This window comes from Eumetopias jubatus, unplaced genomic scaffold (genome assembly GCF_037043125.1).
Source record: "Eumetopias jubatus isolate StellerSeaLion01/CBP00866 unplaced genomic scaffold, mEumJub1_p1.0 scaffold_14, whole genome shotgun sequence".
NCBI lineage: Eukaryota > Metazoa > Chordata > Mammalia > Carnivora > Otariidae > Eumetopias > Eumetopias jubatus.
The window spans coordinates 16,216,468-16,288,556 of NW_028274820.1; positions in this window are offsets into that span (position 1 = coordinate 16,216,468).

Sequence of the window (72,089 nt, forward strand, 5' to 3'; positions counted from 1 at the left end):
GCCCTTTTCCATCAGTGGTTAGAGGTAGCAGTGATTCAGGGGTAGCCTGTTGGTTCTGCCACCTGACGACCAAGTATTGGGAACTGATTCTTGGTGCCATATTCCTTGAAAAATTTTGTGTCTGCACTGACCAGGTCCAGGAACACGATGCCCTTGTGGTGATGGTCTGTTCTTCAAAATGAAGACATCTCAATCATCCAGCGGATGTGGGGAAGCCGGCTAGGAATCACGGCACTTAGCTGGCCAAAATCCAAGTGCTCAGGAACAGGAGAGCCATACTTCCCTTAGGACGTCAGCTCTTGCTTAGCACGGGATCACGCTTGGAACTGGCCACCCGTCCCTGGGTGCTGACTGCGTGTGGGACAGCACGATGGCCTCTGATGGCGACTCAAGATCTTGTTCGAACAAAGGGCAAAGGGGACGCCTGCATGGCTCAGTCGATTAAGCGTCTGCCTCCGGCTCAGCTCATGACCACAAGGTCCTGGGATCGAACCCTGCATTGGAAATTCACGTTGGAACAGCCGTTTTGGGAAACAGAGTGGAGCTTCCTCAGAAAATTCAAAACAGAGCTAGCTTTTGACCCAGCAATTGCTCGCCTGGGTATTTGCCCCAAGACACAGGTGGGGTGAAAAGAAGGGCCACATGCACCCCAGTGTTCATAGCAGCAAGGTCCACACGAGCGAACCCGTGGAAAGAGCCGACATTCCCTTCAACAGATGAATGGAGAGAGATGATGTGGTCCATCTCTACAAGGGAATAATACTCACCCATCAGAAAGGATGAATACCCAACTTTGTCATCAACATCGATGGGGCTGGGGGAGAGCATGCTCAATGAAATTGGCCGAGCAGAGAAAGCCAATATCATAGGGCTTCACGGATTTGTGGAACATAAGGAATAGCATGGAGGGCGTGAGGAGAAGGAAGGGAAAAATGAAGGGGGGCAAATCGGAGCGGGAGACGAACCATGAGACGGTACGGACTCCAAGAAATGGAGGGTTTTAGAGGGGACGGGTGGATGGATGAGTTAACCCAGTGGTGGGTATAAGGACGGCAGGTATCGAATGGACCATTGGGTGTTCTAGGAAAACAATGAACCAGGGATCCCAGATCCAAAACGAATGATGTACTGTATGGTGAGTAAAAGTACAATTTATTAAAAGACCAAGAAAGCGCTTCTCTCTTCATGAAACAAGATGGTAGTTGAAATATGCATTCCCTCACAGTGTGATATCTGAGAGTTAAGTAGTTGGCACCTTCCTTTGGGTTCCACGCATACATTTGTAAGCATCCTCTCTTCCTGGAACGAGAATGCTTCATGAAAAAAAAAAAAAAAGGATTTCAAACCACGAAGTGTGTCTACTAAACTCACAACCCCAGTGTAACTAAAGGAAAGATACCTCTGTCCTATCCCGACCTCACGTGAGCCTTGGGATCATCTCACAAGATTGAGATTTCACTCCAAATCTCATGAGATCTCATGGAACTGGGGCCAGATTTCACTCCACATCACCTGAGGTCACAATGAGATCGGGCGAGATTTCACTACAATTCTCGTGAGATAGCAGGGACCTTGGGCGAGATTTCCCTGCAACGCTGGTCATATCTCTTGAGTTTGGGTGAGCTTTTACTCCCAGTCTGGTGAGGTCTCATCCAAAACGTGGACACGTCAGTGCCCATCTCATGAGATCTCATGCATATTGAGCGAGATTTCAATCTCAATCTCGTGAGATCTCATGGACATCGGGCGAGATTTCACTCCAGCTCTCGTGAGATCCTTTGGAATTCGGGGATCAATTCCTCCAGGTGTTGAGAGATCTCATCCGATCCTTGGAGACTTCAGTCCAAATCTCATGAGATCTCAGGATAGTGAGGGAGAATTCACTCTATCTCTCGTGAGAAATCATGGATATCAGGCGAGATAATTCCAACACTCGTGAGATCCTATGGACATCGGGTGAGAATTCTTTCCAAATCCCGTGATATGTCATGGACCTTGGACCTGATTTCACTCCAAATGTCGTGTGGTCTCAATGACCTCGGGCAGATTTCACTCCAAATCTCGGGAGATATCAGGGACGACCGTGGGCGAGCTTTCAACCTAAACCTCGCGAGATCTCATGGACATCGGGCGAGATTTGCCACCAAATCTCCTGAGATCTCATGGACCTCGGTTCAGATTTCACTCCAAATCTCATGAGATCTCATGGAATTTAGGCGAGATTTCACTGCAAACCTCCTGAGCTCACAAGGAGATTGGGCGAGATGTCACTACAAATCTCATGAGATCTAGGGACCTTGGGCGAGATTTCCCTCCCGCTCTCGTGAGATCTCTGGAATTTGGGCGCGATTTTACTCCCAGTCTTGTGAGATCTCCTCCAAACCTTGGCGACGTCACTGTCAATCTCGTGAGATCTCCTGGGTATTGAGCGAGATTTCAATCTCAATATCGTGAGACTGATGGGCATCAGGTGAGATTTTATTGCATATCTCGAGAGATCTCAGAGACATTCGGGTGAGATTTCACTCCGAATATCCTGAGGTCCCAATGACATCGGGCGAGATTTCACGACAAATGTCGTGAGATATCAGGGAACTTGGGCGAGATTTCACTCCAAATCCCGTGAGATCTCTTGGAATTCAGCTGAGATTTTACTCCATCTCTCGTGTGCTCTCTTCCTCATTTGGAGACCTCAGTCCAAATCTCTGGAGATCTCATGGAAAATAGGTGAGATTTCACTCTAACTTTTGAGATATCGCATGGTCATTGGGCGAGATGTTCCTCCAAATCTCGTGAGATGTCATGGACACCGGGCGAGAATTCCCTCCAAATCTCGTGAGATGTCACGGACTTTGGGTGAGATTTCTCTCCAAATCTCGTGAGATCTCTTGGACTTTGGGCGAGATTTTACTCCAGGTCTCATGAGCACTCGTCCAACACTTGGAGAGGTCAGTGCCATTCTCGTGAGATCTCATGGATATTGAGTGAGGATTCCATCTAAATCTCGTGAGATCTCATGGACATCAGGTGAGATTTCACTCCGAATAGCCTGAGGTCACAATCACGTTGGGCGAGATTTCACCACAAATCTCGTGAGATATCAGCGACCTCAGGCGAGATTTCAATCCAAATATCGGGACGTCTCAATGACATTGGGCGACAGTTCACTAAACTCTCGTGAGATAAAAGGGACCTAGGGCGAGATTTCACTCCACCTCTCGTGAGATCTCTGGGAATTCGCGGATAGTTTACTCCAAGTCTCGTGAGATCTCATCCAATCCTTGGAGACTTCAGTCCAAAACCCGTGAGATCTCAGGATAGGGAGCGAGAATTCAATCTATATCTTGTGAGCACTGAGGGACATCAGGCGAGATGACTGCAAATCTTGTGAGTACTCACGAATATCGGGTGAGATTCCACTCCAAATCTCCTGAGGTCTCAATGAGCTCGGGCAGATTTCACTCCAAATCTCGTGAGTTATCAGGGACTCGGGGCGAGGTTTCAATCTAAATGTCGTGAGATCTCATGGAAATCGGGCGAGATGTGACACCAAATCTCCTGAGATCGCAGGGACATCGATTGAGATTTCACTCCGAATCTCATGAGAGCTCATGGTAGTTGGGCTCGACTTCACTCCAAATCTCCTGAGGTCCCAATGAGTCCAGGCGAGATTTCACTACAGATCTCGTGAGATAGCAGCAACCTTGGGCGAGATTTCTATCCAAATCTCGTGAGATCTCAATGACATCGGGGGAGATTCCTTCCAAATCTCGTGAGATATCAAGGACCTTGGGCGAGATTTCACCCCAACTCTCGTGAGGTCTCCTGGTCTTTGGGCGAGATTTGACTCCCATCCCGTTAAATCTCCTCCAAACCTTGGAGACGTCAATGCCAACCTCGTGAATTCTCATGGATACGAGCGAGTTTTCCATCTGAATCTCGTGTGATCTCATGGATATCGGGCGAGATATCCCTCCAAATCTCGTGAGATCTCGTGGACATTGGGCGAGATTTCACTCCCAACTCCTGAGTTCCCGATGACTTCGGGCGAGATTTCACTACATATCTCGTAATATTCAGGGACCTCGGGCGAGATTTCAATCCAAATCTCGCGAGGTCTCAATGACATCGCGTGAGATTTCACTACAAATCTCGTGAGATATCAGGGAGTTTGGGCGAGATTTACCTCCAACTCTCACCAGGACTCTTGGCCGTTGAGCGAGACTTGACTCCACGTCCCGGAGATCTCATCCAAACCTTGGAGAATTCAGTCCAAATCTCATGAGATCTCATGGATATGGAGCGAAATTTCAATCTCAACCTCGTGAGATCTCATGACATCAGGAGAGATTTGACTCCAAATCTCGTGAGATCTCACGGATATCGGGTGAGATTTCTCTGCAAATCTCGTGAGATCATGGGCATTGGGTGAGATTTCACGCCAAATCTCTTGAGGTCACAATGACATGGGGCGAGATTTCACTATACTTCTCTTGAACTATCAGGGGTCTTGGGCAAGATTTCACTACAAATCTCGTGAGACATCAGGGACCTTGCGCGATATTTCACTCCAAATCTCGTGAGGTACCAATGACATCGGGCGAGATTTCGGCAGAAATCTCTAGAGATATCTGGAACCTTGGTTGAGATTTTACTCCAACTCTGGTGAGCTCTCTTGGAATTCGGGGTATTTTCCTCCAAGTCTCGCGAGAGCTCCTCCAGACCTTGGAGACATCAGTACAAATCTCGTGAGATCTCGTGGATATTGAGCGAGATTTCAATCTTTATCTCGTGAGACCTCATGGACATCAGGCGAGAATTTACTCCAAATCTCGTGAAATCGCATGGACATCGGCTGAGATTTCACTCCAAATATCTTGGGATCTCATGGACATCGGGCGAGATTTCACTCCAAATCTCCTTGAGGTCACAGGGACATCGGGCGAGATTTCACCTCAAATCTCCTGAGATATCATGGACTTTGGGTGAGATTTGTCTCCAACTGTCGCGAGATCTCTTGGACTGTGGGTGAGCTTTGACTCCAGGTCTCGTGAGATCTCATCCAAAACATGGAGACGTCAGTGCCAATCGAATGAGATCTCATGGATATTGAGTGAGTATTCAATCGAAATATCGTGAGATCTCATGGATATCCGGCGAGTTTTGACACCAAATCTCGTGAGATCCCATGGACATCGGGTGCGATTTCAGTCCCAATCTCACGAGATCTCATGGATATTGGGCGAGACTCACTCCAAATCTCCTGGGGTTCTAATGACATGGCGCGAGGTTTCAAGAAATCTCGTGAGATATCAAGGCCCTTGGTCGAGATTTCGGTCCAAATCTCGTGAGGTCTCAATGACATTGGGTGAGAGTTCATGACAAATCTCGGGAGATATCAGGGACCATGGGCGAGATTGCACTCCAACCCTCATGAGGTCTCTTGGTCTTTGGCGAGATTTCACTCCAAGTCTTGTGAGAGCTCCTTCAAACCTTGGAGACGTCAGTGCCAATCTCCTCAGATCTCATGGCTATGGATGGAGATTTAATCTAAATCTCGTGAGATCTCAAGGACATCAGGCGAGGTTTTACTCCAAATCTTGGGAGCTGTCATGGACATCGGGTGAGATATGTCTCCAAAACTCGTGAGATAATGGACCTTGGGCCAGATTGCACTCTATAGGTCCTGAGGTCACAATGACATCAGGCGAGATTTCACTACAAAACTCGAGAGATATCAGGGACCTTGGGCAAGGTTTCACTCCTAATCTCGTGAGAGAGCAGGGACCTTGGGCGAGATTTCACTCTCAATCTCGTGAGATCTCTTGGAGTTCGGGCGAGATTTGATTCCAAGTCTCGTGAGATCCAATCCAAGCCTTGGAGACTTCAGTCCCAATCTCGTGAGATCTCCTGGACATTGGGCGAGATTCAAATCCAAATCTCGTGTGGTCTCAATGATATCGGGTGAGATTTCACACCAATTCTCGTGAGATCTCATGGCCATCGGGCGAGATATTCCTGCACATCTCGTGAGATCTCATCACAACTTGGAGAGCTCAGACCAAATCTCGTGAGATGTCATGGATATTGCAAAAGTTTTCACTGTAAATCTCGTGAGATCTCATGGACCGCGGTCGAGATTTTACTTGCAATCTCTTGAGATTTCCTGGATGTCGGGTGAGATCTCATTCCAAATCTCGTGAGATCTCATGGACATCGGGTGCGAATTCACTCCAAAACTCGGGAGATGTTATGGACGTCGGGTGAGATTTCCCTCCAAATCTCGTGTGATCTCTTCGAAATCTCACTGGAACACGAACCAGCCTTTGTGGTCTAGGGCTCACACCTGTTGAAAGGGAAGCTAAACAGCCCGACACAGGTGTTGGGTAGTAAGAAGGGCAGGTGTTGGCATGATCACTGAGTATTATCGGCAACTTAGGAATCATTGTTGAGCACTACGACAGAATTCTCGGCTGTTCTATATGCTGTCTAAATGAAAAAATACAATAAAAAATAAAAAGTAAACCGATGAACCTAAGGGAAATGGAAGGAAAAATCAAATAAGACAAGACCAGAGAGGAAGACAAACCGTAAGAGTATCCTAAGTCTAGATAACAAAGTGAGGGTTGCTGGAAGCAAGGTGGGTGAGGAATGGGGAAAGTGGGGAATGGGCATTAAGGAGAGTACTTGTAATTAGCACTGGGTGCTATACACAACAGATGGATCGCTAAATTCTAACCCTGATCCTAGTAACGCGCTCTAGGTTAAATTGGTCGTATTTAAATTCTTTTTCTTGGAAGAAATCTGTTAACATTTGGAGTCCCGATGCACTTGAAGTTGCCCAACGGACGGTGTTTATATATGGGCTCTGCCATGGGTATTTAGAAGGAGCTCTCCTTATTTCTGGGCTCAAAGAAAATGAAGTGACACCTCTCATTTGGGGACTTGGTCGCATTTTCATTTAAATTGTTGATTTTTGGCCATCCATCCAGACAATTCCAAAACCTTGTTGAATTCCTAAGTTGAGCTTTACATTCAAGGAGCCAGGGGATTTTCCTCCCATAGGCCGTACCCAGGGATTGCTGGAAAGTTCACATCCTTGTCCTGTGCAAGGAGAGAGTCTCAGGGTCTGATATCCTAAAGGAAGATTGCCCTATTGCTCCTGAGCTGCTTCTGAGCTCTCGGGGCATAAGCCTGCTGAATGATAGCCAGCTTCTAGTTCTCCCCTAGATGATTGAGGTGCCATTATGCTGAAGATTAGACAGGAAGCAGCACAGTAAGAGCCCTTTCAAGGAATACTACACCAAAGGCCTGCTTTGGAACACTTGAACATCAGCCAAGAGGACAAAAGCGTCACCCTCATTTGCTTCTGTGTCTCCCCATGCACGGTAAGGTCCATTTTAAAAACAGAAAACAAAACCAAGAGCAGACTTTCCGCTTTCTGAAGGAGGAATGCCGGCCTCTTAATGACAGGGCTCCCAAGTGCAGGGCAGGAACGTTGACCTTGGCCCAAGCCCACAGGTGTACGCTTTCCCTGCGGCAGACTGCTTGCCAGCAGACTGTGCTTTCTTCACATTAGCCCATTCTCATCGCTAATGAAGAACGTTGGCCTTCCATGCATCATTTTCCACCCTCTAGCTCTTTTTTCAATCTAAGATTGCCCTGGGCGTCATTCCGATCCAGTGTCTCAGAGTAATAGCCTCTATTTAAGAAGGTCCAGCTAAGTCCTTGTGACTGTGGGAGAGATTGGGGCACGTTGCCCCTTGTAACGGGCTTTCAGAACTATGGGGACCTCAGAGCTTAAGCCATTTGGACGTGCCCTGCGAGGAATGTTTCTGTGCAGGCTTGGCCCCAGGTTTTTAGAGGGACTGGGCCTCCTTTCTTGGGTAAAAGGAAATGAAGTGACACACTTCCTAACCAGATGTATCCTAGTCCCAATTGTATTGTCAAATTTCGGCCTTCACTGGAATCATTTCCATGCCCTTGCCGATGCTTTTTAAAATTTAGAGCTGGTTTACGCACGGCGAGGAGGGGATTCTACCCAAGCAGCCAGGACCCAACGATTGGTCGTGAGTTCCTACTTCAGTCCTGTGCTCAGTCAGCCTCTCCTTATGTGATAGCCCAAAGGAAAGGAAAGGTGGCTCTTCTCTCCTTGACCTTGAGATGCCCTCCTTTTGAGGAAGAGAAGTTCACCCATATGCTGCATGCTGGAGCATCTGGTACGTTCAGGAGGTGCCCTTTCCAGGACTATAGCACCAATGCTTGCATCTGAAACCTTGAGCATCACCTGGGAGTCCCATTAGTATAGCTGAATGACTGCAGCCTCTATCCATTCATGGGAAGGGCAAAACAAACACAACCACAACCACCACCAGCACCACCACAACACTACTGCCAAATGTCCCTCTCATTTTAAGAGAAGAACGCAGAGTTCCTGGTGACAGGGCTCCCAGGCCTAGACCTCGGTTTCCCTTTCCCCAAGGCCGCAGTGGTTTCTCATTCCTGGGAATGAAAATTGGGTGGCGAGGAGATGGGCCTAGTCACCTCAATCTAAACATGGTGTCTCATCGCATCTCTAATCAACACATTTGGCCCAGGATTTACCCACTTCCACCCTCTTGCTGTTTTTCTGCCGAGGTTCCCCTTGTGGGCCTTGTGCTCCAGTGTCTCAGAGCAATATCCTGTTCATGCAGCTAGAGGATCTGGAAGATTTTTTGTCACTGTGGGGACGTGTTGGCCACAGAGCCCCATGGGAATGCTGTTCAGAACTATGTTGGCCTGAGGAGGCCTAAGGCATTGGAAGCCTGCAAGCAGTGAATGTCTGTGCGTAGGCATGGCCAGAAGACTCATTTCTTGCGGGAGGGGAAAAAATTAGATGTCTCATTACAGTTTTATCTCACTTAAAATGGCCCTGCTTATATACATTCCTGTAGTCTCGCAGATTGTTGATGTCGCTCCTGGTACACATTCCAACTGGAAGGTGCTTTTCCTCACAGCAGCGCCTAGGATTCCTGGGGAGTTCCCTGGCCCTCTTATCCCTGAGCTTGTGGTGTGGCTCCCTTGGGTAAGTGTGTAGACAGGTAGGAAAGGCACCTGCCTCCCTAGCTCGGTGAGATGCCTCCGTTCTGGACAACCTAGTTCGAAATAGCGTTCAAAGAATGGAAACGGACAGAGAGGCAATGCGGACTTTCCTAGAGTTGAGAATAAACCAATGTTGAGACGAAAATACCTAGCAAAACCTGTTAGTCTCTGGGATCAGAAAGGCCTGTTGGCTTTGGCAATGGGAAAACTCCAGGGCCTCCCCCTGGGAGCCACAGAAACAAGAGGCCTTCATTCTTCCTTGGTAAAGAGTGGGAAATCTCCTGGAATCGGATGTCACTCCTGCTGCCTTTCCGTCTGTGGCGGGGAGGGGGGACACAACAAAACCAGAAACGCTTTAGTGTTAGCAGACTGGTTCTCCCAGCTGATGATGCGTTTGGAAGTAGCCATTGGAGGAGCATTCCTGGCACGAGCTCTTTTTCCACTGAGGAGGTCCCGGAGCACACCGCGCATGTGTCAACTGTCTGCTCTTCCGAACGAAGGCATCTCTGGCAGCCAGGGGAGGGAGAACAGCTGGCTGCCAAACAGAGCATTTCAAAGATCGGGACAAGAACCAAGCACTCCGAGGCAGAAGGGGAAACGTTCCTTTCGGCTCTCAGACACATTGCTCTCCCCTAGCACAGGATCTCAATGGGAACCTGCACCAACCGTGTGTGTATGGTGGACACACGGGTTGTGAGATGCCACCCAGAGTATTCCTCCATGTGAAACAACGTAGCTACCAAATCAGCAAGAGGATGGGATGGCTTCAAGGAAAACCAAAGTTCAACTCTTCCAATGGGAATGAAAGTTATCTGAGAGTGAGGTGTCTAACTTCAGCTCCCCTTGCCCCAGAAATGGAGGCAAGCTCCCTCCCAAACCCTCTGGCCATGCCTACACCCAATCTCTTGAGCTTTCTCCAAGGAGAGGAAAGTTTCTGACTTTGGAGGTTTTCCGCCATTTCCATCAGTGTCTTGAGGCAGCCGTGATTCAGAGGTGGCAGGCTGCAACTCCCAGCTGCGGATCCAATGTTTGGAATGGGTGTTTGGAGCATTATTCCTTGAAGAAAGCTATTTCTGCCCTCAACAGGCCCTAGAGCATAGTAGGCCGTCCACATCCCATCTGTTCTTGAGAATGAAGGCATCTCCACCACCCAGGAGCCAGTATGGCAAGCTAGACCCCCATCTCTGTGCGTCTTCAGCCGGCCAAGTACCAAGTCCTCAGGGCCAGAAGGGCAAACATTTCTTTCAAAGAGGAGACTCTGGTTGTCTTAGCTTAGGAGAGGTCCAGAGTGGGAACTCACCACCAATCCCTGGGTGCTCTAAAGGTGAGTCACAACACCTTGGCCCATGAAGGTGCCCGTAGCCTTTGTTCAACAAACAGGCACGGCCATGGGAAACAGCACAAAGAGTGCCAGAGTCCCATGTCAACCGCAAATGGGACACAAAGTGACTAGCTCACTCTCCTAACAGGTTGGCACTTTTGGGAATAAGAATCAGCTGTGGACTTGGCTTCAGGGAAAGTGCCATGTGCCACCCCAGGTAAGCTTTAGCTCGAGGCCTGTCTTCCTCCTCCATAAAGGGAAGGGATGCTCCTGGTGCTGGCTGTTATTTGCCCTTTTCCATCAGTGGTTAGAGGTAGCAGTGATTCAGGGGTAGCCTGTTGGTTCTGCCACCTGACGACCAAGTATTGGGAACTGATTCTTGGTGCCATATTCCTTGAAAAATTTTGTGTCTGCACTGACCAGGTCCAGGAACACGATGCCCTTGTGGTGATGGTCTGTTCTTCAAAATGAAGACATCTCAATCATCCAGCGGATGTGGGGAAGCCGGCTAGGAATCACGGCACTTAGCTGGCCAAAGTCCAAGTGCTCAGGAACAGGAGAGCCATACTTCCCTTAGGACGTCAGCTCTTGCTTAGCATGGGATCACGCTTGGAACTGGCCACCCGTCCCTGGGTGCTGACTGCGTGTGGGACAGCACGATGGCCTCTGATGGCGACTCAAGATCTTGTTCGAACAAAGGGCAAAGGGGACGCCTGCATGGCTCAGTCGATTAAGCGTCTGCCTCCGGCTCAGCTCATGACCACAAGGTCCTGGGATCGAACCCTGCATTGGAAATTCACGTTGGAACAGCCGTTTTGGGAAACAGAGTGGAGCTTCCTCAGAAAATTCAAAACAGAGCTAGCTTTTGACCCAGCAATTGCTCGCCTGGGTATTTGCCCCAAGACACAGGTGGGGTGAAAAGAAGGGCCACATGCACCGCAATGTTCATAGCAGCAAGGTCCACACGAGCGAACCCGTGGAAAGAGCCGACATTCCCTTCAACAGATGAATGGAGAGAGATGATGTGGTCCATCTCTACAAGGGAATAATACTCACCCATCAGAAAGGATGAATACCCAACTTTGTCATCAACATCGATGGGGCTGTGGGAGAGCATGCTCAATGAAATTGGCCAAGCAGAGAAAGCCAATATCATAGGGCTTCACGGATTTGTGGAACATAAGGAATAGCATGGAGGGCGTGAGGAGAAGGAAGGGAAAAATGAAGGGGGGCAAATCGGAGCGGGAGACGAACCATGAGACGGTACGGACTCCAAGAAATGGAGGGTTTTAGAGGGGACGGGTGGATGGATGAGTTAACCCAGTGGTGGGTATAAGGACGGCAGGTATCGAATGGACCATTGGGTGTTCTAGGAAAACAATGAACCAGGGATCCCAGATCCAAAACGAATGATGTACTGTATGGTGAGTAAAAGTACAATTTATTAAAAGACCAAGAAAGCGCTTCTCTCTTCATGAAACAAGATGGTAGTTGAAATATGCATTCCCTCACAGTGTGATATCTGAGAGTTAAGTAGTTGGCACCTTCCTTTGGCTTCCACGCATACATTTGTAAGCATCCTCTCTTCCTGGAACGAGAATGCTTCATGAAAAAAAAAAAGGATTTCAAACCACGAATTGTGTCTACTAAACTCACAACCCCAGTGTAACTAAAGGAAAGATACCTCTGTCCTATCCCGACCTCACGTGAGCCTTGGGATCATCTCACAAGATTGAGATTTCACTCCAAATCTCATGAGATCTCATGGAACTGGGGCCAGATTTCACTCCACATCACCTGAGGTCACAATGAGATCGGGCGAAATTTCACTACAATTCTCGTGAGATAGCAGGGACCTTGGGCGAGATTTCCCTGCAACGCTGGTCATATCTCTTGAGTTTGGGTGAGCTTTTACTCCCAGTCTGGTGAGGTCTCATCCAAAACGTGGACACGTCAGTGCCCATCTCATGAGATCTCATGCATATTGAGCGAGATTTCAATCTCAATCTCGTGAGATCTCATGGACATCGGGCGAGATTTCACTCCAGCTCTCGTGAGATCCTTTGGAATTCGGGGATCAATTCCTCCAGGTGTTGAGAGATCTCATCCGATCCTTGGAGACTTCAGTCCAAATCTCATGAGATCTCAGGATAGTGAGGGAGAATTCACTCTATCTCTCGTGAGAAATCATGGATATCAGGCGAGATAATTCCAACACTCGTGAGATCCTATGGACATCGGGTGAGAATTCTTTCCAAATCCCGTGATATGTCATGGACCTTGGACCTGATTTCACTCCAAATGTCGTGTGGTCTCAATGACCTCGGGCAGATTTCACTCCAAATCTCGGGAGATATCAGGGACGACCGTGGGCGAGCTTTCAACCTAAACCTCGCGAGATCTCATGGACATCGGGCGAGATTTGCCACCAAATCTCCTGAGATCTCATGGACCTCGGTTCAGATTTCACTCCAAATCTCATGAGATCTCATGGAATTTAGGCGAGATTTCACTGCAAACCTCCTGAGCTCACAAGGAGATTGGGCGAGATGTCACTACAAATCTCATGAGATCTAGGGACCTTGGGCGAGATTTCCCTCCCGCTCTCGTGAGATCTCTGGAATTTGGGCGCGAGTTTACTCCCAGTCTTGTGAGATCTCCTCCAAACCTTGGCGACGTCACTGTCAATCTCGTGAGATCTCCTGGGTATTGAGCGAGATTTCAATCTCAATATCGTGAGACTGATGGGCATCAGGTGAGATTTTATTGCATATCTCGAGAGATCTCAGAGACATTCGGGTGAGATTTCACTCCGAATATCCTGAGGTCCCAATGACATCGGGCGAGATTTCACGACAAATGTCGTGAGATATCAGGGAACTTGGGCGAGATTTCACTCCAAATCCCGTGAGATCTCTTGGAATTCAGCTGAGATTTTACTCCATCTCTCGTGTGCTCTCTTCCTCATTTGGAGACCTCAGTCCAAATCTCTAGAGATCTCATGGAAAATAGGTGAGATTTCACTCTAACTTTTGAGATATCGCATGGTCATTGGGCGAGATGTTCCTCCAAATCTCGTGAGATGTCATGGACACCGGGCGAGAATTCCCTCCAAATCTCGTGAGATGTCACGGACTTTGGGTGAGATTTCTCTCCAAATCTCGTGAGATCTCTTGGACTTTGGGCGAGATTTTACTCCAGGTCTCATGAGCACTCGTCCAACACTTGGAGAGGTCAGTGCCATTCTCGTGAGATCTCATGGATATTGAGTGAGGATTCCATCTAAATCTCGTGAGATCTCATGGACATCAGGTGAGATTTCACTCCGAATAGCCTGAGGTCACAATCACGTTGGGCGAGATTTCACCACAAATCTCGTGAGATATCAGCGACCTCAGGCGAGATTTCAATCCAAATATCGGGACGTCTCAATGACATTGGGCGACAGTTCACTAAACTCTCGTGAGATAAAAGGGCCCTAGGGCGAGATTTCACTCCACCTCTCGTGAGATCTCTGGGAATTCGCGGATAGTTTACTCCAAGTCTCGTGAGATCTCATCCAATCCTTGGAGACTTCAGTCTAAAACCCGTGAGATCTCAAGATAGGGAGCGAGAATTCAATCTATATCTTGTGAGCACTGAGGGACATCAGGCGAGATGACTGCAAATCTTGTGAGTACTCACGAATATCGGGTGAGATTCCACTCCAAATCTCCTGAGGTCTCAATGAGCTCGGGCAGATTTCACTCCAAATCTCGTGAGTTATCAGGGACGCGGGGCGAGGTTTCAATCTAAATGTCGTGAGATCTCATGGAAATCGGGCGAGATGTGACACCAAATCTCCTGAGATCGCAGGGACATCGATTGAGATTTCACTCCGAATCTCATGAGAGCTCATGGATATTGGGCTCGACTTCACTCCAAATCTCCTGAGGTCCCAATGAGTCCAGGCGAGATTTCACTACAGATCTCGTGAGATAGCAGCAACCTTGGGCGAGATTTCTATCCAAATCTCGTGAGATCTCAATGACATCGGGGGAGATTCCTTCCAAATCTCGTGAGATATCAAGGACCTTGGGCGAGATTTCACCCCAACTCTCGTGAGGTCTCCTGGTCTGTGGGCGAGATTTGACTCCCATCCCGTTAAATGTCCTCCAAACCTTGGAGACGTCAATGCCAACCTCGTGAATTCTCATGGATACGAGCGAGTTTTCCATCTGAATCTCGTGTGATCTCATGGATATCGGGCGAGATATCCCTCCAAATCTCGTGAGATCTCGTGGACATTGGGCGAGATTTCACTCCCAACTCCTGAGTTCCCGATGACTTCGGGCGAGATTCCACTACATATCTCGTAATATTCAGGGACCTCGGGCGAGATTTCAATCCAAATCTCGCGAGGTCTCAATGACATCGCGTGAGATTTCACTACAAATCTCGTGAGATATCAGGGAGTTTGGGCGAGATTTACCTCCAACTCTCACCAGGACTCTTGGACGTTGAGCGAGACTTGACTCCACGTCTCGGAGATCTCATCCAAACCTTGGAGAATTCAGTCCAAATCTCATGAGATCTCATGGATATGGAGCGAAATTTCAATCTCAACCTCGTGAGATCTCATGACATCAGGAGAGATTTGACTCCAAATCTCGTGAGATCTCACGGATATCGAGTGAGATTTCTCTGCAAATCTCGTGAGATCATGGGCATTGGGTGAGATTTCACGCCAAATCTCTTGAGGTCACAATGACATGGGGCGAGATTTCACTATACTTCTCTTGAACTATCAGGGGTCTTGGGCAAGATTTCACTACAAATCTCGTGAGACATCAGGGACCTTGCGCGATATTTCACTCCAAATCTCGTGAGGTACCAATGACATCGGGCGAGATTTCCGCAGAAATCTCTTGAGATATCTGGAACCTTGGTTGAGATTTTACTCCAACTCTGGTGAGCTCTCTTGGAATTCGGGGTATTTTCCTCCAAGTCTCGCGAGAGCTCCTCCAGACCTTGGAGACATCAGTACAAATCTCGTGAGATCTCGTGGATATTGAGCGAGATTTCAATCTTTATCTCGTGAGACCTCATGGACATCAGGCGAGAATTTACCCCAAATCTCGTGAAATCGCATGGACATCGGCTGAGATTTCACTCCAAATATCTTGGGATCTCATGGACATCGGGCGAGATTTCACTCCAAATCTCCTTGAGGTCACAGGGACATCGGGCGAGATTTCACCTCAAATCTCCTGAGATATCATGGACTTTGGGTGAGATTTGTCTCCAACTGTCGCGAGATCTCTTGGACTGTGGGTGAGCTTTGACTCCAGGTCTCGTGAGATCTCATCCAAAACATGGAGACGTCAGTGCCAATCGAATGAGATCTCATGGATATTGAGTGAGTATTCAATCGAAATATCGTGAGATCTCATGGATATCCGGCGAGTTTTGACACCAAATCTCGTGAGATCCCATGGACATCGGGTGCGATTTCAGTCCCAATCTCACGAGATCTCATGGATATTGGGCGAGACTCACTCCAAATCTCCTGTGGTTCTAATGACATGGCGCGAGGTTTCAAGAAATCTCGTGAGATATCAAGGCCCTTGGTCGAGATTTCGGTCCAAATCTCGTGAGGTCTCAATGACATTGGGTGAGAGTTCATGACAAATCTCGGGAGATATCAGGGACCATGGGCGAGATTTCACTCCAACCCTCATGAGGTCTCTTGGTCTTTGGCGAGATTTCACTCCAAGTCTTGTGAGAGCTCCTTCAAACCTTGGAGACGTCAGTGCCAATCTCCTGAGATCTCATGGCTATGGATGGAGATTTAATCTAAATCTCGTGAGATCTCAAGGACATCAGGCGAGGTTTTACTCCAAATCTTGGGAGCTGTCATGGACATCGGGTGAGATATGTCTCCAAAACTCGTGAGATAATGGACCTTGGGCCAGATTGCACTCCATAGGTCCTGAGGTCACAATGACATCGGGCGAGATTTCACTACAAAACTCGAGAGATATCAGGGACCTTGGGCAAGGTTTCACTCCTAATCTCGTGAGATAGCAGGGACCTTGGGCGAGATTTCACTCTCAATCTCGTGAGATCTCTTGGAGTTCGGGCGAGATTTGATTCCAAGTCTCGTGAGATCCAATCCAAGCCTTGGAGACTTCAGTCCCAATCTCGTGAGATCTCCTGGACATTGGGCGAGATTCAAATCCAAATCTCGTGTGGTCTCAATGATATCGGGTGAGATTTCACACCAATTCTCGTGAGATCTCATGGCCATCGGGCGAGATATTCCTGCACATCTCGTGAGATCTCATCACAACTTGGAGAGCTCAGTCCAAATCTCGTGAGATGTCATGGATATTGCAAAAGTTTTCACTGTAAATCTCGTGAGATCTCTTGGACCGCGGTCGAGATTTTACTTGCAACCTCTTGAGATTTCCTGGATGTCGGGTGAGATCTCATTCCAAATCCCGTGAGATCTCATGGACATCGGGCGCGAATTCACTCCAAAACTCGGGAGATGTTATGGACGTCGGGTGAGATTTCCCTCCAAATCTCGTGTGATCTCTTCGAAATCTCACTGGAACAGGAACCAGCAGTTGTGGTCTAGGGCTCACACCTGTTGAAAGGGAAGCTAAACAGCCCGACACAGGTGTTGGGTAGTAAGAAGGGCAGGTGTTGGCATGATCACTGAGTATTATCGGCAACTTAGGAATCATTGTTGAGCACTACGACAGAATTCTCGGCTGTTCTATATGCTGTCTAAATGAAAAAATACAATAAAAAATAAAAAGTAAACCGATGAACCTAAGGGAAATGGAAGGAAAAATCAAATAAGACAAGACCAGAGAGGAAGACAAACCGTAAGAGTATCCTAACTCCAGCTAACAAAGTGAGGGTTGCTGGAAGCAAGGTGGGTGAGGAATGGGGAAAGTGGGGAATGGGCATTAAGGAGAGTACTTGTAATTAGCACTGGGTGCTATACACAACAGATGGATCGCTAAATTCTAACCCTGATCCTAGTAACGCGCTCTAGGTTAAATTGGTCGTATTTAAATTCTTTTTCTTGGAAGAAATCTGTTAACATTTGGAGTCCCGATGCACTTGAAGTTGCCCAACGGACGGTGTTTATATATGGGCTCTGCCATGGGTATTTAGAAGGAGCTCTCCTTATTTCTGGGCTCAAAGAAAATGAAGTGACACCTCTCATTTGGGGACTTGGTCGCATTTTCATTTAAATTGTTGATTTTTGGCCATCCATCCAGACAATTCCAAAACCTTGTTGAATTCCTAAGTTTAGCTTTACATTCAAGGAGCCAGGGGATTTTCCTCCCATAGGCCGTACCCAGGGATTGCTGGAAAGTTCACATCCTTGTCCTGTGCAAGGAGAGAGTCTCAGGGTCTGATATCCTAAAGGAAGATTGCCCTATTGCTCCTGAGCTGCTTCTGAGCTCTCGGGGCATAAGCCTGCTGAATGATAGCCAGCTTCTAGTTCTCCCCTAGATGATTGAGGTGCCATTATGCTGAAGATTAGACAGGAAGCAGCACAGTAAGAGCCCTTTCAAGGAATACTACACCAAAGGCCTGCTTTGGAACACTTGAACATCAGCCAAGAGGACAAAAGCGTCACCCTCATTTGCTTCTGTGTCTCCCCATGCACGGTAAGGTCCATTTTAAAAACAGAAAACAAAACCAAGAGCAGACTTTCCACTTTCTGAAGGAGGAATGCCGGCCTCTTAATGACAGGGCTCCCAAGTGCAGGGCAGGAACGTTGACCTTGGCCCAAGCCCACAGGTGTACGCTTTCCCTGCGGCAGACTGCTTGCCAGCAGACTGTGCTTTCTTCACATTAGCCCATTCTCATCGCTAATGAAGAACGTTGGCCTTCCATGCATCATTTTCCACCCTCTAGCTCTTTTTTCAATCTAAGATTGCCCTGGGCGTCATTCCGATCCAGTGTCTCAGAGTAATAGCCTCTATTTAAGAAGGTCCAGCTAAGTCCTTGTGACTGTGGGAGAGATTGGGGCACGTTGCCCCTTGTAACGGGCTTTCAGAACTATGGGGACCTCAGAGCTTAAGCCATTTGGACGTGCCCTGCGAGGAATGTTTCTGTGCAGGCTTGGCCCCAGGTTTTTAGAGGGACTGGGCCTCCTTTCTTGGGTAAAAGGAAATGAAGTGACACACTTCCTAACCAGATGTATCCTAGTCCCAATTGTATTGTCAAATTTCGGCCTTCACTGGAATCATTTCCATGCCCTTGCCGATGCTTTTTAAAATTTAGAGCTGGTTTACGCACGGCGAGGAGGGGATTCTACCCAAGCAGCCAGGACCCAACGATTGGTCGTGAGTTCCTACTTCAGTCCTGTGCTCAGTCAGCCTCTCCTTATGTGATAGCCCAAAGGAAAGGAAAGGTGGCTCTTCTCTCCTTGACCTTGAGATGCCCTCCTTTTGAGGAAGAGAAGTTCACCCATATGCTGCATGCTGGAGCATCTGGTACGTTCAGGAGGTGCCCTTTCCAGGACTATAGCACCAATGCTTGCATCTGAAACCTTGAGCATCAGCTGGGAGTCCCATTAGTATAGCTGAATGACTGCAGCCTCTATCCATTCATGGGAAGGGCAAAACAAACACAACCACAACCACCACCAGCACCACCACAACACTACTGCCAAATTTCCCTCTCATTTTAAGAGAAGAACGCAGAGTTCCTGGTGACAGGGCTCCCAGGCCTAGACCTCGGTTTCCCTTTCCCCAAGGCCGCAGTGGTTTCTCATTCCTGGGAATGAAAATTGGGTGGCGAGGAGATGGGCCTAGTCACCTCAATCTAAACATGGTGTCTCATCGCATCTCTAATCAACACATTTGGCCCAGGATTTACCCACTTCCACCCTCTTGCTGTTTTTCTGCCGAGGTTCCCCTTGTGGGCCTTGTGCTCCAGTGTCTCAGAGCAATATCCTGTTCATGCAGCTAGAGGATCTGGAAGATTTTTTGTCACTGTGGGGACGTGTTGGCCACAGAGCCCCATGGGAATGCTGTTCAGAACTATGTTGGCCTGAGGAGGCCTAAGGCATTGGAAGCCTGCAAGCAGTGAATGTCTGTGCGTAGGCATGGCCAGAAGACTCATTTCTTGCGGGAGGGGAAAAAATTAGATGTCTCATTACAGTTTTATCTCACTTAAAATGGCCCTGCTTATATACATTCCTGTAGTCTCGCAGATTGTTGATGTCGCTCCTGGTACACATTCCAACTGGAAGGTGCTTTTCCTCACAGCAGCGCCTAGGATTCCTGGGGAGTTCCCTGGCCCTCTTATCCCTGAGCTTGTGGTGTGGCTCCCTTGGGTAAGTGTGTAGACAGGTAGGAAAGGCACCTGCCTCCCTAGCTCGGTGAGATGCCTCCGTTCTGGACAACCTAGTTCGAAATAGCGTTCAAAGAATGGAAACGGACAGAGAGGCAATGCGGACTTTCCTAGAGTTGAGAATAAACCAATGTTGAGACGAAAATACCTAGCAAAACCTGTTAGTCTCTGGGATCAGAAAGGCCTGTTGGCTTTGGCAATGGGAAAACTCCAGGGCCTCCCCCTGGGAGCCACAGAAACAAGAGGCCTTCATTCTTCCTTGGTAAAGAGTGGGAAATCTCCTGGAATCGGATGTCACTCCTGCTGCCTTTCCGTCTGTGGCGGCGAGGGGGGACACAACAAAACCAGAAACGCTTTAGTGTTAGCAGACTGGTTCTCCCAGCTGATGATGCGTTTGGAAGTAGCCATTGGAGGACCATTCCTGGCACGAGCTCTTTTTCCACTGAGGAGGTCCCGGAGCACACCGCGCATGTGTCAACTGTCTGCTCTTCCGAACGAAGGCATCTCTGGCAGCCAGGGGAGGGAGAACAGCTGGCTGCCAAACAGAGCATTTCAAAGATCGGGACAAGAACCAAGCACTCCGAGGCAGAAGGGGAAACGTTCCTTTCGGCTCTCAGACACATTGCTCTCCCCTAGCACAGGATCTCAATGGGAACCTGCACCAACCGTGTGTGTATGGTGGACACACGGGTTGTGAGATGCCACCCAGAGTATTCCTCCATGTGAAACAACGTAGCTACCAAATCAGCAAGAGGATGGGATGGCTTCAAGGAAAACCAAAGTTCAACTCTTCCAATGGGAATGAAAGTTATCTGAGAGTGAGGTGTCTAACTTCAGCTCCCCTTGCCCCAGAAATGGAGGCAAGCTCCCTCCCAAACCCTCTGGCCATGCCTACACCCAATCTCTTGAGCTTTCTCCAAGGAGAGGAAAGTTTCTGACTTTGGAGGTTTTCCGCCATTTCCATCAGTGTCTTGAGGCAGCCGTGATTCAGAGGTGGCAGGCTGCAACTCCCAGCTGCGGATCCAATGTTTGGAATGGGTGTTTGGAGCATTATTCCTTGAAGAAAGCTATTTCTGCCCTCAACAGGCCCTAGAGCATAGTAGGCCGTCCACATCCCATCTGTTCTTGAGAATGAAGGCATCTCCACCACCCAGGAGCCAGTATGGCAAGCTAGACCCCCATCTCTGTGCGTCTTCAGCCGGCCAAGTACCAAGTCCTCAGGGCCAGAAGGGCAAACATTTCTTTCAAAGAGGAGACTCTGGTTGTCTTAGCTTAGGAGAGGTCCAGAGTGGGAACTCACCACCAATCCCTGGGTGCTCTAAAGGTGAGTCACAACACCTTGGCCCATGAAGGTGCCCGTAGCCTTTGTTCAACAAACAGGCACGGCCATGGGAAACAGCACAAAGAGTGCCAGAGTCCCATGTCAACCGCAAATGGGACACAAAGTGACTAGCTCACTCTCCTAACAGGTTGGCACTTTTGGGAATAAGAATCAGCTGTGGACTTGGCTTCAGGGAAAGTGCCATGTGCCACCCCAGGTAAGCTTTAGCTCGAGGCCTGTCTTCCTCCTCCATAAAGGGAAGGGATGCTCCTGGTGCTGGCTGTTATTTGCCCTTTTCCATCAGTGGTTAGAGGTAGCAGTGATTCAGGGGTAGCCTGTTGGTTCTGCCACCTGACGACCAAGTATTGGGAACTGATTCTTGGTGCCATATTCCTTGAAAAATTTTGTGTCTGCACTGACCAGGTCCAGGAACACGATGCCCTTGTGGTGATGGTCTGTTCTTCAAAATGAAGACATCTCAATCATCCAGCGGATGTGGGGAAGCCGGCTAGGAATCACGGCACTTAGCTGGCCAAAGTCCAAGTGCTCAGGAACAGGAGAGCCATACTTCCCTTAGGACGTCAGCTCTTGCTTAGCATGGGATCACGCTTGGAACTGGCCACCCGTCCCTGGGTGCTGACTGCGTGTGGGACAGCACGATGGCCTCTGATGGCGACTCAAGATCTTGTTCGAACAAAGGGCAAAGGGGACGCCTGCATGGCTCAGTCGATTAAGCGTCTGCCTCCGGCTCAGCTCATGACCACAAGGTCCTGGGATCGAACCCTGCATTGGAAATGCACGTTGGAACAGCCGTTTTGGGAAACAGAGTGGAGCTTCCTCAGAAAATTCAAAACAGAGCTAGCTTTTGACCCAGCAATTGCTCGCCTGGGTATTTGCCCCAAGACACAGGTGGGGTGAAAAGAAGGGCCACATGCACCCCAATGTTCATAGCAGCAAGGTCCACACGAGCGAACCCGTGGAAAGAGCCGACATTCCCTTCAACAGATGAATGGAGAGAGATGATGTGGTCCATCTCTACAAGGGAATAATACTCACCCATCAGAAAGGATGAATACCCAACTTTGTCATCAACATCGATGGGGCTGGGGGAGAGCATGCTCAATGAAATTGGCCGAGCAGAGAAAGCCAATATCATAGGGCTTCACGGATTTGTGGAACATAAGGAATAGCATGGAGGGCGTGAGGAGAAGGAAGGGAAAAATGAAGGGGGGCAAATCGGAGCGGGAGACGAACCATGAGACGGTACGGACTCCAAGAAATGGAGGGTTTTAGAGGGGACGGGTGGATGGATGAGTTAACCCAGTGGTGGGTATAAGGACGGCAGGTATCGAATGGACCATTGGGTGTTCTAGGAAAACAATGAACCAGGGATCCCAGATCCAAAACGAATGATGTACTGTATGGTGAGTAAAAGTACAATTTATTAAAAGACCAAGAAAGCGCTTCTCTCTTCATGAAACAAGATGGTAGTTGAAATATGCATTCCCTCACAGTGTGATATCTGAGAGTTAAGTAGTTGGCACCTTCCTTTGGCTTCCACGCATACATTTGTAAGCATCCTCTCTTCCTGGAACGAGAATGCTTCATGAAAAAAAAAAAAGGATTTCAAACCACGAAGTGTGTCTACTAAACTCACAACCCCAGTGTAACTAAAGGAAAGATACCTCTGTCCTATCCCGACCTCACGTGAGCCTTGGGATCATCTCACAAGATTGAGATTTCACTCCAAATCTCATGAGATCTCATGGAACTGGGGCCAGATTTCACTCCACATCACCTGAGGTCACAATGAGATCGGGCGAGATTTCACTACAATTCTCGTGAGATAGCAGGGACCTTGGGCGAGATTTCCCTGCAACGCTGGTCATATCTCTTGAGTTTGGGTGAGCTTTTACTCCCAGTCTGGTGAGGTCTCATCCAAAACGTGGACACGTCAGTGCCCATCTCATGAGATCTCATGCATATTGAGCGAGATTTCAATCTCAATCTCGTGAGATCTCATGGACATCGGGCGAGATTTCACTCCAGCTCTCGTGAGATCCTTTGGAATTCGGGGATCAATTCCTCCAGGTGTTGAGAGATCTCATCCGATCCTTGGAGACTTCAGTCCAAATCTCATGAGATCTCAGGATAGTGAGGGAGAATTCACTCTATCTCTCGTGAGAAATCATGGATATCAGGCGAGATAATTCCAACACTCGTGAGATCCTATGGACATCGGGTGAGAATTCTTTCCAAATCCCGTGATATGTCATGGACCTTGGACCTGATTTCACTCCAAATGTCGTGTGGTCTCAATGACCTCGGGCAGATTTCACTCCAAATCTCGGGAGATATCAGGGACGACCGTGGGCGAGCTTTCAACCTAAACCTCGCGAGATCTCATGGACATCGGGCGAGATTTGCCACCAAATCTCCTGAGATCTCATGGACCTCGGTTCAGATTTCACTCCAAATCTCATGAGATCTCATGGAATTTAGGCGAGATTTCACTGCAAACCTCCTGAGCTCACAAGGAGATTGGGCGAGATGTCACTACAAATCTCATGAGATCTAGGGACCTTGGGCGAGATTTCCCTCCCGCTCTCGTGAGATCTCTGGAATTTGGGCGCGATTTTACTCCCAGTCTTGTGAGATCTCCTCCAAACCTTGGCGACGTCACTGTCAATCTCGTGAGATCTCCTGGGTATTGAGCGAGATTTCAATCTCAATATCGTGAGACTGATGGGCATCAGGTGAGATTTTATTGCATATCTCGAGAGATCTCAGAGACATTCGGGTGAGATTTCACTCCGAATATCCTGAGGTCCCAATGACATCGGGCGAGATTTCACGACAAATGTCGTGAGATATCAGGGAACTTGGGCGAGATTTCACTCCAAATCCCGTGAGATCTCTTGGAATTCAGCTGAGATTTTACTCCATCTCTCGTGTGCTCTCTTCCTCATTTGGAGACCTCAGTCCAAATCTCTGGAGATCTCATGGAAAATAGGTGAGATTTCACTCTAACTTTTGAGATATCGCATGGTCATTGGGCGAGATGTTCCTCCAAATCTCGTGAGATGTCATGGACACCGGGCGAGAATTCCCTCCAAATCTCGTGAGATGTCACGGACTTTGGGTGAGATTTCTCTCCAAATCTCGTGAGATCTCTTGGACTTTGGGCGAGATTTTACTCCAGGTCTCATGAGCACTCGTCCAACACTTGGAGAGGTCAGTGCCATTCTCGTGAGATCTCATGGATATTGAGTGAGGATTCCATCTAAATCTCGTGAGATCTCATGGACATCAGGTGAGATTTCACTCCGAATAGCCTGAGGTCACAATCACGTTGGGCGAGATTTCACCACAAATCTCGTGAGATATCAGCGACCTCAGGCGAGATTTCAATCCAAATATCGGGACGTCTCAATGACATTGGGCGACAGTTCACTAAACTCTCGTGAGATAAAAGGGCCCTAGGGCGAGATTTCACTCCACCTCTCGTGAGATCTCTGGGAATTCGCGGATAGTTTACTCCAAGTCTCGTGAGATCTCATCCAATCCTTGGAGACTTCAGTCCAAAACCCGTGAGATCTCAGGATAGGGAGCGAGAATTCAATCTATATCTTGTGAGCACTGAGGGACATCAGGCGAGATGACTGCAAATCTTGTGAGTACTCACGAATATCGGGTGAGATTCCACTCCAAATCTCCTGAGGTCTCAATGAGCTCGGGCAGATTTCACTCCAAATCTCGTGAGTTATCAGGGACGCGGGGCGAGGTTTCAATCTAAATGTCGTGAGATCTCATGGAAATCGGGCGAGATGTGACACCAAATCTCCTGAGATCGCAGGGACATCGATTGAGATTTCACTCCGAATCTCATGAGAGCTCATGGATGTTGGGCTCGACTTCACTCCAAATCTCCTGAGGTCCCAATGAGTCCAGGCGAGATTTCACTACAGATCTCGTGAGATAGCAGCAACCTTGGGCGAGATTTCTATCCAAATCTCGTGAGATCTCAATGACATCCGGGGAGATTCCTTCCAAATCTCGTGAGATATCAAGGACCTTGGGCGAGATTTCACCCCAACTCTCGTGAGGTCTCCTGGTCTGTGGGCGAGATTTGACTCCCATCCCGTTAAATGTCCTCCAAACCTTGGAGACGTCAATGCCAACCTCGTGAATTCTCATGGATACGAGCGAGTTTTCCATCTGAATCTCGTGTGATCTCATGGATATCGGGCGAGATATCCCTCCAAATCTCGTGAGATCTCGTGGACATTGGGCGAGATTTCACTCCCAAATCCTGAGTTCCCGATGACTTCGGGCGAGATTTCACTACATATCTCGTAATATTCAGGGACCTCGGGCGAGATTTCAATCCAAATCTCGCGAGGTCTCAATGACATCGCGTGAGATTTCACTACAAATCTCGTGAGATATCAGGGAGTTTGGGCGAGATTTACCTCCAACTCTCACCAGGACTCTTGGACGTTGAGCGAGACTTGACTCCACGTCTCGGAGATCTCATCCAAACCTTGGAGAATTCAGTCCAAATCTCATGAGATCTCATGGATATGGAGCGAAATTTCAATCTCAACCTCGTGAGATCTCATGACATCAGGAGAGATTTGACTCCAAATCTCGTGAGATCTCACGGATATCGGGTGAGATTTCTCTGCAAATCTCGTGAGATCATGGGCATTGGGTGAGATTTCACGCCAAATCTCTTGAGGTCACAATGACATGGGGCGAGATTTCACTATACTTCTCTTCAACTATCAGGGGTCTTGGGCAAGATTTCACTACAAATCTCGTGAGACATCAGGGACCTTGCGCGATATTTCACTCCAAATCTCGTGAGGTACCAATGACATCGGGCGAGATTTCGGCAGAAATCTCTAGAGATATCTGGAACCTTGGTTGAGATTTTACTCCAACTCTGGTGAGCTCTCTTGGAATTCGGGGTATTTTCCTCCAAGTCTCGCGAGAGCTCCTCCAGACCTTGGAGACATCAGTACAAATCTCGTGAGATCTCGTGGATATTGAGCGAGATTTCAATCTTTATCTCGTGAGACCTCATGGACATCAGGCGAGAATTTACTCCAAATCTCGTGAAATCGCATGGACATCGGCTGAGATTTCACTCCAAATATCTTGGGATCTCATGGACATCGGGCGAGATTTCACTCCAAATCTCCTTGAGGTCACAGGGACATCGGGCGAGATTTCACCTCAAATCTCCTGAGATATCATGGACTTTGGGTGAGATTTGTCTCCAACTGTCGCGAGATCTCTTGGACTGTGGGTGAGCTTTGACTCCAGGTCTCGTGAGATCTCATCCAAAACATGGAGACGTCAGTGCCAATCGAATGAGATCTCATGGATATTGAGTGAGTATTCAATCGAAATATCGTGAGATCTCATGGATATCCGGCGAGTTTTGACACCAAATCTCGTGAGATCCCATGGACATCGGGTGCGATTTCAGTCCCAATCTCACGAGATCTCATGGATATTGGGCGAGACTCACTCCAAATCTCCTGTGGTTCTAATGACATCGCGCGCGGTTTCAAGAAATCTCGTGAGATATCAAGGCCCTTGGTCGAGATTTCGGTCCAAATCTCGTGAGGTCTCAATGACATTGGGTGAGAGTTCATGACAAATCTCGGGAGATATCAGGGACCATGGGCGAGATTTCACTCCAACCCTCATGAGGTCTCTTGGTCTTTGGCGAGATTTAACTCCAAGTCTTGTGAGAGCTCCTTCAAACCTTGGAGACGTCAGTGCCAATCTCCTGAGATCTCATGGCTATGGATGGAGATTTAATCTAAATCTCGTGAGATCTCAAGGACATCAGGCGAGGTTTTACTCCAAATCTTGGGAGCTGTCATGGACATCGGGTGAGATATGTCTCCAAAACTCGTGAGATAATGGACCTTGGGCCAGACTGCACTCCATAGGTCCTGAGGTCACAATGACATCGGGCGAGATTTCACTACAAAACTCGAGAGATATCAGGGACCTTGGGCAAGGTTTCACTCCTAATCTCGTGAGATAGCAGGGACCTTGGGCGAGATTTCACTCTCAATCTCGTGAGATCTCTTGGAGTTCGGGCGAGATTTGATTCCAAGTCTCGTGAGATCCAATCCAAGCCTTGGAGACTTCAGTCCCAATCTCGTGAGATCTCCTGGACATTGGGCGAGATTCAAATCCAAATCTCGTGTGGTCTCAATGATATCGGGTGAGATTTCACACCAATTCTCGTGAGATCTCATGGCCATCGGGCGAGATATTCCTGCACATCTCGTGAGATCTCATCACAACTTGGAGAGCTCAGTCCAAATCTCGTGAGATGTCATGGATATTGCAAAAGTTTTCACTGTAAATCTCGTGAGATCTCATGGACCGCGGTCGAGATTTTACTTGCAATCTCTTGAGATTTCCTGGATGTCGGGTGAGATCTCATTCCAAATCCCGTGAGATCTCATGGACATCGGGCGCGAATTCACTCCAAAACTCGGGAGATGTTATGGACGTCGGGTGAGATTTCCCTCCAAATCTCGTGTGATCTCTTCGAAATCTCACTGGAACAGGAACCAGCAGTTGTGGTCTAGGGCTCACACCTGTTGAAAGGGAAGCTAAACAGCCCGACACAGGTGTTGGGTAGTAAGAAGGGCAGGTGTTGGCATGATCACTGAGTATTATCGGCAACTTAGGAATCATTGTTGAGCACTACGACAGAATTCTCGGCTGTTCTATATGCTGTCTAAATGAAAAAATACAATAAAAAATAAAAAGTAAACCGATGAACCTAAGGGAAATGGAAGGAAAAATCAAATAAGACAAGACCAGAGAGGAAGACAAACCGTAAGAGTATCCTAAGTCTAGCTAACAAAGTGAGGGTTGCTGGAAGCAAGGTGGGTGAGGAATGGGGAAAGTGGGGAATGGGCATTAAGGAGAGTACTTGTAATTAGCACTGGGTGCTATACACAACAGATGGATCGCTAAATTCTAACCCTGATCCTAGTAACGCGCTCTAGGTTAAATTGGTCGTATTTAAATTCTTTTTCTTGGAAGAAATCTGTTAACATTTGGAGTCCCGATGCACTTGAAGTTGCCCAACGGACGGTGTTTATATATGGGCTCTGCCATGGGTATTTAGAAGGAGCTCTCCTTATTTCTGGGCTCAAAGAAAATGAAGTGACACCTCTCATTTGGGGACTTGGTCGCATTTTCATTTAAATTGTTGATTTTTGGCCATCCATCCAGACAATTCCAAAACCTTGTTGAATTCCTAAGTTTAGCTTTACATTCAAGGAGCCAGGGGATTTTCCTCCCATAGGCCGTACCCAGGGATTGCTGGAAAGTTCACATCCTTGTCCTGTGCAAGGAGAGAGTCTCAGGGTCTGATATCCTAAAGGAAGATTGCCCTATTGCTCCTGAGCTGCTTCTGAGCTCTCGGGGCATAAGCCTGCTGAATGATAGCCAGCTTCTAGTTCTCCCCTAGATGATTGAGGTGCCATTATGCTGAAGATTAGACAGGAAGCAGCACAGTAAGAGCCCTTTCAAGGAATACTACACCAAAGGCCTGCTTTGGAACACTTGAACATCAGCCAAGAGGACAAAAGCGTCACCCTCATTTGCTTCTGTGTCTCCCCATGCACGGTAAGGTCCATTTTAAAAACAGAAAACAAAACCAAGAGCAGACTTTCCGCTTTCTGAAGGAGGAATGCCGGCCTCTTAATGACAGGGCTCCCAAGTGCAGGGCAGGAACGTTGACCTTGGCCCAAGCCCACAGGTGTACGCTTTCCCTGCGGCAGACTGCTTGCCAGCAGACTGTGCTTTCTTCACATTAGCCCATTCTCATCGCTAATGAAGAACGTTGGCCTTCCATGCATCATTTTCCACCCTCTAGCTCTTTTTTCAATCTAAGATTGCCCTGGGCGTCATTCCGATCCAGTGTCTCAGAGTAATAGCCTCTATTTAAGAAGGTCCAGCTAAGTCCTTGTGACTGTGGGAGAGATTGGGGCACGTTGCCCCTTGTAACGGGCTTTCAGAACTATGGGGACCTCAGAGCTTAAGCCATTTGGACGTGCCCTGCGAGGAATGTTTCTGTGCAGGCTTGGCCCCAGGTTTTTAGAGGGACTGGGCCTCCTTTCTTGGGTAAAAGGAAATGAAGTGACACACTTCCTAACCAGATGTATCCTAGTCCCAATTGTATTGTCAAATTTCGGCCTTCACTGGAATCATTTCCATGCCCTTGCCGATGCTTTTTAAAATTTAGAGCTGGTTTACGCACGGCGAGGAGGGGATTCTACCCAAGCAGCCAGGACCCAACGATTGGTCGTGAGTTCCTACTTCAGTCCTGTGCTCAGTCAGCCTCTCCTTATGTGATAGCCCAAAGGAAAGGAAAGGTGGCTCTTCTCTCCTTGACCTTGAGATGCCCTCCTTTTGAGGAAGAGAAGTTCACCCATATGCTGCATGCTGGAGCATCTGGTACGTTCAGGAGGTGCCCTTTCCAGGACTATAGCACCAATGCTTGCATCTGAAACCTTGAGCATCACCTGGGAGTCCCATTAGTATAGCTGAATGACTGCAGCCTCTATCCATTCATGGGAAGGGCAAAACAAACACAACCACAACCACCACCAGCACCACCACAACACTACTGCCAAATTTCCCTCTCATTTTAAGAGAAGAACGCAGAGTTCCTGGTGACAGGGCTCCCAGGCCTAGACCTCGGTTTCCCTTTCCCCAAGGCCGCAGTGGTTTCTCATTCCTGGGAATGAAAATTGGGTGGCGAGGAGATGGGCCTAGTCACCTCAATCTAAACATGGTGTCTCATCGCATCTCTAATCAACACATTTGGCCCAGGATTTACCCACTTCCACCCTCTTGCTGTTTTTCTGCCGAGGTTCCCCTTGTGGGCCTTGTGCTCCAGTGTCTCAGAGCAATATCCTGTTCATGCAGCTAGAGGATCTGGAAGATTTTTTGTCACTGTGGGGACGTGTTGGCCACAGAGCCCCATGGGAATGCTGTTCAGAACTATGTTGGCCTGAGGAGGCCTAAGGCATTGGAAGCCTGCAAGCAGTGAATGTCTGTGCGTAGGCATGGCCAGAAGACTCATTTCTTGCGGGAGGGGAAAAAATTAGATGTCTCATTACAGTTTTATCTCACTTAAAATGGCCCTGCTTATATACATTCCTGTAGTCTCGCAGATTGTTGATGTCGCTCCTGGTACACATTCCAACTGGAAGGTGCTTTTCCTCACAGCAGCGCCTAGGATTCCTGGGGAGTTCCCTGGCCCTCTTATCCCTGAGCTTGTGGTGTGGCTCCCTTGGGTAAGTGTGTAGACAGGTAGGAAAGGCACCTGCCTCCCTAGCTCGGTGAGATGCCTCCGTTCTGGACAACCTAGTTCGAAATAGCGTTCAAAGAATGGAAACGGACAGAGAGGCAATGCGGACTTTCCTAGAGTTGAGAATAAACCAATGTTGAGACGAAAATACCTAGCAAAACCTGTTAGTCTCTGGGATCAGAAAGGCCTGTTGGCTTTGGCAATGGGAAAACTCCAGGGCCTCCCCCTGGGAGCCACAGAAACAAGAGGCCTTCATTCTTCCTTGGTAAAGAGTGGGAAATCTCCTGGAATCGGATGTCACTCCTGCTGCCTTTCCGTCTGTGGCGGCGAGGGGGGACACAACAAACCAGAAACGCTTTAGTGTTAGCAGACTGGTTCTCCCAGCTGATGATGCGTTTGGAAGTAGCCATTGGAGGAGCATTCCTGGCACGAGCTCTTTTTCCACTGAGGAGGTCCCGGAGCACACCGCGCATGTGTCAACTGTCTGCTCTTCCGAACGAAGGCATCTCTGGCAGCCAGGGGAGGGAGAACAGCTGGCTGCCAAACAGAGCATTTCAAAGATCGGGACAAGAACCAAGCACTCCGAGGCAGAAGGGGAAACGTTCCTTTCGGCTCTCAGACACATTGCTCTCCCCTAGCACAGGATCTCAATGGGAACCTGCACCAACCGTGTGTGTATGGTGGACACACGGGTTGTGAGATGCCACCCAGAGTATTCCTCCATGTGAAACAACGTAGCTACCAAATCAGCAAGAGGATGGGATGGCTTCAAGGAAAACCAAAGTTCAACTCTTCCAATGGGAATGAAAGTTATCTGAGAGTGAGGTGTCTAACTTCAGCTCCCCTTGCCCCAGAAATGGAGGCAAGCTCCCTCCCAAACCCTCTGGCCATGCCTACACCCAATCTCTTGAGCTTTCTCCAAGGAGAGGAAAGTTTCTGACTTTGGAGGTTTTCCGCCATTTCCATCAGTGTCTTGAGGCAGCCGTGATTCAGAGGTGGCAGGCTGCAACTCCCAGCTGCGGATCCAATGTTTGGAATGGGTGTTTGGAGCATTATTCCTTGAAGAAAGCTATTTCTGCCCTCAACAGGCCCTAGAGCATAGTAGGCCGTCCACATCCCATCTGTTCTTGAGAATGAAGGGATCTCCACCACCCAGGAGCCAGTATGGCAAGCTAGACCCCCATCTCTGTGCGTCTTCAGCCGGCCAAGTACCAAGTCCTCAGGGCCAGAAGGGCAAACATTTCTTTCAAAGAGGAGACTCTGGTTGTCTTAGCTTAGGAGAGGTCCAGAGTGGGAACTCACCACCAATCCCTGGGTGCTCTAAAGGTGAGTCACAACACCTTGGCCCATGAAGGTGCCCGTAGCCTTTGTTCAACAAACAGGCACGGCCATGGGAAACAGCACAAAGAGTGCCAGAGTCCCATGTCAACCGCAAATGGGACACAAAGTGACTAGCTCACTCTCCTAACAGGTTGGCACTTTTGGGAATAAGAATCAGCTGTGGACTTTGCTTCAGGGAAAGTGCCATGTGCCACCCCAGGTAAGCTTTAGCTCGAGGCCTGTCTTCCTCCTCCATAAAGGGAAGGGATGCTCCTGGTGCTGGCTGTTATTTGCCCTTTTCCATCAGTGGTTAGAGGTAGCAGTGATTCAGGGGTAGCCTGTTGGTTCTGCCACCTGACGACCAAGTATTGGGAACTGATTCTTGGTGCCATATTCCTTGAAAAATTTTTTGTCTGCACTGACCAGGTCCAGGAACACGATGCCCTTGTGGTGATGGTCTGTTCTTCAAAATGAAGACATCTCAATCATCCAGCGGATGTGGGGAAGCCGGCTAGGAATCACGGCACTTAGCTGGCCAAAGTCCAAGTGCTCAGGAACAGGAGAGCCATACTTCCCTTAGGACGTCAGCTCTTGCTTAGCATGGGATCACGCTTGGAACTGGCCACCCGTGCCTGGGTGCTGACTGCGTGTGGGACAGCACGATGGCCTCTGATGGCGACTCAAGATCTTGTTCGAACAAAGGGCAAAGGGGACGCCTGCATGGCTCAGTCGATTAAGCGTCTGCCTCCGGCTCAGCTCATGACCACAAGGTCCTGGGATCGAACCCTGCATTGGAAATGCACGTTGGAACAGCCGTTTTGGGAAACAGAGTGGAGCTTCCTCAGAAAATTCAAAACAGAGCTAGCTTTTGACCCAGCAATTGCTCGCCTGGGTATTTGCCCCAAGACACAGGTGGGGTGAAAAGAAGGGCCACATGCACCCCAATGTTCATAGCAGCAAGGTCCACACGAGCGAACCCGTGGAAAGAGCCGACATTCCCTTCAACAGATGAATGGAGAGAGATGATGTGGTCCATCTCTACAAGGGAATAATACTCACCCATCAGAAAGGATGAATACCCAACTTTGTCATCAACATCGATGGGGCTGGGGGAGAGCATGCTCAATGAAATTGGCCGAGCAGAGAAAGCCAATATCATAGGGCTTCACGGATTTGTGGAACATAAGGAATAGCATGGAGGGCGTGAGGAGAAGGAAGGGAAAAATGAAGGGGGGCAAATCGGAGCGGGAGACGAACCATGAGACGGTACGGACTCCAAGAAATGGAGGGTTTTAGAGGGGACGGGTGGATGGATGAGTTAACCCAGTGGTGGGTATAAGGACGGCAGGTATCGAATGGACCATTGGGTGTTCTAGGAAAACAATGAACCAGGGATCCCAGATCCAAAACGAATGATGTACTGTATGGTGAGTAAAAGTACAATTTATTAAAAGACCAAGAAAGCGCTTCTCTCTTCATGAAACAAGATGGTAGTTGAAATATGCATTCCCTCACAGTGTGATATCTGAGAGTTAAGTAGTTGGCACCTTCCTTTGGCTTCCACGCATACATTTGTAAGCATCCTCTCTTCCTGGAACGAGAATGCTTCATGAAAAAAAAAAAAGGATTTCAAACCACGAAGTGTGTCTACTAAACTCACAACCCCAGTGTAACTAAAGGAAAGATACCTCTGTCCTATCCCGACCTCACGTGAGCCTTGGGATCATCTCACAAGATTGAGATTTCACTCCAAATCTCATGAGATCTCATGGAACTGGGGCCAGATTTCACTCCACATCACCTGAGGTCACAATGAGATCGGGCGAGATTTCACTACAATTCTCGTGAGATAGCAGGGACCTTGGGCGAGATTTCCCTGCAACGCTGGTCATATCTCTTGAGTTTGGGTGAGCTTTTACTCCCAGTCTGGTGAGGTCTCATCCAAAACGTGGACACGTCAGTGCCCATCTCATGAGATCTCATGCATATTGAGCGAGATTTCAATCTCAATCTCGTGAGATCTCATGGACATCGGGCGAGATTTCACTCCAGCTCTCGTGAGATCCTTTGGAATTCGGGGATCAATTCCTCCAGGTGTTGAGAGATCTCATCCGATCCTTGGAGACTTCAGTCCAAATCTCATGAGATCTCAGGATAGTGAGGGAGAATTCACTCTATCTCTCGTGAGAAATCATGGATATCAGGCGAGATAATTCCAACACTCGTGAGATCCTATGGACATCGGGTGAGAATTCTTTCCAAATCCCGTGATATGTCATGGACCTTGGACCTGATTTCACTCCAAATGTCGTGTGGTCTCAATGACCTCGGGCAGATTTCAGTCCAAATCTCGGGAGATATCAGGGACGACCGTGGGCGAGCTTTCAACCTAAACCTCGCGAGATCTCATGGACATCGGGCGAGATTTGCCACCAAATCTCCTGAGATCTCATGGACCTCGGTTCAGATTTCACTCCAAATCTCATGAGATCTCATGGAATTTAGGCGAGATTTCACTGCAAACCTCCTGAGCTCACAAGGAGATTGGGCGAGATGTCACTACAAATCTCATGAGATCTAGGGACCTTGGGCGAGATTTCCCTCCCGCTCTCGTGAGATCTCTGGAATTTGGGCGCGATTTTACTCCCAGTCTTGTGAGATCTCCTCCAAACCTTGGCGACGTCACTGTCAATCTCGTGAGATCTCCTGGGTATTGAGCGAGATTTCAATCTCAATATCGTGAGACTGATGGGCATCAGGTGAGATTTTATTGCATATCTCGAGAGATCTCAGAGACATTCGGGTGAGATTTCACTCCGAATATCCTGAGGTCCCAATGACATCGGGCGAGATTTCACGACAAATGTCGTGAGATATCAGGGAACTTGGGCGAGATTTCACTCCAAATCCCGTGAGATCTCTTGGAATTCAGCTGAGATTTTACTCCATCTCTCGTGTGCTCTCTTCCTCATTTGGAGACCTCAGTCCAAATCTCTGGAGATCTCATGGAAAATAGGTGAGATTTCACTCTAACTTTTGAGATATCGCATGGTCATTGGGCGAGATGTTCCTCCAAATCTCGTGAGATGTCATGGACACCGGGCGAGAATTCCCTCCAAATCTCGTGAGATGTCACGGACTTTGGGTGAGATTTCTCTCCAAATCTCGTGAGATCTCTTGGACTTTGGGCGAGATTTTACTCCAGGTCTCATGAGCACTCGTCCAACACTTGGAGAGGTCAGTGCCATTCTCGTGAGATCTCATGGATATTGAGTGAGGATTCCATCTAAATCTCGTGAGATCTCATGGACATCAGGTGAGATTTCACTCCGAATAGCCTGAGGTCACAATCACGTTGGGCGAGATTTCACCACAAATCTCGTGAGATATCAGCGACCTCAGGCGAGATTTCAATCCAAATATCGGGACGTCTCAATGACATTGGGCGACAGTTCACTAAACTCTCGTGAGATAAAAGGGCCCTAGGGCGAGATTTCACTCCACCTCTCGTGAGATCTCTGGGAATTCGCGGATAGTTTACTCCAAGTCTCGTGAGATCTCATCCAATCCTTGGAGACTTCAGTCCAAAACCCGTGAGATCTCAGGATAGGGAGCGAGAATTCAATCTATATCTTGTGAGCACTGAGGGACATCAGGCGAGATGACTGCAAATCTTGTGAGTACTCACGAATATCGGGTGAGATTCCACTCCAAATCTCCTGAGGTCTCAATGAGCTCGGGCAGATTTCACTCCAAATCTCGTGAGTTATCAGGGACGCGGGGCGAGGTTTCAATCTAAATGTCGTGAGATCTCATGGAAATCGGGCGAGACGTGACACCAAATCTCCTGAGATCGCAGGGACATCGATTGAGATTTCACTCCGAATCTCATGAGAGCTCATGGATATTGGGCTCGACTTCACTCCAAATCTCCTGAGGTCCCAATGAGTCCAGGCGAGATTTCACTACAGATCTCGTGAGATAGCAGCAACCTTGGGCGAGATTTCTATCCAAATCTCGTGAGATCTCAATGACATCGGGGGAGATTCCTTCCCAATCTCGTGAGATATCAAGGACCTTGGGCGAGATTTCACCCCAACTCTCGTGAGGTCTCCTGGTCTTTGGGCGAGATTTGACTCCCATCCCGTTAAATCTCCTCCAAACCTTGGAGACGTCAATGCCAACCTCGTGAATTCTCATGGATACGAGCGAGTTTTCCATCTGAATCTTGTGTGATCTCATGGATATCGGGCGAGATATCCCTCCAAATCTCGTGAGATCTCGTGGACATTGGGCGAGATTTCACTCCCAACTCCTGAGTTCCCGATGACTTCGGGCGAGATTTCACTACATATCTCGTAATATTCAGGGACCTCGGGCGAGATTTCAATCCAAATCTCGCGAGGTCTCAATGACATCGCGTGAGATTTCACTACAAATCTCGTGAGATATCAGGGAGTTTGGGCGAGATTTACCTCCAACTCTCACCAGGACTCTTGGCCGTTGAGCGAGACTTGACTCCACGTCTCGGAGATCTCATCCAAACCTTGGAGAATTCAGTCCAAATCTCATGAGATCTCATGGATATGGAGCGAAATTTCAATCTCAACCTCGTGAGATCTCATGACATCAGGAGAGATTTGAGTCCAAATCTCGTGAGATCTCACGGATATCGGGTGAGATTTCTCTGCAAATCTCGTGAGATCATGGGCATTGGGTGAGATTTCACGCCAAATCTCTTGAGGTCACAATGACATGGGGCGAGATTTCACTATACTTCTCTTGAACTATCCGGGGTCTTGGGCAAGATTTCACTACAAATCTCGTGAGACATCAGGGACCTTGCGCGATATTTCACTCCAAATCTCGTGAGGTACCAATGACATCGGGCGAGATTTCGGCAGAAATCTCTAGAGATATCTGGAACCTTGGTTGAGATTTTACTCCAACTCTGGTGAGCTCTCTTGGAATTCGGGGTATTTTCCTCCAAGTCTCGCGAGAGCTCCTCCAGACCTTGGAGACATCAGTACAAATCTCGTGAGATCTCGTGGATATTGAGCGAGATTTCAATCTTTATCTCGTGAGACCTCATGGACATCAGGCGAGAATTTACTCCAAATCTCGTGAAATCGCATGGACATCGGCTGAGATTTCACTCCAAATATCTTGGGATCTCATGGACATCGGGCGAGATTTCACTCCAAATCTCCTTGAGGTCACAGGGACATCGGGCGAGATTTCACCTCAAATCTCCTGAGATATCATGGACTTTGGGTGAGATTTGTCTCCAACTGTCGCGAGATCTCTTGGACTGTGGGTGAGCTTTGACTCCAGGTCTCGTGAGATCTCATCCAAAACATGGAGACGTCAGTGCCAATCGAATGAGATCTCATGGATATTGAGTGAGTATTCAATCGAAATATCGTGAGATCTCATGGATATCCGGCGAGTTTTGACACCAAATCTCGTGAGATCCCATGGACATCGGGTGCGATTTCAGTCCCAATCTCACGAGATCTCATGGATATTGGGCGAGACTCACTCCAAATCTCCTGTGGTTCTAATGACATCGCGCGCGGTTTCAAGAAATCTCGTGAGATATCAAGGCCCTTGGTCGAGATTTCGGTCCAAATCTCGTGAGGTCTCAATGACATTGGGTGAGAGTTCATGACAAATCTCGTGAGATATCAGGGACCATGGGCGAGATTTCACTCCAACCCTCATGAGGTCTCTTGGTCTTTGGCGAGATTTAACTCCAAGTCTTGTGAGAGCTCCTTCAAACCTTGGAGACATCAGTGCCAATCTCCTGAGATCTCATGGCTATGGATGGAGATTTAATCTAAATCTCGTGAGATCTCAAGGACATCAGGCGAGGTTTTACTCCAAATCTTGGGAGCTGTCATGGACATCGGGTGAGATATGTCTCCAAAACTCGTGAGATAATGGACCTTGGGCCAGACTGCACTCCATAGGTCCTGAGGTCACAATGACATCGGGCGAGATTTCACTACAAAACTCGAGAGATATCAGGGACCTTGGGCAAGGTTTCACTCCTAATCTCGTGAGAGAGCAGGGACCTTGGGCGAGATTTCACTCTCAATCTCGTGAGATCTCTTGGAGTTCGGGCGAGATTTGATTCCAAGTCTCGTGAGATCCAATCCAAGCCTTGGAGACTTCAGTCCCAATCTCGTGAGATCTCCTGGACATTGGGCGAGATTCAAATCCAAATCTCGTGTGGTCTCAATGATATCGGGTGAGATTTCACACCAATTCTCGTGAGATCTCATGGCCATCGGGCGAGATATTCCTGCACATCTCGTGAGATCTCATCACAACTTGGAGAGCTCAGTCCAAATCTCGTGAGATGTCATGGATATTGCAAAAGTTTTCACTGTAAATCTCGTGAGATCTCATGGACCGCGGTCGAGATTTTACTTGCAATCTCTTGAGATTTCCTGGATGTCGGGTGAGATCTCATTCCAAATCCCGTGAGATCTCATGGACATCGGGCGCGAATTCACTCCAAAACTCGGGAGATGTTATGGACGTCGGGTGAGATTTCCCTCCAAATCTCGTGTGATCTCTTCGAAATCTCACTGGAACAGGAACCAGCAGTTGTGGTCTAGGGCTCACACCTGTTGAAAGGGAAGCTAAACAGCCCGACACAGGTGTTGGGTAGTAAGAAGGGCAGGTGTTGGCATGATCACTGAGTATCATCGGCAACTTAGGAATCATTGTTGAGCACTACGACAGAATTCTCGGCTGTTCTATATGCTGTCTAAATGAAAAAATACAATAAAAAATAAAAAGTAAACCGATGAACCTAAGGGAAATGGAAGGAAAAATCAAATAAGACAAGACCAGAGAGGAAGACAAACCGTAAGAGTATCCTAACTCCAGCTAACAAAGTGAGGGTTGCTGGAAGCAAGGTGGGTGAGGAATGGGGAAAGTGGGGAATGGGCATTAAGGAGAGTACTTGTAATTAGCACTGGGTGCTATACACAACAGATGGATCGCTAAATTCTAACCCTGATCCTAGTAACGCGCTCTAGGTTAAATTGGTCGTATTTAAATTCTTTTTCTTGGAAGAAATCTGTTAACATTTGGAGTCCCGATGCACTTGAAGTTGCCCAACGGACGGTGTTTATATATGGGCTCTGCCATGGGTATTTAGAAGGAGCTCTCCTTATTTCTGGGCTCAAAGAAAATGAAGTGACACCTCTCATTTGGGGACTTGGTCGCATTTTCATTTAAATTGTTGATTTTTGGCCATCCATCCAGACAATTCCAAAACCTTGTTGAATTCCTAAGTTTAGCTTTACATTCAAGGAGCCAGGGGATTTTCCTCCCATAGGCCGTACCCAGGGATTGCTGGAAAGTTCACATCCTTGTCCTGTGCAAGGAGAGAGTCTCAGGGTCTGATATCCTAAAGGAAGATTGCCCTATTGCTCCTGAGCTGCTTCTGAGCTCTCGGGGCATAAGCCTGCTGAATGATAGCCAGCTTCTAGTTCTCCCCTAGATGATTGAGGTGCCATTATGCTGAAGATTAGACAGGAAGCAGCACAGTCAGAGCCCTTTCAAGGAATACTACACCAAAGGCCTGCTTTGGAACACTTGAACATCAGCCAAGAGGACAAAAGCGTCACCCTCATTTGCTTCTGTGTCTCCCCATGCACGGTAAGGTCCATTTTAAAAACAGAAAACAAAACCAAGAGCAGACTTTCCGCTTTCTGAAGGAGGAATGCCGGCCTCTTAATGACAGGGCTCCCAAGTGCAGGGCAGGAACGTTGACCTTGGCCCAAGCCCACAGGTGTACGCTTTCCCTGCGGCAGACTGCTTGCCAGCAGACTGTGCTTTCTTCACAATAGCCCATTCTCATCGCTAATGAAGAACGTGGCCTTCCATGCATCATTTTCCACCCTCTAGCTCTTTTTTCAATCTAAGATTGCCCTGGGCGTCATTCCGATCCAGTGTCTCAGAGTAATAGCCTCTATTTAAGAAGGTCCAGCTAAGTCCTTGTGACTGTGGGAGAGATTGGGGCACGTTGCCCCTTGTAACGGGCTTTCAGAACTATGGGGACCTCAGAGCTTAAGCCATTTGGACGTGCCCTGCGAGGAATGTTTCTGTGCAGGCTTGGCCCCGGGTTTTTAGAGGGACTGGGCCTCCTTTCTTGGGTAGAAGGAAATGAAGTGACACACTTCCTAACCAGATGTATCCTAGTCCCAATTGTATTGTCAAATTTCGGCCTTCACTGGAATCATTTCCATGCCCTTGCCGATGCTTTTTAAAATTTAGAGCTGGTTCACGCACGGCGAGGAGGGGATTCTACCCAAGCAGCCAGGACCCAACGATTGGTCGTGAGTTCCTACTTCAGTCCTGTGCTCAGTCAGCCTCTCCTTATGTGATAGCCCAAAGGAAAGGAAAGGTGGCTCTTCTCTCCTTGACCTTGAGATGCCCTCCTTTTGAGGAAGAGAAGTTCACCCATATGCTGCATGCTGGAGCATCTGGTACGTTCAGGAGGTGCCCTTTCCAGGACTATAGCACCAATGCTTGCATCTGAAACCTTGAGCATCACCTGGGAGTCCCATTAGTATAGCTGAATGACTGCAGCCTCTATCCATTCATGGGAAGGGCAAAACAAACACAACCACAACCACCACCAGCACCACCACAACACTACCGCCAAATTTCCCTCTCATTTTAAGAGAAGAACGCAGAGTTCCTGGTGCCAGGGCTCCCAGGCCTAGACCACGGTTTCCCTTTCCCCAAGGCCGCAGTGGTTTCTCATTCCTGGGAATGAAAATTGGGTGGCGAGGAGATGGGCCTAGTCACCTCAATCTAAACATGGTGTCTCATCGCATCTCTAATCAACACATTTGGCCCATGATTTACCCACTTCCACCCTCTTGTTGTTTTTCTGCCGAGGTTCCCCTTGTGGGCCTTGTGCTCCAGTGTCTCAGAGCAATATCCTGTTCATGCAGCTAGAGGATCTGGAAGATTTTTTGTCACTGTGGGGACGTGTTGGCCACAGAGCCCCATGGGAATGCTGTTCAGAACTATGTTGGCCTGAGGAGGCCTAAGGCATTGGAAGCCTGCAAGCAGTGAATGTCTGTGCGTAGGCATGGCCAGAAGACTCATTTCTTGCGGGAGGGGAAAAAATTAGATGTCTCATTACAGTTTTATCTCACTTAAAATGGCCCTGCTTATATACATTCCTGTAGTCTCGCAGATTGTTGATGTCGCTCCTGGTTCACATTCCAACTGGAAGGTGCTTTTCCTCACAGCAGCGCCTAGGATTCCTGGGGAGTTCCCTGGCCCTCTTACCCCTGAGCTTGTGGTGTGGCTGCCTTGGGTAAGTGTGTAGACAGGTAGGAAAGGCACCTGCCTCCCTAGCTCGGTGAGATGCCTCCGTTCTGGACAACCTAGTTCGAAATAGCGTTCAAAGAATGGAAACGGACAGAGAGGCAATGCGGACTTTCCTAGAGTTGAGAATACACCAATGTTGAGACGAAAATACCTATCAAAACCTGTTAGTCTCTGGGATCAGAAAGGCCTGTTGGCTTTGGCAATGGGAAAACTCCAGGGCCTCCCCCTGGGAGCCACAGAAACAAGAGGCCTTCATTCTTCCTTCGTAAAGAGTGGGAAATCTCCTGGAATCGGATGTCACTCCTGCTGCCTTTCCGTCTGTGGCGGGGAGGGGGGACACAACAAAACCAGAAACGCTTTAGTGTTAGCAGACTGGTTCTCCCAGCTGATGATGCGTTTGGAAGTAGCCATTGGAGGAGCATTCCTGGCACGAGCTTTTTTCCACTGAAGAGGTCCCGGAGCACACCGCGCATGTGTCAACTGTCTCCTCTTCCGGACGAAGGCATCTCTGGCAGCCAGGGGAGGGAGAACAGCTGGCTGCCAAACAGAGCATTTCAAAGATCGGGACAAGAACCAAGCACTCCGAGGCAGAAGGGGAAACGTTCTTTCGGCTCTCAGACACATTGCTCTCCCCTAGCACAGGATCTCAATGGTAACCTGCCACCAACCGTGTGTGTATGGTGGACACACGGGTTGTGAGATGCCACCCAGAGTATTCCTCCATGTGAAACAACGTAGCTACCAAAACAGCAAGAGGATGGGATGGCTTCAAGGAAAACCAAAGTTCAACACTTCCAATGGGAATGAAAGTTATCTTAGAGTGAGGTGTCTAACTTCAGCTCCCCTTGCCCCAGAAATGGAGGCAAGCTCCGTCCCAAACCCTCTGGCCATGCCTACACCCAATCTCTTGAGCTTTCTCCAAGGAGAGGAAAGTTTCTGACATTGGAGTTTTTCCGCCATTTCCATCAGTGTCTTGAGGCAGCCGTGATTCAGAGGTGGCAGGCTGCAACTCCCAGCTACGGATCCAAAGTTTGGAATGGGTGTTTGGAGCATTATTCCTTGAAGAAAGCTATTTCTGCCCTCAACAGGCCCTAGAGCATAGTAGGCCGTCCACATCCCATCTTTTCTTGAGAATGAAGGCATCTCCACCACCCAGGAGCCAGTATGGCAAGCTAGACCCCCATCTCTGTGCGTCTTCAGCCGGCCAAGTACCAAGTCCTCAGGGCCAGAAGGGCAAACATTTCTTTCAAAGAGGAGACTCTGGTTGTCTTAGCTTAGGAGAGGTCCAGAGTGGGAACTCACCACCAATCCCTGGGTGCTCTAAAGGTGAGTCACAACACCTTGGCCCATGAAGGTGCCCGTAGCCTTTGTTCAACAAACAGGCAAGGCCATGGGAAACAGCACAAAGAGTGCCAGAGTCCCATGTCAACCGCAAATGGGACACAAAGTGACTAGCTCACTCTCCTAACAGGTTGGCACTTTTGGGAATAAGAATCAGCTGTGGACTTGGCTTCAGGGAAAGTGCCATGTGCCACTCCAGGTAAGCTTTAGCTCGAGGCCTGTCTTCCTCCTCCATAAAGGGAAGGGATGCTCCTGGTGCTGGCTGTTATTTGCCCTTTTCCATCAGTGGTTAGAGGTAGCAGTGATTCAGGGGTAGCCTGTTGGTTCTGCCACCTGACGACCAAGTATTGGGAACTGATTCTTGGTGCCATATTCCTTGAAAAATTTTGTGTCTGCACTGACCAGGTCCAGGAACACGATGCCCTTGTGGTGATGGTCTGTTCTTCAAAATGAAGACATCTCAATCATCCAGCGGATGTGGGAAAGCCGGCTAGGAATCACGGCACTTAGCTGGCCAAAATCCAAGTGCTCAGGAACAGGAGAGCCATACTTCCCTTAGGACGTCAGCTCTTGCTTAGCACGGGATCACGCTTGGAACTGGCCACCCGTCCCTGGGTGCTGACTGCGTGTGGGACAGCACGATGGCCTCTGATGGCGACTCAAGATCTTGTTCGAACAAAGGGCAAAGGGGACGCCTGCGTGGCTCAGTCGATTAAGCGTCTGCCTCCGGCTCAGCTCATGACCACAAGGTCCTGGGATCGAACCCTGCATTGGAAATGCACGTTGGAACAGCCGTTTTGGGAAACAGAGTGGAGCTTCCTCAGAAAATTCAAAACAGAGCTAGTTTTGACCCAGCAATTGCTCGCCTGGGTATTTGCCCCAAGACACAGGTGGGGTGAAAAGAAGGGCCACATGCACCCCAATGTTCATAGCAGCAAGGTCCACACGTGCGAACCCGTGGAAAGAGCCGACATTCCCTTCAACAGATGAATGGAGAGTGATGATGTGGTCCATCTCTACAAGGGCATAATACTCACCCATCAGAAAGGATGAATACCCAACTTTGTCATCAACATCGATGGGGCTGGGGGAGAGCATGCTCAATGAAATTGGCCGAGCAGAGAAAGCCAATATCATAGGGCTTCACGGTTTTATGGAACATAAGGAATAGCATGGAGGGCGTGAGGAGAAGGAAGGGAAAAATGAAGGGGGGCAAATCGGAGCGGGAGACGAACCATGAGACGGTACGGACTCCAAGAAATGGAGGGTTTTAGAGGGGACGGGTGGATGGATGAGTTAACCCAGGGGTGGGTATAAGGACGGCAGGTATCGAATGGACCATTGGGTGTTCTAGGAAAACAATGAACCAGGGAACCCAGATCCAAAACGAATGATGTACTGTATGGTGAGTAAAAGTACCATTTATTAAAAGACCAAGAAAGCGCTTCTCTCTTCATGAAACAAGATGGTAGTTGAAATATGCATTCCCTCACAGTGTGATATCTGAGAGTTAAGTAGTTGGCACCTTCCTTTGGCTTCCACGCATACATTTGTAAGCATCCTCTCTTCCTGGAACGAGAATGCTTCAAGAAAAAAAAAAAGGATTTCAAACCACGAAGTGTGTCTACTAAACTCACAACCCCAGTGTAACTAAAGGAAAGATACCTCTGTCCTATCCCGACCTCACGTGAGCCTTGGGATCATCTCACAAGATTGAGATTTCACTCCAAATCTCATGAGATCTCATGGAACTGGGGCCAGATTTCACTCCACATCACCTGAGGTCACAATGAGATCGGGCGAGATTTCACTACAATTCTCGTGAGATAGCAGGGACCTTGGGCGACATTTCCCTGCAACGCTGGTCATATCTCTTGAGTTTGGGTGAGCTTTTACTCCCAGTCTGGTGAGGTCTCATCCAAAACGTGGACACGTCAGTGCCCATCTCATGAGATCTCATGCATATTGAGCGAGATTTCAATCTCAATCTCGTGAGATCTCATGGACATCGGGCGAGATTTCACTCCAGCTCTCGTGAGATCCTTTGGAATTCGGGGATCAATTCCTCCAGGTGTCGAGAGATCTCATCCGATCCTTGGAGACTTCAGTCCAAATCTCATGAGATCTCAGGATAATGAGGGAGAATTCACTCTATCTCTCGTGAGAAATCATGGATATCAGGCGAGATAATTCCAACACTCGTGAGATCCTATGGACATCGGGTGAGAATTCTTTCCAAATCCCGTGATATGTCATGGACCTTGGACCTGATTTCACTCCAAATGTCGTGTGGTCTCAATGACCTCGGGCAGATTTCAGTCCAAATCTCGGGAGATATCAGGGACGACCGTGGGCGAGCTTTCAACCTAAACCTCGCGAGATCTCATGGACATCGGGCGAGATTTGCCACCAAATCTCCTGAGATCTCATGGACCTCGGTTCAGATTTCACTCCAAATCTCATGAGATCTCATGGAATTTAGGCGAGATTTCACTGCAAACCTCCTGAGCTCACAAGGAGATTGGGCGAGATGTCACTACAAATCTCGTGAGATCTAGGGACCTTGGGCGAGATTTCCCTCCCGCTCTCGTGAGATCTCTGGAATTTGGGCGCGATTTTACTCCCAGTCTTGTGAGATCTCCTCCAAACCTTGGCGACGTCACTGTCAATCTCGTGAGATCTCCTGGGTATTGAGCGAGATTTCAATCTCAATATCGTGAGACTGATGGGCATCAGGTGAAATTTTATTGCATATCTCGAGAGATCTCAGAGACATTCGGGTGAGATTTCACTCCGAATATCCTGAGGTCCCAATGACATCGGGCGAGATTTCACGACAAATGTCGTGAGATATCAGGGAACTTGGGCGAGATTTCACTCCAAATCCCGTGAGATCTCTTGGAATTCAGCTGAGATTTTACTCCATCTCTCGTGTGCTCTCTTCCTCATTTGGAGACCTCAGTCCAAATCTCTGGAGATCTCATGGAAAATAGGTGAGATTTCACTCTAACTTTTGAGATATCGCATGGTCATTGGGCGAGATGTTCCTCCAAATCTCGTGAGATGTCATGGACACCGGGCGAGAATTCCCTCCAAATCTCGTGAGATGTCACGGACTTTGGGTGAGATTTCTCTCCAAATCTCGTGAGATCTCTTGGACTTTGGGCGAGATTTTACTCCAGGTCTCATGAGCACTCGTCCAACACTTGGAGAGGTCAGTGCCATTCTCGTGAGATCTCATGGATATTGAGTGAGGATTCCATCTAAATCTCGTGAGATCTCATGGACATCAGGTGAGATTTCACTCCGAATAGCCTGAGGTCACAATCACGTTGGGCGAGATTTCACCACAAATCTCGTGAGATATCAGCGACCTCAGGCGAGATTTCAATCCAAATATCGGGACGTCTCAATGACATTGGGCGACAGTTCACTAAACTCTCGTGAGATAAAAGGGACCTAGGGCGAGATTTCACTCCACCTCTCGTGAGATCTCTGGGAATTCGCGGATAGTTTACTCCAAGTCTCGTGAGATCTCATCCAATCCTTGGAGACTTCAGTCCAAAACCCGTGAGATCTCAGGATAGGGAGCGAGAATTCAATCTATATCTTGTGAGCACTGAGGGACATCAGGCGAGATGACTGCAAATCTTGTGAGTACTCACGAATATCGGGTGAGATTCCACTCCAAATCTCCTGAGGTCTCAATGAGCTCGGGCAGATTTCCCTCCAAATCTCGTGAGTTATCAGGGACGCGGGGCGAGGTTTCAATCTAAATGTCGTGAGATCTCATGGAAATCGGGCGAGATGTGACACCAAATCTCCTGAGATCGCAGGGACATCGATTGAGATTTCACTCCGAATCTCATGAGAGCTCATGGATATTGGGCTCGACTTCACTCCAAATCTCCTGAGGTCCCAATGAGTCCAGGCGAGATTTCACTACAGATCTCGTGAGATAGCAGCAACCTTGGGCGAGATTTCTATCCAAATCTCGTGAGATCTCAATGACATCGGGGGAGATTCCTTCCAAATCTCGTGAGATATCAAGGACCTTGGGCGAGATTTCACCCCAACTCTCGTGAGGTCTCCTGGTCTTTGGGCGAGATTTGACTCCCATCCCGTTAAATCTCCTCCAAACCTTGGAGACGTCAATGCCAACCTCGTGAATTCTCATGGATACGAGCGAGTTTTCCAACTGAATCTCGTGTGATCTCATGGATATCGGGCGAGATATCCCTCCAAATCTCGTGAGATCTCGTGGACATTGGGCGAGATTTCACTCCCAACTCCTGAGTTCCCGATGACTTCGGGCGAGATTTCACTACATATCTCGTAATATTCAGGGACCTCGGGCGAGATTTCAATCCAAATCTCGCGAGGTCTCAATGACATCGCGTGAGATTTCACTACAAATCTCGTGAGATATCAGGGAGTTTGGGCGAGATTTACCTCCAACTCTCACCAGGACTCTTGGCCGTTGAGCGAGACTTGACTCCACGTCTCGGAGATCTCATCCAAACCTTGGAGAATTCAGTCCAAATCTCATGAGATCTCATGGATATGGAGCGAAATTTCAATCTCAACCTCGTGAGATCTCATGACATCAGGAGAGATTTGACTCCAAATCTCGTGAGATCTCACGGATATCGGGTGAGATTTCTCTGCAAATCTCGTGAGATCGTGGGCATTGGGTGAGATTTCACGCCAAATCTCTTGAGGTCACAATGACATGGGGCGAGATTTCACTACAAATCTCGTGAGACATAAGGGACCTTGCGCGATATTTCACTCCAAATCTCGTGAGGTACCAAAGACATCGGGCGAGATTTCCGCAGAAATCTCTTGAGATATCTGGAACCTTGGTTGAGATTTTACTCCAACTCTGGTGAGCTCTCTTGGAATTCGGGGTATTTTCCTCCAAGTCTCGCGAGAGCTCCTCCAGACCTTGGAGACATCAGTACAAATCTCCTGAGATCTCGTGGATATTGAGCGAGGTTTCAATCTATATCTCGTGAGACCTCATGGACATCAGGCGAGAATTTACTCCAAATTTCGTGAAATCGCATGGACATCGGCTGAGATTTTACTCCAAATATCTTGGGATCTCATGGACATCGGGCGAGATTTCACTCCAAATCTCCTTGAGGTCACAGGGACATCGGGCGAGATTTCACCTCAAATCTCGTGAGATATCATGGACTTTGGGTGAGATTTGTCTCCAACTGTCGCGAGATCTCTTGGACTTTGGGTGAGCTTTGACTCCAGGTCTCGTGAGATCTCATCCAAAACATGGAGACCTCAGTGCCAATCGAATGAGATCTCATGGATATTGAGTGAGTATTCAATCGAAATATCGTGAGATCTCATGGATATCCGGCGAGTTTTGACACCAAATCTCGTGAGATCTCATGGACATCGGGTGCGATTTCAGTCCCAATCTCACGAGATCTCATGGATATTGGGCGAGACTCACTCTAAATCTCCTGTGGTTCTAATGACATCGCGCGAGGTTTCAAGAAATCTCGTGAGATATCAGGGCCCTTGGTCGAGATTTCGGTCCAAATCTCGTGAGGTCTCAATGACATTGGGTGAGAGTTCATGACAAATCTCGGGAGATATCAGGGACCATGGGCGAGATTTCACCCCAACCCTCATGGGGTCTCTTGGTCTTTGGCGAGATTTTACTCCAAGCCTTGTGAGAGCTCCTTCAAACCTTGGAGACGTCAGTGCCAATCTCCTGAGATCTCAAAGCTATGGATGGAGATTTAATCTAAATCTCGTGAGATCTCAAGGACATCAGGCGAGGTTTTACTCCAAATCTTGGGAGCTGTCATGGACATCGGGTGAGATATGTCTCCAAAACTCGTGAGATAATGGACCTTGGGCCAGATTGCACTCCATATGTCCTGAGGTCACAAAGACATCGGGCGAGATTTCACTACAAAACGCGAAAGATATCAGGGACCTTGGGCAAGGTTTCACTCCTAATCTCGTGAGATAGCAGGGACCTTGGGCGAGATTTCACTCTCAATCTCGTGAGATCTCTTGGAGTTCGGGCGAGATTTGATTCCAAGTCTCGTGAGATCCATTCCAAGCCTTGGAGACTTCAGTCCCAATCTCGTGAGATCTCCTGGATATTGGGCGAGATTCAAATCCAAATCTCGTGTGGTCTCAAAGATATCGGGTGAGATTTCACACCAATTCTCGTGAGATCTCATGGCCATCGGGCGAGATATTCCTGCACATCTCGTGAGATCTCATCACAACTTGGAGAGCTCAGTCCAAATCTCGTGAGATGTCATGGATATTGCAAAAGATTTCACTGTAAATCTCGTGAGATCTCATGGACCGCGGTCGAGATTTTACTTGCAATCACTTGAGATTTCCTGGATGTCGGGTGAGATCTCATTCCAAATCCCGTGAGATCTCATGGACATCGGGCGCGAATTCACTCCAAAACTCGGGAGATGTTATGGACGTCGGGTGAGATTTCCCTCCAAATCTCGTGTGATCTCTTCGAAATCTCACTGGAACAGGAAACAGCAGTTGTGGTCTAGGGCTCACACCTGTTGAAAGGGAAGCTAAACAGCCCGACACAGGTGTTGGGTAGTAAGAAGGGCAGGTGTTGGCATGATCACTGAGTATTATCGGCAACTTAGGAATCATTGTTGAGCACTACGACAGAATTCTCGGCTGTTCTATATGCTGTCTAAATGAAAAAATACAATAAAAAATAAAAAGTAAACCGATGAACCTAAGGGAAATGGAAGGAAAAATCAAATAAGACAAGACCAGAGAGGTAGACAAACCGTAAGAGTATCCTAAGTCTAGATAACAAAGGGAGGGTTGCTGGAAGCAAGGTGGGTGAGGAATGGGGAAAGTGGGGAATGGGCATTAAGGAGAGTACTTGTAATTAGCACTGGGTGCTATACACAACAGGTGGATCGCTAAATTCTAACCCCGATCCTAGTAACGCGCTCTAGGTTAAATTGGTCGTATTTAAATTCTTTTTCTTGGAAGAAATCTGTTAACATTTGGAGTCCCGATGCACTTGAAGTTGCCCAACGGACGGTGTTTATATATGGGCTCTGCCATGGGTATTTAGAAGGAGCTCTCCTTATTTCTGGGCTCAAAGAAAATGAAGTGACACCTCTCATTTGGGGACTTGGTCGCATTTTCATTTAAATTGTTGATTTTTGGCCATCCATCCAGACAATTCCAAAACCTTGTTGAATTCCTAAGTTTAGCTTTACATTCAAGGAGCCAGGGGATTTTCCTCCCATAGGCCGTACCCAGGGATTGCTGGAAAGTTCACATCCTTGTCCTGTGCAAGGAGAGAGTCTCAGGGTCTGATATCCTAAAGGAAGATTGCCCTATTGCTCCTGAGCTGCTTCTGAGCTCTCGGGGCATAAGCCTGCTGAATGATAGCCAGCTTCTAGTTCTCCCCTAGATGATTGAGGTGCCATTATGCTGAAGATTAGACAGGAAGCAGCACAGTAAGAGCCCTTTCAAGGAATACTACACCAAAGGCCTGCTTTGGAACACTTGAACATCAGCCAAGAGGACAAAAGCGTCACCCTCATTTGCTTCTGTGTCTCCCCATGCACGGTAAGGTCCATTTTAAAAACAGAAAACAAAACCAAGAGCAGACTTTCCGCTTTCTGAAGGAGGAATGCCGGCCTCTTAATGACAGGGCTCCCAAGTGCAGGGCAGGAACGTTGACCTTGGCCCAAGCCCACAGGTGTACGCTTTCCCTGCGGCAGACTGCTTGCCAGCAGACTGTGCTTTCTTCACATTAGCCCATTCTCATCGCTAATGAAGAACGTTGGCCTTCCATGCATCATTTTCCACCCTCTAGCTCTTTTTTCAATCTAAGATTGCCCTGGGCGTCATTCCGATCCAGTGTCTCAGAGTAATAGCCTCTATTTAAGAAGGTCCAGCTAAGTCCTTGTGACTGTGGGAGAGATTGGGGCACGTTGCCCCTTGTAACGGGCTTTCAGAACTATGGGGACCTCAGAGCTTAAGCCATTTGGACGTACCCTGCGAGGAATGTTTCTGTGCAGGCTTGGCCCCGGGTTTTTAGAGGGACTGGGCCTCCTTTCTTGGGTAAAAGGAAATGAAGTGACACACTTCCTAACCAGATGTATCCTAGTCCCAATTGTATTGTCAAATTTCGGCCTTCACTGGAATCATTTCAATGCCCTTGCGGATGCTTCTTAAAATTTAGAGCTGGTTTACGCACGGCGAGGAGGGGATTCTACCCAAGCAGCCAGGACCCAACGATTGGTCGTGAGTTCCTACTTCAGTCCTGTGCTCAGTCAGCCTCTCCTTATGTGATAGCCCAAAGGAAAGGAAAGGTGGCTCTTCTCTCCTTGACCTTGAGATGCCCTCCTTTTGAGGAAGAGAAGTTCACCCATATGCTGCATGCTGGAGCATCTGGTACGTTCAGGAGGTGCCCTTTCCAGGACTATAGCACCAATGCTTGCATCTGAAACCTTGAGCATCACCTGGGAGTCCCATTAGTATAGCTGAATGACTGCAGCCTCTATCCATTCATGGGAAGGGCAAAACAAACACAACCACAACCACCACCAGCACCACCACAACACTACTGCCAAATTTCCCTCTCATTTTAAGAGAAGAACGCAGAGTTCCTGGTGCCAGGGCTCCCAGGCCTAGACCACGGTTTCCCTTTCCCCAAGGCCGCAGTGGTTTCTCATTCCTGGGAATGAAAATTGGGTGGCGAGGAGATGGGCCTAGTCACCTCAATCTAAACATGGTGTCTCATCGCATCTCTAATCAACACATTTGGCCCAGGATTTACCCACTTCCACCCTCTTGCTGTTTTTCTGCCAGGTTCCCCTTGTGGGCCTTGTGCTCTAGTGTCTCAGAGCAATATCCTGTTCATGCAGCTAGAGGATCTGGAAGATTTTTTGTCACTGTGGGGACGTGTTGGCCACAGAGCCCCATGGGAATGCTGTTCAGAACTATGTTGGCCTGAGGAGGCCTAAGGCATTGGAAGCCTGCAAGCAGTGAATGTCTGTGCGTAGGCATGGCCAGAAGACTCATTTCTTGCGGGAGGGGAAAAAATTAGATGTCTCATTACAGTTTTATCTCACTTAAAATGGCCCTGCTTATATACATTCCTGTAGTCTCGCAGATTGTTGATGTCGCTCCTGGTTCACATTCCAACTGGAAGGTGCTTTTCCTCACAGCAGCGCCTAGGATTCCTGGGGAGTTCCCTGGCCCTCTTATCCCTGAGCTTGTGGTGTGGCTCCCTTGGGTAAGTGTGTAGACAGGTAGGAAAGGCACCTCTCTCCCTAGCTCGGTGAGATGCCTCCGCTCTGGACAACCTAGTTCGAAATAGCGTTCAAAGAATGGAAACGGACAGAGAGGCAATGCGGACTTTCCTAGAGTTGAGAATAAACCAATGTTGAGACGAAAATACCTAGCAAAACCTGTTAGTCTCTGGGATCGGAAAGGCCTGTTGGCTTTGGCAATGGGAAAACTCCAGGGCCTCCCCCTGGGAGCCACAGAAACAAGAGGCCTTCATTCTTCCTTGGTAAAGAGTGGGAAATCTCCTGGAATCGGATGTCACTCCTGCTGCCTTTCCGTCTGTGGCGGGGAGGGGGGACACAACAAAACCAGAAACGCTTTAGTGTTAGCAGACTGGTTCTCCCAGCTGATGATGCGTTTGGAAGTAGCCATTGGAGGAGCATTCCTGGCACGAGCCCTTTTTCCACTGAAGAGGTCCCGGAGCACACCGCGCATGTGTCAACTGTCTGCCCTTCCGAACGAAGGCATCTCTGGCAGCCAGGGGAGGGAGAACAGCTGGCTGCCAAACAGAGCATTTCAAAGATCGGGACAAGAACCAAGCACTCCGAGGCAGAAGGGGAAACGTTCCTTTCGGCTCTCAGACACATTGCTCTCCCCTAGCACAGGATCTCAATGGGAACCTGCCACCAACCGTGTGTGTACGGTGGACACACGGGTTGTGAGATGCCACCCAGAGTATTCCTCCATGTGAAACAACGTAGCTACCAAATCAGCAAGAGGATGAGATGGCTTCAAGGAAAACCAAAGTTCAACTCTTCCAATGGGAATGAAAGTTATCTGAGAGTGAGGTGTCTAACTTCGGCTCCCCTTGCCCAAGAAATGGAGGCAAGCTCCCTCCCAAACCCTCTGGCCATGCCTACACCCAATCCCTTGAGCTTTCTCCAAGGAGAGGAAAGTTTCTGACATTGGAGGTTTTCCGCCATTTCCATCAGTGCCTTGAGGCAGCCGTGATTCAGAGGTGGCAGGCTGCAACTCCCAGCTGCGGATCCAATGTTTGGAATGGGTGTTTGGAGCATTATTCCTTGAAGAAAGCTATTTCTGCCCTCAACAGGCCCTAGAGCATAGTAGGCCGTCCACATCCCATCTGTTCTTGAGAATGAAGGCATCTCCACCACCCAGGAGCCAGTAAGGCAAGCTTGACCCCCATCTCTGTGCGTGTTCAGCCGGCCAAGTACCAAGTCCTCAGGGCCAGAAGGGCAAACATTTCTTTCAAAGAGGAGACTCAGGTTGTCTTAGCTTAGGAGAGGTCCAGAGTGGGAACTCACCACCAATCCCTGGGTGCTCTAGGTGAGTCACAACACCCTGGCCCATGAAGGTACCCGTAGCCTTTGTTCAACAAACAGGCAAGGCCATGGGAAACAGCACAAAGAGTGCCAGAGTCCCATGTCAACCGCAAATGGGACACAGAGTGACTAGCTCACTCTCCTAACAGGTTGGCACTTTTGGGAATAAGAATCAGCTGTGGACTTGGCTTCAGGGAAAGTGCCATGTGCCACCCCAGGTAAGCTTTAGCTCGAGGCCGGTCTTCCTCCTCCATAAAGGGAAGGGATGCTCCTGGTGCTGGCTGTTATTTGCCCTTTTCCATCAGCGGTTAGAGGTAGCAGTGATTCAGGGGTAGCCTGTTGGTTCTGCCACCTGACGACCAAGTATTGGGAACTGATTCTTGGTGCCATATTCCTTGAAAAATTTTGTGTCTGCACTGACCAGGTCCAGGAACACGATGCCCTTGTGGTGATGGTCTGTTCTTCAAAATGAAGACATCTCAATCATCCAGCGGATGTGGGGAAGCCGGCTAGGAATCACGGCACTTAGCTGGCCAAAATCCAAGTGCTCAGGAACAGGAGAGCCATACTTCCCTTAGGACGTCAGCTCTTGCTTAGCACGGGATCACGCTTGGAACTGGCCACCCGTCCCTGGGTGCTGACTGCGTGTGGGACAGCACGATGGCCTCTGATGGCGACTCAAGATCTTGTTCGAACAAAGGGCAAGGGGAACGCCTGCGTGGCTCAGTCGATTAAGCGTCTGCCTCCGGCTCACCTCATGACCACAAGGTCCTGGGATCGAACCCTGCATTGGAAATGCACGTTGGAACAGCCGTTTTGGGAAACAGAGTGGAGCTTCCTCAGAAAATTCAAAACAGATCTAGCTTTCGACCCAGCAATTGCTCGCCTGCGTATTTGCCCCAAGACACAGGTGGGGTGAAAAGAAGGGCCACATGCACCCCAATGTTCATAGCAGCAAGTCCACACGAGCGAACCCGTGGAAAGAGCCGACATTCCCTTCAACAGATGAATGGAGAGAGATGATGTGGTCCATCTCTACAAGGGAATAATACTCACCCATCAGAAAGGATGAATACCCAACTTTGTCATCAACATCGATGGGGCTGGGGGAGAGCATGCTCAATGAAATTGGCCTAGCAGAGAAAGCCAATATCATAGGGCTTCACGGATTTGTGGAACATAAGGAATAGCATGGAGGGCATGAGGAGAAGGAAGGGAAAAATGAAGGGGGGCAAATCGGAGCGGGAGACGAACCATGAGACGGTAGGGACTCCAAGAAATGGAGGGTTTTAAAGGGGACGGGTGGATGGATGAGTTAACCCAGTGGTGGGTAAAAGGACGGCAGGTATCGAATGGACCATTGGGTGTTCAAGGAAAACAATGAACCAGGGAACCCAGATCCAAAACGAATGATGTACTGTATGGTGAGTAAAAGTACAATTTATTAAAAGAACAAGAAAGCGCTTCTCTCTTCATGAAACAAGATGGTAGTTGAAATATGCATTCCCTCACAGTGTGATATCTGAGAGTTAAGTAGTTGGCACCTTCCTTTGGCTTCCAGGCATACATTTGTAAGCATCCTCTCTTCCTGGAACGAGATTGCTTCATGAAAAAAAAAAAAAAAACGATCTCAAACCACGAAGTTTGTCTACTAAACTCACAACCCCAGTGTAACTAAAGGAAAGATACCTCTGTCCTATCCCGACCTCACGTGAGCCTTGGGATCATCTCACAAGATTGAGATTTCACTCCAAATCTCATGAGATCTCATGGAACTGGGGCCAGATTTCACTCCACATCACCTGAGGTCACAATGAGATCGGGCGAGATTTCACTACAATTCTCGTGAGATAGCAGGGACCTTGGCCGACATTTCCCTGCAACGCTGGTCATATCTCTTGAGTTTCGGTGAGCTTTTACTCCCAGTCTGGTGAGGTCTCATCCAAAACGTGGACACGTCAGTGCCCATCTCATGAGATCTCATGCATATTGAGCGAGATTTCAATCTCAATCTCGTGAGATCTCATGGACATCGGGCGAGATTTCACTCCAGCTCTCGTGAGATCCTTTGGAATTCGGGGATCAATTCCTCCAGGTGTCGAGAGATCTCATCCGATCCTTGGAGACTTCAGTCCAAATCTCATGAGATCTCAGGATAATGAGGGAGAATTCACTCTATATCTCGTGAGAAATCATGGATATCAGGCGAGATAAGTCCAACACTCGTGAGATCCTATGGACATCGGGTGAGAATTCTTTCCAAATCCCGTGATATGTCATGGACATTGGACCTGATTTCACTCCAAATGTCGTGTGGTCTCAATGACCTCGGGCAGATTTCACTCCAAATCTCGGGAGATATCAGGGACGACCGTGGGCGAGCTTTCAACCTAAACCTCGCGAGATCTCATGGACATCGGGCGAGATTTGCCACCAAATCTCCTGAGATCTCATGGACCTCGGTTCAGATTTCACTCCAAATCTCATGAGATCTCATGGAATTTAGGCGAGATTTCACTGCAAACCTCCTGAGCTCACAAGGAGATTGGGCGAGATGTCACTACAAATCTCATGAGATCTAGGGACCTTGGGCGAGATTTCCCTCCCGCTCTCGTGAGATCTCTGGAATTTGGGCGCGATTTTACTCCCAGTCTTGTGAGATCTCCTCCAAACCTTGGCGACATCACTGTCAATCTCGTGAGATCTCCTGGGTATTGAGCGAGATTTCAATCTCAATATCGTGAGACTGATGGGCATCAGGTGAGATTTTATTGCATATCTCGAGATATCTCAGGGACATTCGGGTGAGATTTCGCTCCGAATATCCTGAGGTCCCAATGACATCGGGCGAGATTTCACGACAAATGTCGTGAGATATCAGGGAACTTGGGCGAGATTTCACTCCAAATCCCGTGAGATCTCTCGGAATTCAGCTGAGATTTTACTCCATCTCTCGTGTGCTCTCTTCCTCATTTGGAGACCTCAGTCCAAATCTCTGGAGATCTCATGGAAAACAGGTGAGATTTCACTCTAACTTTTGAGATATCGCATGGTCATTGGGCGAGATGTTCCTCCAAATCTCGTGAGATGTCATGGACACCGGGCGAGAATTCCCTCCAAATCTCGTGAGATGTCACGGACTTTGGGTGAGATTTCTCTCCAAATCTCGTGAGATCTCTTGGACTTTGGGCGAGATTTTACTCCAGGTCTCATGAGCACTCGTCCAACACTTGGAGAGGTCAGTGCCATTCTCGTGAGATCTCATGGATATTGAGTGAGGATTCCATCTAAATCTCGTGAGATCTCATGGACATCAGGTGAGATTTCACTCCGAATAGCCTGAGGTCACAATCACGTTGGGCGAGATTTCACCACAAATCTCGTGAGATATCAGCGACCTCAGGCGAGATTTCAATCCAAATATCGGGACGTCTCAATGACATTGGGCGACAGTTCACTAAACTCTCGTGAGATAAAAGGGACCTAGGGCGAGATTTCACTCCACCTCTCGTGAGATCTCTGGGAATTCGCGGATAGTTTACTCCAAGTCTCGTGAGATCTCATCCAATCCTTGGAGACTTCAGTCCAAAACCCGTGAGATCTCAGGATAGGGAGCGAGAATTCAATCTATATCTTGTGAGCACTGAGGGACATCAGGCGAGATGACTGCAAATCTTGTGAGTACTCACGAATATCGGGTGAGATTCCACTCCAAATCTCCTGAGGTCTCAATGAGCTCGGGCAGATTTCACTCCAAATCTCGTGAGTTATCAGGGACGCGGGGCGAGGTTTCAATCTAAATGTCGTGAGATCTCATGGAAATCGGGCGAGATGTGACACCAAATCTCCTGAGATCGCAGGGACATCGATTGAGATTTCACTCCGAATCTCATGAGAGCTCATGGATGTTGGGCTCGACTTCACTCCAAATCTCCTGAGGTCCCAATGAGTCCAGGCGAGATTTCACTACAGATCTCGTGAGATAGCAGCAACCTTGGGCGAGATTTCTATCCAAATCTCGTGAGATCTCAATGACATCGGGGGAGATTCCTTCCAAATCTCGTGAGATATCAAGGACCTTGGGCGAGATTTCACCCCAACTCTCGTGAGGTCTCCTGGTCTTTGGGCGAGATTTGACTCCCATCCCGTTAAATCTCCTCCAAACCTTGGAGACGTCAATGCCAACCTCGTGAATTCTCATGGTTACGAGCGAGTTTTCCAACTGAATCTCGTGTGATCTCATGGATATCGGGCGAGATATCCCCCCAAATCTCGTGAGATCTCGTGGACATTGGGCGAGATTTCACTCCCAACTCCTGAGTTCCCGATGACTTCGGGCGAGATTTCACTACATATCTCGTAATATTCAGGGACCTCGGGCGAGATTTCAATCCAAATCTCGCGAGGTCTCAATGACATCGCGTGAGATTTCACTACAAATCTCGTGAGATATCAGGGAGTTTGGGCGAGATTTACCTCCAACTCTCACCAGGACTCTTGGACGTTGAGCGAGACTTGACTCCACGTCTCGGAGATCTCATCCAAACCTTGGAGAATTCAGTCCAAATCTCATGAGATCTCATGGATATGGAGCGAAATTTCAATCTCAACCTCGTGAGATCTCATGACATCAGGAGAGATTTGACTCCAAATCTCGTGAGATCTCACGGATATCGGGTGAGATTTCTCTGCAAATCTCGTGAGATCGTGGGCATTGGGTGAGATTTCACACCAAATCTCTTGAGGTCACAATGACATGGGGCGAGATTTCACTACAAATCTCATGAGACATCAGGGACCTTGCGCGATATTTCACTCCAAATCTCGTGAGGTACCAATGACATCGGGCGAGATTTCCGCAGAAATCTCTTGAGATATCTGGAACCTTGGTTGAGATTTTACTCCAACTCTGGTGAGCTCTCTTGGAATTCGGGGTATTTTCCTCCAAGTCTCGCGAGAGCTCCTCCAGACCTTGGAGACATCAGTACAAATCTCCTGAGATCTCGTGGATATTGAGCGAGGTTTCAATCTATATCTCGTGAGACCTCATGGACATCAGGCGAGAATTTACTCCAAATTTCGTGAAATCGCATGGACATCGGCTGAGATTTTACTCCAAATATCTTGGGATCTCATGGACATCGGGCGAGATTTCACTCCAAATCTCCTTGAGGTCACAGGGACATCGGGCGAGATTTCACCTCAAATCTCGTGAGATATCATGGACTTTGGGTGAGATTTGTCTCCAACTGTCGCGAGATCTCTTGGACTTTGGGTGAGCTTTGACTCCAGGTCTCGTGAGATCTCATCCAAAACATGGAGACCTCAGTGCCAATCGAATGAGATCTCATGGATATTGAGTGAGTATTCAATCGAAATATCGTGAGATCTCATGGATATCCGGCGAGTTTTGACACCAAATCTCGTGAGATCTCATGGACATCGGGTGCGATTTCAGTCCCAATCTCACGAGATCTCATGGATATTGGGCGAGACTCACTCTAAATCTCCTGTGGTTCTAATGACATCGCGCGAGGTTTCAAGAAATCTCGTGAGATATCAGGGCCCTTGGTCGAGATTTCGGTCCAAATCTCGTGAGGTCTCAATGACATTGGGTGAGAGTTCATGACAAATCTCGGGAGATATCAGGGACCATGGGCGAGATTTCACTCCAACCCTCATGAGGTCTCTTGGTCTTTGGCGAGATTTTACTCCAAGCCTTGTGAGAGCTCCTTCAAACCTTGGAGAGGTCAGTGCCAATCTCCTGAGATCTCAAAGCTATGGATGGAGATTTAATCTAAATCTCGTGAGATCTCAAGGACATCAGGCGAGGTTTTACTCCAAATCTTGGGAGCTGTCATGGACATCGGGTGAGATATGTCTCCAAAACTCGTGAGATAATGGACCTTGGGCCAGATTGCACTCCATATGTCCTGAGGTCACAAAGACATCGGGCGAGATTTCACTACAAAACGCGAGAGATATCAGGGACCTTGGGCAAGGTTTCACTCCTAATCTCGTGAGATAGCAGGGACCTTGGGCGAGATTTCACTCTCAATCTCGTGAGATCTCTTGGAGTTCGGGCGAGATTTGATTCCAAGTCTCGTGAGATCCATTCCAAGCCTTGGAGACTTCAGTCCCAATCTCGTGAGATCTCCTGGATATTGGGCGAGATTCAAATCCAAATCTCGTGTGGTCTCAAAGATATCGGGTGAGATTTCACACCAATTCTCGTGAGATCTCATGGCCATCGGGCGAGATATTCCTGCACATCTCGTGAGATCTCATCACAACTTGGAGAGCTCAGTCCAAATCTCGTGAGATGTCATGGATATTGCAAAAGATTTCACTGTAAATCTCGTGAGATCTCATGGACCGCTGTCGAGATTTTACTTGCAATCACTTGAGATTTCCTGGATGTCGGGTGAGATCTCATTCCAAATCCCGTGAGATCTCATGGACATCGGGCGCGAATTCACTCCAAAACTCGGGAGATGTTATGGACGTCGGGTGAGATTTCCCTCCAAATCTCGTCTGATCTCTTCGAAATCTCACTGGAACAGGAACCAGCAGTTGTGGTCTAGGGCTCACACCTGTTGAAAGGGAAGCTAAACAGCCCGACACAGGTGTTGGGTAGTAAGAAGGGCAGGTGTTGGCATGATCACTGAGTATTATCGGCAACTTAGGAATCATTGTTGAGCACTACGACAGAATTCTCGGCTGTTCTATATGCTGTCTAAATGAAAAAATACAATAAAAAATAAAAAGTAAACCGATGAACCTAAGGGAAATGGAAGGAAAAATCAAATAAGACAAGACCAGAGAGGAAGACAAACCGTAAGAGTATCCTAAGTCTAGATAACAAAGGGAGGGTTGCTGGAAGCAAGGTGGGTGAGGAATGGGGAAAGTGGGGAATGGGCATTAAGGAGAGTACTTGTAATTAGCACTGGGTGCTATACACAACAGGTGGATCGCTAAATTCTAACCCCGATCCTAGTAACGCGCTCTAGGTTAAATTGGTCGTATTTAAATTCTTTTTCTTGGAAGAAATCTGTTAACATTTGGAGTCCCGATGCACTTGAAGTTGCCCAACGGACGGTGTTTATATATGGGCTCTGCCATGGGTATTTAGAAGGAGCTCTCCTTATTTCTGGGCTCAAAGAAAATGAAGTGACACCTCTCATTTGGGGACTTGGTCGCATTTTCATTTAAATTGTTGATTTTTGGCCATCCATCCAGACAATTCCAAAACCTTGTTGAATTCCTAAGTTTAGCTTTACATTCAAGGAGCCAGGGGATTTTCCTCCCATAGGCCGTACCCAGGGATTGCTGGAAAGTTCACATCCTTGTCCTGTGAAATGAGAGAGTATCAGGGTCTGATACCCTAAAGGAAGATTGCCCTATTACTCCTGAGCTGCTTCTGAGCTCTCGGGGCATAAGCCTGCTGAATGATAGCCAGCTTCTAGTTCTCCCCTAGATGATTGAGGTGCCATTATGCTGAAGATTAGACAGGAAGCAGCACAGTAAGAGCCCTTTCAAGGAATACTACACCAAAGGCCTGCTTTGGAACACTTGAACATCAGCCAAGAGGACAAAAGCGTCACCCTCATTTGCTTCTGTGTCTCCCCATGCACGGTAAGGTCCATTTTAAAAACAGAAAACAAAACCAAGAGCAGACTTTCCGCTTTCTGAAGGAGGAATGCCGGCCTCTTAATGACAGGGCTCCCAAGTGCAGGGCAGGAACGATGACCTTGGCCCAAGCCCACAGGTGTACGCTTTCCCTGCGGCAGACTGCTTGCCAGCAGACTGTGCTTTCTTCACATTAGCCCATTCTCATCGCTAATGAAGAACGTTGGCCTTCCATGCATCATTTTCCACCCTCTAGCTCTTTTTTCAATCTAAGATTGCCCTGGGCGTCATTCCGATCCAGTGTCTCAGAGTAATAGCCTCTATTTAAGAAGGTCCAGCTAAGTACTTGTGACTGTGGGAGAGATTGGGGCACGTTGCCCCTTGTAACGGGCTTTCAGAACTATGGGGACCTCAGAGCTTAAGCCATTTGGACGTACCCTGCGAGGAATGTTTCTGTGCAGGCTTGGCCCCAGGTTTTTAGAGGGACTGGGCCTCCTTTCTTGGGTAAAAGGAAATGAAGTGACACACTTCCTAACCAGATGTATCCTAGTCCCAATTGTATTGTCAAATTTCGGCCTTCACTGGAATCATTTCAATGCCCTTGCGGATGCTTCTTAAAATTTAGAGCTGGTTTACGCACGGCGAGGAGGGGATTCTACCCAAGCAGCCAGGACCCAACGATTGGTCGTGAGTTCCTACTTCAGTCCTGTGCTCAGTCAGCCTCTCCTTATGTGATAGCCCAAAGGAAAGGAAAGGTGGCTCTTCTCTCCTTGACCTTGAGATGCCCTCCTTTTGAGGAAGAGAAGTTCACCCATATGCTGCATGCTGGAGCATCTGGTACGTTCAGGAGGTGCCCTTTCCAGTACTATAGCACCAATGCTTGCATCTGAAACCCTGAGCATCACCTGGGAGTCCCATTAGTATAGCTGAATGACTGCAGCCTCTATCCATTCATGGGAAGGGCAAAACAAACACAACCACAACCACCACCAGCACCACCACAACACTACTGCCAAATTTCCCTCTCATTTTAAGAGAAGAACACAGAGTTCCTGGTGCCAGGGCTCCCAGGCCTAGACCACGGTTTCCCTTTCCCCAAGGCCGCAGTGGTTTCTCATTCCTGGGAATGAAAATTGGGTGGCGAGGAGATGGGCCTAGTCACCTCAATCTAAACATGGTGTCTCATCGCATCTCTAATCAACACATTTGGCCCAGGATTTACCCACTTCCACCCTCTTGCTGTTTTTCTGCCAGGTTCCCCTTGTGGGCCTTGTGCTCCAGTGTCTCAGAGCAATATCCTGTTCATGCAGCTAGAGGATCTGGAAGATTTTTTGTCACTGTGGGGACGTGTTGGCCACAGAGCCCCATGGGATTGCTGTTCAGAACTATGTTGGCCTGAGGAGGCCTAAGGCATTGGAAGCCTGCAAGCAGTGAATGTCTGTGCGTAGGCATGGCCAGAAGACTCATTTCTTGCGGGAGGGGAAAAAATTAGATGTCTCATTACAGTTTTATCTCACTTAAAATGGCCCTGCTTATATACATTCCTGTAGTCTCGCAGATTGTTGATGTCGCTCCTGGTTCACATTCCAACTGGAAGGTGCTTTTCCTCACAGCAGCGCCTAGGATTCCTGGGGAGTTCCCTGGCCCTCTTATCCCTGAGCTTGTGGTGTGGCTCCCTTGGGTAAGTGTGTAGACAGGTAGGAAAGGCACCTCTCTCCCTAGCTCGGTGAGATGCCTCCGCTCTGGACAACCTAGTTCGAAATAGCGTTCAAAGAATGGAAACGGACAGAGAGGCAATGCGGACTTTCCTAGAGTTGAGAATAAACCAATGTTGAGACGAAAATACCTAGCAAAACCTGTTAGTCTCTGGGATCAGAAAGGCCTGTTGGCTTTGGCAATGGGAAAACTCCAGGGCCTCCCCCTGGGAGCCACAGAAACAAGAGGCCTTCATTCTTCCTTGGTAAAGAGTGGGAAATCTCCTGGAATCGGATGTCACTCCTGCTGCCTTTCCGTCTGTGGCGGGGAGGGGGGACACAACAAAACCAGAAACGCTTTAGTGTTAGCAGACTGGTTCTCCCAGCTGATGATGCGTTTGGAAGTAGCCATTGGAGGAGCATTCCTGGCACGAGCCCTTTTTCCACTGAAGAGGTCCCGGAGCACACCGCGCATGTGTCAACTGTCTGCCCTTCCGAACGAAGGCATCTCTGGCAGCCAGGGGAGGGAGAACAGCTGGCTGCCAAACAGAGCATTTCAAAGATCGGGACAAGAACCAAGCACTCCGAGGCAGAAGGGGAAACGTTCCTTTCGGCTCTCAGACACATTGCTCTCCCCTAGCACAGGATCTCAATGGGAACCTGCCACCAACCGTGTGTGTACGGTGGACACACGGGTTGTGAGATGCCACCCAGAGTATTCCTCCATGTGAAACAACGTAGCTACCAAATCAGCAAGAGGATGAGATGGCTTCAAGGAAAACCAAAGTTCAACTCTTCCAATGGGAATGAAAGTTATCTGAGAGTGAGGTGTCTAACTTCGGCTCCCCTTGCCCAAGAAATGGAGGCAAGCTCCCTCCCAAACCCTCTGGCCATGCCTACACCCAATCTCTTGAGCTTTCTCCAAGGAGAGGAAAGTTTCTGACATTGGAGGTTTTCCGCCATTTCCATCAGTGCCTTGAGGCAGCCGTGATTCAGAGGTGGCAGGCTGCAACTCCCAGCTGCGGATCCAATGTTTGGAATGGGTGTTTGGAGCATTATTCCTTGAAGAAAGCTATTTCTGCCCTCAACAGGCCCTAGAGCATAGTAGGCCGTCCACATCCCATCTGTTCTTGAGAATGAAGGCATCTCCACCACCCAGGAGCCAGTATGGCAAGCTAGACCCCCATCTCTGTGCGTGTTCAGCCGGCCAAGTACCAAGTCCTCAGGGCCAGAAGGGCAAACATTTCTTTCAAAGAGGAGACTCAGGTTGTCTTAGCTTAGGAGAGGTCCAGAGTGGGAACTCACCACCAATCCCTGGGTGCTCTAAAGGTGAGTCACAACACCCTGGCCCATGAAGGTACCCGTAGCCTTTGTTCAACAAACAGGCAAGGCCATGGGAAACAGCACAAAGAGTGCCAGAGTCCCATGTCAACCGCAAATGGGACACAGAGTGACTAGCTCACTCTCCTAACAGGTTGGCACTTTTGGGAATAAGAATCAGCTGTGGACTTGGCTTCAGGGAAAGTGCCATGTGCCACCCCAGGTAAGCTTTAGCTCGAGGCCTGTCTTCCTCCTCCATAAAGGGAAGGGATGCTCCTGGTGCTGGCTGTTATTTGCCCTTTTCCATCAGTGGTTAGAGGTAGCAGTGATTCAGGGGTAGCCTGTTGGTTCTGCCACCTGACGACCAAGTATTGGGAACTGATTCTTGGTGCCATATTCCTTGAAAAATTTTTTGTCTGCACTGACCAGGTCCAGGAACACGATGCCCTTGTGGTGATGGTCTGTTCTTCAAAATGAAGACATCTCAATCATCCAGCGGATGTGGGGAAGCCGGCTAGGAATCACGGCACTAAGCTGGCCAAAATCCAAGTGCTCAGGAACAGGAGAGCCATACTTCCCTTAGGACGTCAGCTCTTGCTTAGCACGGGATCACGCTTGGAACTGGCCACCCGTCCCTGGGTGCTGACTGCGTGTGGGACAGCACGATGGCCTCTGATGGCGACTCAAGATCTTGTTCGAACAAAGGGCAAGGGGAACGCCTGCGTGGCTCAGTCGATTAAGCGTCTGCCTCCGGCTCACCTCATGACCACAAGGTCCTGGGATCGAACCCTGCATTGGAAATGCACGTTGGAACAGCCGTTTTGGGAAACAGAGTGGAGCTTCCTCAGAAAATTCAAAACAGATCTAGCTTTCGACCCAGCAATTGCTCGCCTGCGTATTTGCCCCAAGACACAGGTGGGGTGAAAAGAAGGGCCACATGCACCCCAATGTTCATAGCAGCAAGTCCACACGAGCGAACCCGTGGAAAGAGCCGACATTCCCTTCAACAGATGAATGGAGAGAGATGATGTGGTCCATCTCTACAAGGGAATAATACTCACCCATCAGAAAGGATGAATACCCAACTTTGTCATCAACATCGATGGGGCTGGGGGAGAGCATGCTCAATGAAATTGGCCTAGCAGAGAAAGCCAATATCATAGGGCTTCACGGATTTGTGGAACATAAGGAATAGCATGGAGGGCATGAGGAGAAGGAAGGGAAAAATGAAGGGGGGCAAATCGGAGCGGGAGACGAACCATGAGACGGTAGGGACTCCAAGAAATGGAGGGTTTTAAAGGGGACGGGTGGATGGATGAGTTAACCCAGTGGTGGGTAAAAGGACGGCAGGTATCGAATGGACCATTGGGTGTTCAAGGAAAACAATGAACCAGGGAACCCAGATCCAAAACGAATGATGTACTGTATGGTGAGTAAAAGTACAATTTATTAAAAGAACAAGAAAGCGCTTCTCTCTTCATGAAACAAGATGGTAGTTGAAATATGCATTCCCTCACAGTGTGATATCTGAGAGTTAAGTAGTTGGCACCTTCCTTTGGCTTCCAGGCATACATTTGTAAGCATCCTCTCTTCCTGGAACGAGATTGCTTCATGAAAAAAAAAAAAAAAACGATCTCAAACCACGAAGTTTGTCTACTAAACTCACAACCCCAGTGTAACTAAAGGAAAGATACCTCTGTCCTATCCCGACCTCACGTGAGCCTTGGGATCATCTCACAAGATTGAGATTTCACTCCAAATCTCATGAGATCTCATGGAACTGGGGCCAGATTTCACTCCACATCACCTGAGGTCACAATGAGATCGGGCGAGATTTCACTACAATTCTCGTGAGATAGCAGGGACCTTGGCCGACATTTCCCTGCAACGCTGGTCATATCTCTTGAGTTTCGGTGAGCTTTTACTCCCAGTCTGGTGAGGTCTCATCCAAAACGTGGACACGTCAGTGCCCATCTCATGAGATCTCATGCATATTGAGCGAGATTTCAATCTCAATCTCGTGAGATCTCATGGACATCGGGCGAGATTTCACTCCAGCTCTCGTGAGATCCTTTGGAATTCGGGGATCAATTCCTCCAGGTGTCGAGAGATCTCATCCGATCCTTGGAGACTTCAGTCCAAATCTCATGAGATCTCAGGATAATGAGGGAGAATTCACTCTATATCTCGTGAGAAATCATGGATATCAGGCGAGATAAGTCCAACACTCGTGAGATCCTATGGACATCGGGTGAGAATTCTTTCCAAATCCCGTGATATGTCATGGACATTGGACCTGATTTCACTCCAAATGTCGTGTGGTCTCAATGACCTCGGGCAGATTTCACTCCAAATCTCGGGAGATATCAGGGACGACCGTGGGCGAGCTTTCAACCTAAACCTCGCGAGATCTCATGGACATCGGGCGAGATTTGCCACCAAATCTCCTGAGATCTCATGGACCTCGGTTCAGATTTCACTCCAAATCTCATGAGATCTCATGGAATTTAGGCGAGATTTCACTGCAAACCTCCTGAGCTCACAAGGAGATTGGGCGAGATGTCACTACAAATCTCATGAGATCTAGGGACCTTGGGCGAGATTTCCCTCCCGCTCTCGTGAGATCTCTGGAATTTGGGCGCGATTTTACTCCCAGTCTTGTGAGATCTCCTCCAAACCTTGGCGACATCACTGTCAATCTCGTGAGATCTCCTGGGTATTGAGCGAGATTTCAATCTCAATATCGTGAGACTGATGGGCATCAGGTGAGATTTTATTGCATATCTCGAGATATCTCAGGGACATTCGGGTGAGATTTCGCTCCGAATATCCTGAGGTCCCAATGACATCGGGCGAGATTTCACGACAAATGTCGTGAGATATCAGGGAACTTGGGCGAGATTTCACTCCAAATCCCGTAAGATCTCTCGGAATTCAGCTGAGATTTTACTCCATCTCTCGTGTGCTCTCTTCCTCATTTGGAGACCTCAGTCCAAATCTCTGGAGATCTCATGGAAAACAGGTGAGATTTCACTCTAACTTTTGAGATATCGCATGGTCATTGGGCGAGATGTTCCTCCAAATCTCGTGAGATGTCATGGACACCGGGCGAGAATTCCCTCCAAATCTCGTGAGATGTCACGGACTTTGGGTGAGATTTCTCTCCAAATCTCGTGAGATCTCTTGGACTTTGGGCGAGATTTTACTCCAGGTCTCATGAGCACTCGTCCAACACTTGGAGAGGTCAGTGCCATTCTCGTGAGATCTCATGGATATTGAGTGAGGATTCCATCTAAATCTCGTGAGATCTCATGGACATCAGGTGAGATTTCACTCCGAATAGCCTGAGGTCACAATCACGTTGGGCGAGATTTCACCACAAATCTCGTGAGATATCAGCGACCTCAGGCGAGATTTCAATCCAAATATCGGGACGTCTCAATGACATTGGGCGACAGTTCACTAAACTCTCGTGAGATAAAAGGGACCTAGGGCGAGATTTCACTCCACCTCTCGTGAGATCTCTGGGAATTCGCGGATAGTTTACTCCAAGTCTCGTGAGATCTCATCCAATCCTTGGAGACTTCAGTCCAAAACCCGTGAGATCTCAGGATAGGGAGCGAGAATTCAATCTATATCTTGTGAGCACTGAGGGACATCAGGCGAGATGACTGCAAATCTTGTGAGTACTCACGAATATCGGGTGAGATTCCACTCCAAATCTCCTGAGGTCTCAATGAGCTCGGGCAGATTTCACTCCAAATCTCGTGAGTTATCAGGGACGCGGGGCGAGGTTTCAATCTAAATGTCGTGAGATCTCATGGAAATCGGGCGAGATGTGACACCAAATCTCCTGAGATCGCAGGGACATCGATTGAGATTTCACTCCGAATCTCATGAGAGCTCATGGATGTTGGGCTCGACTTCACTCCAAATCTCCTGAGGTCCCAATGAGTCCAGGCGAGATTTCACTACAGATCTCGTGAGATAGCAGCAACCTTGGGCGAGATATCTATCCAAATCTCGTGAGATCTCAATGACATCGGGGGAGATTCCTTCCAAATCTCGTGAGATATCAAGGACCTTGGGCGAGATTTCACCCCAACTCTCGTGAGGTCTCCTGGTCTTTGGGCGAGATTTGACACCCATCCCGTTAAATCTCCTCCAAACCTTGGAGACGTCAATGCCAACCTCGTGAATTCTCATGGATACGAGCGAGTTTTCCAACTGAATCTCGTGTGATCTCATGGATATCGGGCGAGATATCCCCCCAAATCTCGTGAGATCTCGTGGACATTGGGCGAGATTTCACTCCCAACTCCTGAGTTCCCGATGACTTCGGGCGAGATTTCACTACATATCTCGTAATATTCAGGGACCTCGGGCGAGATTTCAATCCAAATCTCGCGAGGTCTCAATGACATCGCGTGAGATTTCACTACAAATCTCGTGAGATATCAGGGAGTTTGGGCGAGATTTACCTCCAACTCTCACCAGGACTCTTGGACGTTGAGCGAGACTTGACTCCACGTCTCGGAGATCTCATCCAAACCTTGGAGAATTCAGTCCAAATCTCATGAGATCTCATGGATATGGAGCGAAATTTCAATCTCAACCTCGTGAGATCTCATGACATCAGGAGAGATTTGACTCCAAATCTCGTGAGATCTCATGGATATCGGGTGAGATTTCTCTGCAAATCTCGTGAGATCGTGGGCATTGGGTGAGATTTCACGCCAAATCTCTTGAGGTCACAATGACATGGGGCGAGATTTCACTACAAATCTCGTGAGACATCAGGGACCTTGCGCGATATTTCACTCCAAATCTCGTGAGGTACCAATGACATCGGGCGAGATTTCCGCAGAAATCTCTTGAGATATCTGGAACCTTGGTTGAGATTTTACTCCAACTCTGGTGAGCTCTCTTGGAATTCGGGGTATTTTCCTCCAAGTCTCGCGAGAGCTCCTCCAGACCTTGGAGACATCAGTACAAATCTCCTGAGATCTCGTGGATATTGAGCGAGGTTTCAATCTATATCTCGTGAGACCTCATGGACATCAGGCGAGAATTTACTCCAAATTTCGTGAAATCGCATGGACATCGGCTGAGATTTCACTCCAAATATCTTGGGATCTCATGGACATCGGGCGAGATTTCACTCCAAATCTCCTTGAGGTCACAGGGACATCGGGCGAGATTTCACCTCAAATCTCGTGAGATATCATGGACTTTGGGTGAGATTTGTCTCCAACTGTCGCGAGATCTCTTGGACTTTGGGTGAGCTTTGACTCCAGGTCTCGTGAGATCTCATCCAAAACATGGAGACCTCAGTGCCAATCGAATGAGATCTCATGGATATTGAGTGAGTATTCAATCGAAATATCGTGAGATCTCATGGATATCCGGCGAGTTTTGACACCAAATCTCGTGAGATCTCATGGACATCGGGTGCGATTTCAGTCCCAATCTCACGAGATCTCATGGATATTGGGCGAGACTCACTCTAAATCTCCTGTGGTTCTAATGACATCGCGCGAGGTTTCAAGAAATCTCGTGAGATATCAGGGCCCTTGGTCGAGATTTCGGTCCAAATCTCGTGAGGTCTCAATGACATTGGGTGAGAGTTCATGACAAATCTCGGGAGATATCAGGGACCATGGGCGAGATTTCACTCCAACCCTCATGAGGTCTCTTGGTCTTTGGCGAGATTTTACTCCAAGCCTTGTGAGAGCTCCTTCAAACCTTGGAGACGTCAGTGCCAATCTCCTGAGATCTCAAAGCTATGGATGGAGATTTAATCTAAATCTCGTGAGATCTCAAGGACATCAGGCGAGGTTTTACTCCAAATCTTGGGAGCTGTCATGGACATCGGGTGAGATATGTCTCCAAAACTCGTGAGATAATGGACCTTGGGCCAGATTGCACTCCATATGTCCTGAGGTCACAAAGACATCGGGCGAGATTTCACTACAAAACGCGAGAGATATCAGGGACCTTGGGCAAGGTTTCACTCCTAATCTCGTGAGAGAGCAGGGACCTTGGGCGAGATTTCACTCTCAATCTCGTGAGATCTCTTGGAGTTCGGGCGAGATTTGATTCCAAGTCTCGTGAGATCCATTCCAAGCCTTGGAGACTTCAGTCCCAATCTCGTGAGATCTCCTGGATATTGGGCGAGATTCAAATCCAAATCTCGTGTGGTCTCAAAGATATCGGGTGAGATTTCACACCAATTCTCGTGAGATCTCATGGCCATCGGGCGAGATATTCCTGCACATCTCGTGAGATCTCATCACAACTTGGAGAGCTCAGTCCAAATCTCGTGAGATATCATGGATATTGCAAAAGATTTCACTGTAAATCTCGTGAGATCTCATGGACCGCGGTCGAGATTTTACTTGCAATCACTTGAGATTTCCTGGATGTCGGGTGAGATCTCATTCCAAATCCCGTGAGATCTCATGGACATCGGGCGCGAATTCACTCCAAAACTCGGGAGATGTTATGGACGTCGGGTGAGATTTCCCTCCAAATCTCGTGTGATCTCTTCGAAATCTCACTGGAACAGGAACCAGCAGTTGTGGTCTAGGGCTCACACCTGTTGAAAGGGAAGCTAAACAGCCCGACACAGGTGTTGGGTAGTAAGAAGGGCAGGTGTTGGCATGATCACTGAGTATTATCGGCAACTTAGGAATCATTGTTGAGCACTACGACAGAATTCTCGGCTGTTCTATATGCTGTCTAAATGAAAAAATACAATAAAAAATAAAAAGTAAACCGATGAACCTAAGGGAAATGGAAGGAAAAATCAAATAAGACAAGACCAGAGAGGAAGACAAACCGTAAGAGTATCCTAAGTCTAGGTAACAAAGGGAGAGTTGCTGGAAGCAAGGTGGGTGAGGAATGGGGAAAGTGGGGAATGGGCATTAAGGAGAGTACTTGTAATTAGCACTGGGTGCTATACACAACAGGTGGATCGCTAAATTCTAACCCCGATCCTAGTAACGCGCTCTAGGTTAAATTGGTCGTATTTAAATTCTTTTTCTTGGAAGAAATCTGTTAACATTTGGAGTCCCGATGCACTTGAAGTTGCCCAACGGACGGTGTTTATATATGGGCTCTGCCATGGGTATTTAGAAGGAGCTCTCCTTATTTCTGGGCTCAAAGAAAATGAAGTGACACCTCTCATTTGGGGACTTGGTCGCATTTTCATTTAAATTGTTGATTTTTGGCCATCCATCCAGACAATTCCAAAACCTTCTTGAATTCCTAAGTTTAGCTTTACATTCAAGGAGCCAGGGGATTTTCCTCCCATAGGCCGTACCCAGGGATTGCTGGAAAGTTCACATCCTTGTCCTGTGCAAGGAGAGAGTCTCAGGGTCTGATATCCTAAAGGAAGATTGCCCTATTGCTCCTGAGCTGCTTCTGAGCTCTCGGGGCATAAGCCTGCTGAATGATAGCCAGCTTCTAGTTCTCCCCTAGATGATTGAGGTGCCATTATGCTGAAGATTAGACAGGAAGCAGCACAGTCAGAGCCCTTTCAAGGAATACTACACCAAAGGCCTGCTTTGGAACATTTGAACATCATACAAGAGGACAAGAGCGTCACCCTCATTTGCTTCTGTGTCTCCCCATGCACGGTAAGGTCCATTTTAAAAACAGAAAACAAAACCAAGAGCAGACTTTCCGCTTTCTGAAGGAGGAATGCCGGCCTCTTAATGACAGGGCTCCCAAGTGCAGGGCAGGAACGTTGACCTTGGCCCAAGCCCACAGGTGTACGCTTTCCCTGCGGCAGACTGCTTGCCAGCAGACTGTGCTTTCTTCACATTAGCCCATTCTCATCGCTAATGAAGAACGTTGGCCTTCCATGCATCATTTTCCACCCTCTAGCTCTTTTTTCAATCTAAGATTGCCCTGGGCGTCATTCCGATCCAGTGTCTCAGAGTAATAGCCTCTATTTAAGAAGGTCCAGCTAAGTCCTTGTGACTGTGGGAGGGATTGGGGCACGTTGCCCCTTGTAACGGGCTTTCAGAACTATGGGGACCTCAGAGCTTAAGCCATTTGGACGTGCCCTGCGAGGAATGTTTCTGTGCAGGCTTGGCCCCGGGTTTTTAGAGGGACTGGGCCTCCTTTCTTGGGTAAAAGGAAATGAAGTGACACACTTCCTAACCAGATGTATCCTAGTCCCAATTGTATTGTCAAATTTCGGCCTTCACTGGAATCATTTCCATGCCCTTGCCGATGCTTTTTAAAATTTAGAGCTGGTTTACGCACGGCGAAGAGGGGATTCTATCCAAGCAGCCAGGACCCAACGATTGGTCGTGAGTTCCTACTTCAGTCCTGT